Source organism: Xyrauchen texanus, chromosome 35, assembly GCF_025860055.1.
Source record: "Xyrauchen texanus isolate HMW12.3.18 chromosome 35, RBS_HiC_50CHRs, whole genome shotgun sequence".
NCBI lineage: Eukaryota > Metazoa > Chordata > Actinopteri > Cypriniformes > Catostomidae > Xyrauchen > Xyrauchen texanus.
The window spans coordinates 6,186,494-6,258,582 of NC_068310.1; the positions used below are offsets into that span (position 1 = coordinate 6,186,494).

Here is a 72,089-nt window from a genome sequence, read left to right on the forward strand (position 1 = left end):
CTCGACTCAACCCATTCATTTGTATGGTATCAGCAAACGGTGACTTACTGTCTGGAAAAGTTTTTTTATTTTAATTTTTTGCCATTTGTGCTCTCGCCAATTGGAAAAGGGCAGGTTGTCATCTCGATTCATGTGATCCTAACATGGCCGCCCTCTTGTGGGGACCGTCTCCATGTAGAATAAAATAGCGTTTATGAGGTTACTCATATGGCTCTTTTGAGTAGTCATACTTAATTTTAATTTCTAAATTACAGAGTGCACCTTTTAACAACAATTAGAACATGATCAATCATTAAACATCCCAAATTAAACAAAGCTATACCTCATACACATCATAAAACCAATAAATGCATATTAAAGTCTTTATTGAGATTTACTTAAATAAATTGTGTACAGCAGATCCAGTTCCTGTCAAAGTCCGTCAGCAAACGATTCATTTTTCCAATTCTATCACAAAACTTGTGATAGGCTTTTATATTCAGGGAAAGGACTTGTTCAAATCTTTCGTTAAGGAAACACTCTGTGTGGATCGATTCTCGCAGTAAACCTCATCATCGGAAGTCGATCCGCCCATTCCAATAGAACATAGCAGCAATACACATCAGTGAATAGAAGACAATCGCGGGAATCAAACAGGGTTTGCTCTAAAACAACCTCTATATTGCTGGTTGTAGTTACTAGAAATGAAGGTAAAGCTTGAGACGGACGCTGATTCGCCTTCACAGAGTTTCTCAAACAGTTGTGAGGGCGGTGAAGCAAACAGCCTCGTCGACAGTCATTATGTCGTTGTCAAGCTTGAAGATGAAGATCAAGCATCTGAAACCGAAATGGATCTGAGTATTTTCGCTCCTGTCGAGTCCGAGTGTGAGGAAGATGAACTTTCAGACTCGGACTCATCCTGGTGGAGAAGAAAACACCACGAAGAGCAGCGAGGTTTCAGCTACATCTAATTAATTTAATATGCGTGTTTGTTTGTATATGTTGTTATGTTTGTGTCAGTCTGTAAACACTAACAAAATATCAAAGCTGTACGAATTCAGTTCCCCTGAGTAATAACCTCAGGTGTAGTTCATCACATTAACTTTGAACATGTTCCTCTAACGTGTGACAACCAGAAAGTTTCCGATTACATTTTGTCTCAAGGTAGGGTAGCCTGGGGCTAGTCCTCACATTTTTTCCTCAAGGGAATATTTCTCTGTTTTATTATTGAAAGCCCGTTTTTGCCACATTCCATAAAGTTTTGGTTACAAAAAAAAAAAAAAAAAAAACAATCGAACATTTCCCCCGTTTTTGCTATAAAAAAAGATACAGTTCATTAAATGCGTTTTGATATATCTTTGACAACATGCTCCTAATGTAGGGCTGGGCGATATGGCCAAAATTGTTATCACGATAATCTTTTTCAGGTTGTTCGATATCGATATTTATCACGATACATTTACACATTGCACTTTCTTATTTTATTTCAATGTTGACGGAAGAAAAGAAGAAAAAATAAATTCTAAATAGTCATAGTCTCTACAAAACTGCACAGGGGGTAAAGAGACGGCCAAAGCAGTGGGGTCTTCGGGATCTTTTACCAAAATATTTTATAGTTTATCAATTGAAAATGAATGTTAAAAGATCATCTGTTTGTTCTGAAGCATAGCAGTACAGTATTTGTTGGAATATTTTTACATTAAAATGAAATATTTTTTATATTTCTTTAGATTCAGTTACCCATGGGGGCATAGAAGCCCTTGTGACTGTGGAATGATGCTAAATGTGGGTTCAGGGGTGTCATGAGAGAAAATTTAGAAAACGTTTTTTTTTTTTTTTTTTTTAATATAAAAAACATTTGTATATTTTCATTAAAGTGAGAGACTAGTCTACCAACTAGTAATTTTAGTCTTTCCTTATCCATTCCAGACATCGAATTAATTTTCACAAAATTAGAACAGAAATCAATTTGTTTATTATTAAAGGCTCCTAACATGCTGATTAATAAAGAAACAATATGGTCTAAAAGGTGCTTTGAAACCACGTTAACTCATGTGGCGCTTCATGTCTACACACATGCAGGGAAAAGAGGCAATGCGTGCGGAGCGGGACAGGGCAGAAATGATTCATGTTTGGTACTAGAGAACAATATTCATGATTACAGCGAAGAAAGATCAGAGCTGTTGTCCACAACACCGTTGTTCTGTTGCCCTTCACTAGAGACGATGAGAGGGCGCAACCGTTGTCATGAAATCTTGCGGTCTGGATTGAATAAATCCGGTGTCCGACGTAGCCTAATCGTTAGCAAGACAGCTAGCATTAGCAAGTTCATCCAGTCTGACCCTACGTTACCACTGGCGCGTTGTGAGTGAAGCTGAGAGCGTTCTCAATTCATTCCTATGAAAGCCGAGCGTCATGCTCACAAGGTGGATCATAGGATTGGCAGCGGTGCGGAGCAAGCTCTCTCCTAGCGCTGTGAGCGCCTTTGAGTGGATTTCGTCCGCCCCAGTGGAAACGCAGCCTGAGAAAGCCGAACTGCTTGTGTTTTAGCAACACACAGTAAATATAGAAAATTCCTCAAAAGCTTATCATGGATTTTCTTTATCGTGATATATATAGATTATCGCCCAGCCCTACCCTAAAGCACCACAAAATCTATGCCTCTCTTTACTCAAAAAAAAAAACTGTGGATAATGGTTCAGAGGTTAACTTTAAATTAATATGTAACCGCAACTCAGATATGTCCTGTAGATGGAACCTTATTGAATTGGGTAAACACAACAAAAGTTAGACATGTCAAAGTAACTCAAATTAACTTCATTAATTTCTTTACATGTTGGCTAGTGATAATTCATGTTGTTAACATGCTAAATACATGTTGATGGTAAGCACTACAGAGTGCAGCATGGTAGCTAAGCTATGGTATGTACATCAATTCCTCAAAACTGAAAGTATGTGAATGTACATATTCTCATCCTAAACTCAAGCTCCACTCTTCACCATATAATGGTAACTGCCAAAGCTCAAACAAAAAACAAGCTCTTCTAAATCTCAACATAACAAAACATTACACTTACAAGTGTTCCCCTTATATTCATCCTGCACAAAAATGCATAAAATAACACTTCATTGTAACATTTACTCTCCCTGTTGAGTCCAAGGCAAAGCATGCTGGAAAATAGAAATCCCCAGGCCAGTTTCATCAGTCTACACAGTAACTTAATCCATCCAATAAAAGTATTCCCGAACCCATACATTTCCAAAATCTTAAAAAAAATTAATCCCATTCTACCGTATCAAATGCCTTTTTGGCATCAAGTGATCTGGCCACTAAGAACCGCCTTAAGTGCCTCCCTAGCCATGCCCACAGAGGATACTGAGGACCAGTTGGTCTCCATATAGACATTGATTGCAGCCTTTAGCATTTGTTGGAATTCAGGATTTTGTAAAAGGGATACATTAAAGCAGCAACTATATGATTTATTTTTCTCCATATGTGCAACACTTCTAAACACACAAGGGTGTGATCTAAGATTAAGATGTTCCCAATTGAGCAATCAACAACAGATTAAATGACTGTTATACACAAGGGACTTGTATATAAAAAAACAAAATTATATTCTATAGTAAATCTTATGGACTGATGAAAAAAAATGTATAGTCCCTATCAGATGGGTTCAAAAGTCTCCAAATACCTTTAAGACCACAATTTTTACACATCCTTTGAAGCATTACTGTTGCACTAGGGGGCTTGCACACTTTTGCTTCACTATGATTGAGGACTGAGTCCATCAAAAGATTCAAGTCTCCTCCCAATATTATACCATGAGGGGTGCCAGCTGCTTGCAACATCCCTTCAAGATCTATAAAAAAGCCCTGATCTTCAATGTTAGGTGCATAAATATTAGCCAAAATAAGACTTTGTCCCTGAATTTCAGCTAAAAGTATAATAAATCATTAAATAATAACTAATTTATCTTTACTCCGTTTGAGACATTTGAATTGCAGATGTTTACATATCAATGTAATGACTCCCCTGCTCTTACTTGAACCAGTACTATAAAAAAATACCCACCCCGTATCTTTCCAACTTTTTCAGCTTTCTGCGGAGAAAGGTGTATTTCTTGAAGAAACACTATCATATTTCTTATGCTTAAGAAAAATAACAATCTATTTATGGGGTGCCCCAACCCATTCACATTCCACGTGGAGAGAGACATTCCACTCATATTAACATTTGACATTTTGACATATAATAAAAAATATTTTGTGTGTCAAAGACAAGATTCTAAAGACCACATCAAATCCCCGAACATCCCCTAGAATGAAAAAAGAAAATGTGCTCATTAACCCAGTGCACGACAGTGCCAACTGGCGTTCATCCCTCCAAACTCAAACAGTCCATGCACGCCTACAAGAGCTCCCACGACAACCTTGCTGTCGGATGGCTCAAGTCCAGTGTTTCGATACATATTTTGTGAGACAGAATTACACCGCAAATGATAATCTATAAAACAAACTCCAGCCAATAGGCAGAATAAACCCAAAGAGTGTGTAGATTCATCCACAAACCCGTCCCGAAGGTGTGTTGCTTTACAAAATAAACTCAACCAGCACAAAAAGCTTGCGCATATTCTCCAAACAGTCAAGTGAATGTCCAGTGAGCCGGTCCACCCGGCTGCAACGTGAGTACCATGAGATGAATTACTCCATTGACTTTATGAAGGACATCGCTTGTTGTGGGCTTGAGAATGTTTTATGGCCATCCTTTGCATCTATTCTCAATTTGTCTGGGAATATCAGTGCAAAAGCAACCTTCCGTTGATGTAAAAGTTTCTTCCATTCCTTGAATTGATCACGTTTCTCTCTTCTCGAGTTCGCAAAGTCTGGGAACAAGAAAATGCTGTGGTTCTTTCAAGAAAGCCTTCCTTTACTCCTCGCCTCGCGTAACGCAAGATCTTTATCGGATGATCTCAGAAATTTGGCCAGAATTGATCGAGGCCTGTCTCCTTCTGCGGATCGCCGAGCTGGAACCCTGTGAGCTCGCTCGATTCAGCTTATGGCCCACCATGTCGACCAGACTCTGAAAGAGCCCATCCAGGAATTCCACCATATCCTGTCCCTCCACTCTCTCCAGGACTCCCACGATATGAACGTTATTCCACCGGCTACATTTTTCCATGTCCTCCAACTTCTCCCAGACACACTATGGAAAGAGAAAATCTGCTCCAAAAAAAGTTAAATATCACACAAGTGGTGCTGTCAGCAACCACATAGGTCAATGCTTTGAAACAACAGGTGATGTTGAAATTGACAGTTCTCAAAGACTGCCAAAAAAGCCTACAACAACTCTCAGGAGAATTCAAGACCTCAGAAAACAAGACTCTTTCCAGAAGACCAATAACCAGAAGGTTATCTAAAGCAGGTTTTGTTTCTAGAAGATGTGTTTAAAAGCCATCTCAGAAAAACAACCAAGATAGAATTAAGTTTTTTTAAAGTTTGATACAGAGTGATTCAGCAGAGTTATGTGGAGTGAGTTTAAATGTAATTTGTCTCATAGACTCTCTAATTTCTGTCTCAGATAATCTGGAGGATTCTGCGACCCCTGAGAATCAATCTTCCAACAGGAGTCTTAAAGGATGCCAAGAAACAAGCAAGAACTTGGTGGCTAAGCAAAAAAAGCAGAATCCTGTATGCAGTGCAGAAAACATGGTATGATGATTGTTCATTTTAATTTTCAGAACTTCAATGACCTACTGACTTATATGTGAGGAATATTATATAGAAGATTGTGAGACATTGAGCATTGCACATGTGAGGTCAGTTTAAGGATAATTTCCTTTTAAGAAGAAAAAATAAATCAAAGACTCTGATTTGTCTTCATCAGTATTATGTTCTAATTTTTAATTGTAAACTCTGTGGTTGGAAAAGGAAAATTTTGAAGGATTTTCTAATAATTGATAGTGCATATCTTATTTGAGCATCCGGTGCTCATGCCAGGAGAGCAGAACAGTGAGCATTGTTCAATTGTCCTTGCTTTCAGATAGTAAAAACACTTCTGTGTTCTATTCCATTCAATACTGTTTGTCTTTTAAAGGAATATTCTGGGTTCAATACAAGTTGAGCTCAATCGACAGCATTTGTGGCATAATGCTGATTACCACAAAAATGTATATTGACTTTATATTTATACTGCCCCTCCTTTTCTTAAAAAAAATGCAAAATCTGGGTTACAGTGAGGCACTTACAATGGAAAAGAATGGGGCCAATCCTTAAACAGTAAAATTCTCACTTTTTCAAAAGGTCAGAAAACATAAACAATATTTGTTAACGTGATTTTAGTGTGATAAAATCACTTAGGCCTACTAACATTTTTCTGTGTAAAGTTTTTGTACAACTTTGTACAACTTTGTTGCCATGATGATGTAATCCTAAAACCCTAAAATGACTGTAAAAATGTCAATTTATACAACTCATTCAAACAATACTAACATTCAAATAATATACACCTATTAAAAGAATGAATGTAAGTGCTTTTATAAAAATTATAAGCTTCATATTTCTGCCATTTTAAACCAATAAGAGAAGTGTTTCCGACAGACGTAACTAAAGCAGCATTACAATGAATTAAGGGGTAAATTAGGTGTATGCCTGGCTGACTAGATAAGTCTTTAGTCTAGACTTTAACCAAGAGAATGAGTTCCTTTTGATATTCTTGTTATTATTAACAGGCCGGAGTTTTGCAATCGTAGTGAGTGTGATTGATTATAATGTGATAGAAGGTTTTTAAGTACTTCGGAGCTAGACCTTAACCCTCTGGGGTCTGAGGGTGTTTTGGGCCCTGGAGAAGTTTTGACATGCCTTGACATTTGTGGTTTTTTCAGTTGCTTAAAAACACATTAATGACTAAAGTCTGATAACACTGTATTCAGCACAAACTCGGCTAAAATAATACGTGAGCAACGTGTGTACATGTTTGTATTTTTGAGAAAATAACGTTTATGCATGGTTTTTGAAAAAACTAATTTAAGTCATTGAAATAAGGCCATATAACACATACTAAACATTTGTCCACAAGACTTTTGAGAACTGGATCTTGTAGCCTTGATTTCTTTTCTACAAAATGATGTGAAACAAAATATAGTAATTTAACTTTTGTAAGACACTTTTAGTGTTAGAAAGGTCATATGCGAGGAAGCGTGAACTATCATGAATATTGATTGTAATTCACACAATAGGAGGTAAAGACCCCTCCCCTGGGCCTATCAATGAGGAATATGACAGAAAGAGAATGAATGTGAGGAGACTTGATGATCAAAATCAAGTTTTAAGTTAAAGGAAGTAATCTGACTATACATTTTCTTTACATAAAGACTTTTAATTTTAGACCTACACCACCGTTTAAAACTAGTCTCTTCTGCTCACCAAGGCTGCATTTATTTGATCCCAAATACAGTAAAAACAGTGATATTTTGAACTTTTTATAATAACAGTTTTCTATTTAAATATATTGTAAAATGCAATTTGTGATCAAAGCTGAATTTTCAGCATCATTACTGCATTCTTCAGTGTCACATGGTCCTTCAGAAATCATTATAAGATGTGATTTTCTAATATGGGCATATTTAAAGTGCATTTTACAAGCACAAGCTTTGTCGATGATAATGAGGCTGCATAAACTCTAGTTAAAATATAATCTAAACATTCATATTATTTTTATATCATATATAAATTCATCATATCATATTTATATCATACATCATACAATTTAAATACCTGCTTTAGCCAAAACAGCATTTAAATGTAACTAAAACTTGCCTATTAGGACATATTTCAAATTTCAATACTCTGAATCCTGGCTGGCAAGTCTTACCATTTGATTTGATCGCCTCAGCACATTAGCGTATGAATGGCACGCTCTGCTGGTGAGTGTGATCACATTAGAGATAATTAGCTGAGCCAGTAAAAACTGTACATCACTTTGTTTCATACAGATTACATTGCAGGACAATATTTGTTTTAAATTAGAATTTTTTTATTTAAAAGTAGACATTTTAAGCTTTCTTTAGACATATGTTTCATGTTTGTGTGACAAGTATTCGCAGAGTTTCAGTTCATTTTTGTGACGTGTTTCTGAAATATGCTCATGAACACAGAGACTGCTGAAAGCTCACCCTTTTTATTTTCTTTATATTACAAAAGCACAAGGTTTTGTTGTTATTGTGAGTGTACACAAATAAAAGTAGACCCTTTATAGTCTCTAATGATGTCTTACACTTATCTGTATGCCCCAAAATGATGGACAATTTTATGTTGTTTCCGCTGTAATGACGAATCCAGCAGGACTGGCGCATCCGTCAACCCCAGAGGGTTAACCTACAAACTTATCCTAAAATAGCATAACACGGCACTCCCGTAGACATTCTGTGGTGGTGCACTGGCAAGGAATCCAGATAATATTCTTTTTAAATGGGTGTTTATGGAGGAGATGCCTCAGAGTGCTGAATATACAGTTTTTGTGAGGAAACGCCACATCATTTAATGAATTGACCGCCTGTCTGCTATTCTTCAACATGTTTTACACTAAACAATCCTTTTGGAATGAACTTTCTGTGCTGTTTAGTACAATAAATGTAAGTTTTATAAGAAGTCACAGATGATTTTGTGATAGGTAGGTGTCACTTTACGGCTCTCCCTGTTTATTTGTTTGGCATCCACAAATGGTGACTTGCTGTTGTAACATGCTAGTTGACCGTTACAGGCTCTTTTATTTTAGAGCCGCGGAGGATGTTATCTCCATATATATAAAATAAACTCTGATAAAACATCTTTGTTTATACAAATATCATGCACTTTACACCAAATTACCTGAACAATGACCAGTGCCTTTTCATAAATATGACAAAATACTGATATTTAATGACGTAACAATTGTTTTTTTTTAATATAACAGATATACACGATCAGCTACAATATTAAAACCACCTGCCTAATATTGGTCCCCCGTAGTTACCGTAGACTTTGTCAGTTCGAACCAGTGTGGCCATTTTCTGAGGACCAGACAGACATTTCCATTACCGGAACTGCCAATAACTGGATGTTTTTTTTGTTTTTGGCACCATTCTGAGTAAATTCTAGAGACTGTTGTGTGTGAAAATCCCAGGAGACCAGCAGTTACAGAAATACTCAAACCAGCTTGTCTGGCTCCAACTAACATGCTACAGTCCAAATCACTGAGAGTACATTTTTTCCCCATTCTGATGGATGATGTGAACATTAACTCCTGATCTGTATCTGCTTGATTTTATGCAATGAACTGCTGCAACACGATTGGCTGATTAGATAATCGCATGGATGATTGTTGGTGCCAGACGAGCTGGTTTGAGTATTTCTGTAACTGCTGATCTCCTGGGATTTTCACACACACAGGGCTTAAAGTATTCCGGCCGGGGGCCGGATTTCCGGCTTGAGGGCAGGTCCGGCCTCCGGCGCAGGCAAAATGTATTAATCAGGCTGCAAATTACAGTCGGACGCACTTTCGGCGCGGACGCGCTTGGAAAAAACGAGTGCGCCGCTTCCATTATGAGCGCGCATACCGCTCGGCTGCATTTGAAACTGGGAACTTCAATGCGGTTTAATATTTTCGAGTCAATTGATTTCACCTACCAATCATATGAGAGGAGCGCAGCTCTAACTAACGTCACAAGCCTATCAGAAGCAGAGCTGGGCGGGTCCTGGCAACAGTGTGATTGAGATCCATACCTCACGTTAGCGTCGTCGGTGAAAGCATGGAGCGCAGAACTCCAGAAACAACATTAGGTGACTTAATGTCATCATGGATGAAAAGAAAGAAAGGATGTGAGTTGGTTGATTTCAGTAAATTAGCTCAGGTCAGCATAATCATATTTTCTGTCTACACCTTTTGATGTTAGCCTTACGTTGACTGAGCTAACATTAACATACACTTCTGCTAGGTAACTTTAGACTGTTAGTTAAATATTTAATGTAGAACATTCTGTGTAGCTTACTAAAAAAACATTATGTGTAGGCCTACCATGAAAACGAGTCCACTTTAAACCACTTCATTTTCTGTCAGCAATGTATGACAAGTAACGTTAGTGCTGTCAACGTTAACGTATGCGATTTCTTTTTTTTTTGTCCAGCTTTAATGTTTTAAATATTTAACACAATTAACGCTGCATCCGTTCTTTGTCATTCTTTAGCTCTTATTAGTTATTAGTTTGTCCACCAAATGCTTTAAACCATTAATGTGCGACAAGACAAAAGAGAACGCACTTCAGTAAATGTCCTCCTCACACACACACACACACACACACACGAGGCACAAAAAGTCGCGAACCAGTATCGAATTCTCTTTCGCGCTTGAACGAACAATAACCCTTAAATGAGTTAAATAAAATCTTAAATGTAAGTAAAGAGTAGTGAGAGAATGAGACGCGTGAGATCCTGTCACCAGCTGTAGATCTTAAAGTGACAGTAGCCACTAATTCTGTCTGTCAGTAAAGTTAACCAAAGAACAAAGGGAACAGAGAAAACTACTCAACTACTCAAAAAAACTACTCAAACTACTCTTTGACTAAAGAACGCTTGTAGCTTTAATAAGGATTAATCTAATTTAATTTATAATTTATGCATTGTGGACTATTTTATAACCCTAAAATTTAGTATACTAAATAAAATATCAGTGATACTGGCCTTCATTAATAAAAAGATGCCATTAAGATACAGCCGTAATACTTAAAAATAAATGGTTCCATTTGAAGATAAGTCCGTCTGTGCAAAACAATGTGCCCCCCAAAGTTCAGGCTCAGGAATTTTTTTCACTTTAAGCCCTGCACACAACAGTCTCTAGAATTTACTCTGAATGGTGCCAAAAACAAAAAAAAACATCCAGTGAGTGGGAGTTCTGGGGATGGAAATGTCTTGTTGATGAGAGAGGTCAACAGAGACTGGCCAGACTGGTTTGAGCTGACAAAGTCTACTGTAACTCAGATAACCACTCTGTTAACCACTACAATTGTGGTGAGAAGAATACTATTTATTATTTGTTAATTATTATTATTATATGTCGTTTTGGAGGCACAAGGGGGACCTAAACAATATATATATATATATATATATATATATATATATAAAAATGCACAAAAAAATGGCTCCCTACCTGTGAGTTACATCACATGACTTTTATTTGGTGGAACATTTTTAAATATTAGTCATATTTAAAAAATGTAATAAAAAAAATAATAATGATAAAAGATAATTCCAAACTACTCGTGCTACTAGTACAATTTTTGTCTTTTTTTATTTTATTTTGACACTTTTTTTCATACTGTTTCCAAATGGTTACACCACATGGCATTTTTATTAATTTGATTGATTTTCATGACCGTAATTGTTTTGTGTGAATTTAATTTGAGAAGCATTAGTGTCTCACATGACCCACATTCCTATCCCCCCCCCCCCACCCTTAATATACGCTTCAATGTAGTTGTAATAAGTACCATGCTGTTCAGGTATTTTTCTTCTAGTGTAAGGGACAGACTTTACTCTTTGGAACATTTTCAAATTCCTAACTAACTAGGAGTATCAGATAAATAATATTTTGTTCAGTAAGCAAAAGAGCAGAGTTCTCTTATCATTAACAATGTTTTTCTCTTACAAAGGTCGTGAATTTAGGACTCCCACCCAAGGATCTCACATGTTACCAAGCTGTATCTCTGTCAGATTCAGCCCGAGCTCCTGCAGAGATGTCTGGACTGGGTACTGCAATCAGCCCTCTCGCTGCAATGGAGCCCCCTGTATTTCCAAACGCACCATTCCTGGTTTGTTGAGTCACTTATGCTTCGATAAGCGTTGAAGTGGACACCGGTCAATAATAATTTAATATTTTGTATTCACAAAATAGTCATGTTTATTTCACGGTTCTCTGGAAAACTTGATTCTCTGTGGTCAATCGTAGTATTGCGCAGTCAAATATTTTAGCATAAAAATTCTGGATGGATACACCAAGATGCAAATATAATCTCCAAAATGCACATAAAAACATGTATGCTCATTGGAGGCAGATACATTTTTTAATTAGATGAGAAGACATGCATAGCACCTCAAATGTTGGTCTGTTTATTCTGAAATTTCAATATAATATCTAAGGTAAGGCTTCTGCTGCTGAACGTTAGCAAACATGAAGATTGACAGAGGGTTTTGTCTGTGTGCTCTAAAACGCAAGTCATTTTTTTACATTTAATAAAAGAGCCACAGTGGCTTCAACTTCCATTTTCATTTATATTTTGCTCCAGTTTTCCCAGTGATGATTTTCTTCTCTGCTTTAAGTGCAAAATCTTAATATCGCAAAAACATTGTGCAAATAAAATAAATTCAGAACTAGAATGGTAACATGACTACTAAATTAATCTGAAAGTATCCTACTGTGTTCTGCAGAGCTGTGCTCAAGTTCTGTCTCTCCGCGGTCTCTAAAAGTAAGCTAATAAAAGTTTAAACTACAATCAATATTTTATACCCGTGTATATATTTATTTAACCGTGTAATAAGCGAGATGTTGTACAGTTAACTGGTCATTTTCACAAATGAAATACTGGCGAGTTAATCAGAAATCCTGTTCAAAGCCAAAGTGTGTCGTCTTTCATAATAAAATAATTTCCAACCAAATCTGTATTAATTTCCATTTATTTATTTGCCAAGTAGCCATGTAATAACGGCTGATATACAGACAGGTCAATATTGCAAATTACACCCATTTAGTTAATACAAGTCCTGATTACCTTTTTTAGCAATAATGACTATAGAATACAGACTGACTATAATAAGTCCTTCTTATAACAATGTTGTACAGATCCGTGTGTTTTCACTTTAATTTCCTATTTTTCTTCTAATTCAGAGCAAATCTGTTGTTGGTGAGGATCAGCAGAACATATTGCTTGAAGTCCTGAATCATTGTAGAGTAAGATCTCAGTTTCAACTTTTTTTTATTTTGTTTTAAACATATTCTGATTCCTATTTAGTCAACATGAAACAACATTCACAACCAATTTTACTTACATAATGTAATGAGACATGTCAGAGTAAATCTGAACATTACATTTGTCAGGAATTGATTGGATTGTGAAAGTCTGCATCCCATCCGAATGTTTGCATGTGTTGATCGAAACGTGTGCTACATTGATGATGTCAGGTGGAGCAAGTAATTGCAAAGAAAAATACAAAAACAGCTTTTATTTATTTAGAATAGTGTGCACTGATAAATCATGCACATTAAGGACAAGAAATGTGTATTACGAGAGTATATGGGTCCATTTTTATTTAATAATGACTTTTTGATGTAATATGCAGGGAATGGAACTAGTAGCTGATTTTGTATGTTAAATGTACAGATTTCCTGACCCAAAATCATTCTTTGTGGCTTGCAGTACCTGAATGAAGCAGTGCAGAGGCTTGAACAGAAGATTGACAGACAAATGGCAAATGAGGTGCAGTAAAGATTGACTTTTATTTGCTTTAAACTGAGTGACCTACTGAATATCATTCTTGAAACTATCTTTCTTTTACTGGTGCTATCACTGACGGTATGCTTCATTGGCTATACAACAATATCAGGAACATTGCTCGTCCTTTTAATTTAATGAAGCACTGGATTATTTAAGGTTTATTACATTTCCTTGGTTTATTTTTCTTCCACTCAAAGCCATCCTATCAAAGGATTTTAGCAAAGCGGAAAAATGGCCCAAAGGTTTGTCTACTTTACTGTTTATTTTCCACTTTTAGTGACAGTGTACGTATTCCCCTTATTCATCTCCCCACCCTGTCACTCTACTTTTGCATAGAATCTCAATTGATTAAATTAGTTTTCTTTCCAAAACCATTTCTGTAAATACAAATCAGAAATGACATCAGTCATAGAGACGGTAGTGTAGAGTTTTCAAGTTCATTATTTATTAGACTTTACAAATGTTTTTATGCAGCCAGTTTAAATATTCTGTCCCATCATAACATTATTATTCTAACAAAGACCGCACTGTCAAACGCAACTGCTCACATGCCCACAGAATGACCTTTTTATTACATTTATATTAAAAACATTCAGTCAGTGAACCAGATAAATGCTAATGGTAATAAAAGAATAGAATACAACAGGCATATTGTTTTACTCCCTGACTAAAAACTGTTCATTTGGACAGTAGTATACAAAGTTACAAAGAGATGCGTATATCCTGAGTAGGGATGCACCAATATCACTTTTTCTTCTGATCAATATTGTTGTAATTTGTATACAAATAATAATGATAACAATGATAAATTAGTATTGTTGACTTTTAGAATTTTATAATACAATATAGATTTCAGTTGTGCACCTTTAACTTTAAAACTCTCAGACTCTAATTTTGACAGTCGGAAACACTCCTGGAAGTCTTGGAAGTGACTGTATGTGGGCTAGTTCACACTAGTTTAATTAAATTCTTATTCAAAATCTGGTGAAATGCACCTGTGGCGCCAAAATATTGAGCATCTACATCTAAAATTGTTTTTGGGTGTGGCTCTCAAACATTGCGCATCACTAGCCTACGCATGCTATGGATGTGTGTCAACAGTGCTAGATCATTCAATTACGCGCTGCGCATGCAGAATGTATATTTACTTATTAAACAGCCTTTTGCAATTCACAAATCTATCCCATATTTTCACATGGCTTTGAATAACATGAACAAGTCATATGAACTACTTTAATGGTGCTTTATGGTTCTTTTTATGTCATTTTTGGAGATTGAAAGTAACAAACATGACTAACACACAGTATTGGATTTGGATCCGGCTTGTCGGACCGATACCCAATCCATCTAAAATTTCTTTAAGCATAAAACAAAGGATTCCAGAAAAGTTTTATTTTCTCTTGATCCTTAAACAACATCTGATTAGGTCCTGAGCATTGTGTCATTTGGAGTTTTCTTATGCAATCTATCCAACAGCAGATGACATTTCTAACCTATTATTGGGGTATTCACATAGCTGGTATTTTTAAATGTTTGGGTTCTCACGCTCATGGAAATACTGGAACTCTTGGAAATATCATTGAATTTTAAAATTGTGATTTCAATGCACAGAAAAGCTATGGTAATTTCTATAGTGAAAGTAAATTCCGCATTAATCATTAGTGAATTGGTGTGAATCAGAATTATTTAAAACATTTATCTAGTAATCATAAATGCCTGGAAAGTCATGGAATTGAATTGATCAAAAAGTTTTTGTCTTTTAAATAAGTTAATATGTGTCTCACATCTCTTAGAGACTGGCCTCCCTACCTGTTAAAGAAGAGCAGCTGTCCTGGTCTTTGACCCAGCATCTTGGTCCACCAGTCCAGAGAAACCCACAGTGGATCCCTCCCTGGAAACGGAGCAGTGCTCAGAGAGGCCCAGGCAGAGCAGATCTTCAACAGCTTGACAGCTACAGCCAACAGTTGGCCAAACCCCCTGGTGGTGGGCGAGGGCGAGGCAGGGTTAGAGGACATGGTCGTCGAGGGAACAACAGCAGATCCAAACCTCAATCTCAGACTCCTCATCTTGCTCAGCTCACATCGAATCCAATTGAAGATGGAATCTCTACAGCAGAAATGGAGGGTCCACAACCATCCAAAGTAATGAAGAAAGGCTCTCAGCATAACAAGGGTCGGCAGAAAAAGAGGAAAAACTTGGCTTTGGTGGACGGGGCTGAAGTTGAATCAAAGATGGTGTCCAACAAAAAAAAAGTCAAACCTCAAGTTGACCTGGACACTAAAGGTAGGATGCAGGCTAAATTCCACATTAAATCAGAATTGACTAGGGCTGGGTAAAAATATAGATTTTCTGATACATTGTGATCTTCATTTCAACAATCAATAGTGATCCTTAAATGCCAAGATCAGTCTTTTGCGCTATGCGGTAACCCTTCACAATGTGCATAAATCACTCGCATATGCGAACAAATATCGTGCTATGCGACTAAAATGTCTTTGATTATCCACTAGCTGGTACACTGCCAGAATTTACTCACCATTGATTGTATAGTAGTGGTGAAGGATCTCTGAGCTGAAGTTCTTTCACAGCAAGTTGAAAATTAAAGTTTGGTTTGATGTGATCCGTGTAATGGGAGTTCAAAGATGAAATCCACACAATATCTTTGTCATTGAATAATCTATCTTTTAATTTCCTTTCTGTTCTTTACAGTCAGTTGTTGACCAATAGAAAGAAAACTGCAAACAGTTTATTCTAATCACACATAGCACAGATACAGTGAAGAAGCCATTTGACTCCTCTTTTGTTAATGTGCACTGAGCCAAAACACTTGAGTCCTCTTAATAAGAACTAAACGAAGTAAATAAAACTGGGAAACACAGAAGGGAAAAAACATCACAATCACATCGCATCTGTCTGCTGTGTAAATATTTTTTGTACAATTTCTGCGAGTGTCTAGCCAGAGGGGAACTGGCCCCCACAGTGAGCCTGGTTTCTCCCAAGGTTATTTTTCTCCATTAACCAGCATCTTATGGAGTTATGTGTTCCTTGCCACAGTCGCTTTCGGCTAATACACAGTTTACAATCATATTTAATCAAACTACACAACGATGACTAAGACTTTATAGATATTACAGTTTAATTTTCTGTTAATGCAAGATTTTCTGTAAAACTGCTTTTGAAACAATGTGTTTTGAAAAGCGCTATACAAATAAAAATGACTTGATAGGGTCAGCACATTTTTCATCTATTTATTATTTTTTTTTAAATCACTTTGAATATTATATGATCAAAACCATATATAATAATATAATAGTTATTAGTTATTTCTTTAATTTTTTAACTTGCTTGAGGCATTGCTATGCAGACCAGTTAAAGCCTCAAGCCTTTATTTTGATGGAAAATGGAGGGAACTGAAGTTTCAGTTAGTAGTTGAGTTGATAACTTCTAAAAATACATTTATAATACAGTGAAATGTTTTCATCTCCCTTTCTGCCCACAAAAGCCCAGTGTCATGGGGTTAAAGGTGCCTCAGTATGTTTTTGTTAATTAAAAGAATTGTACACAGATATGAATAGTATTTTTTTTAATGAAAATGAAGTACAGTCAGTTTAAATGAAGATTCCAGTCATGTCAGTAACCTAATAAAAGCTGTTTAATTTTACATTGAGCTGGTCACCCACTCATGGAGGCTCCCAAGTTGACCCTGTATCATGCAACTAACTGACCATTAGCTGGAAATGCTATATAAAGTAAACATGTTATTATTATCATTATTCGTGGTAGGAATTCAAACATAAAAGTACATGTAAACAAGACAAGCAAAAAAAAACTAAACAACAACAAACACACAATACTTATTACGGAGCCCGAATAAACAGTATAGTCTAGTGTGATGGTATGGTATTGATAAAAAGGACTGTAATCCACCAGACAGTCCAGAAAGAATGAGTGCAGGTAAAAACATAAAATGTCCAAACAAGAGGTCCCTGCTGGTGTCATGAAACAAACCGCTACTACCTGCAGCTGACATGGCAGGGATCACAGACAAACGGAGCAACCAGAACCCTTATAATAGGGGAGCCTACAAGCTTAGCATAAAATAGAATAACACGGCACTCCCATAGACATTCTATGGTGGTACACTGTGGAGGAGACAAGAGGATGTTCTTTTCGAATGGATGTCTATGGAGGAGATGCTTGAGTGTGCTGAATAAGCTGCTTTTGTGAGGAAGCAGCTCATCATTTAATGAATTGACCATCTGTCTGCTCATCTTCAACATGTTTTACAGTAAACACTCCTTTTAGAATGAACTATGTGTGGAGTTTACTATGATAAAATTGCTGTTTTATAAGAGACCTCACGGACGATTTTGCGACAGGTAGGGGTCACTTTATGACTCTTCCCACTCATTTATCAGTTAACTGTCATAACACGCTATCTTATCACATGGCTTGTTGAGCGCGTTACCATGGAGAGGTAGAGCGTGTGGAGGCTTCATGCTATTCTCCGCAGCATCCAGCACATCCAGCACAACTCGCCATGCACCCCACCGAGAGCGAGAACCACATTATAGCGACCACGAGGAGGTTGCACCATGTAACTCTACCCTCCATAGCAACCAGGCCAATTTGGTTGCTTAAGAGACCTGGCTGGAGTCACTCAGCACACCCTGGATTCAAACTTGTGACTCCAGGGGTGGGCGTCAATACTCGCTGAGCCACCCAGACCCCCTCGTCCCTCCTTTTCTTGAACAAAATACTTAAGTCTGGGTTAAAGTTTGGCACTTACAATGGAAGTGAATGGGGGGCAACCTGTAAATGTTAAAATACTCACTTATGCCGCAAGACATAAACATACATCATGATTTCGGAGTGATAAAATCAATGATTAACCTTTACTGTGTAAAGTCATAGCCAATTTTACATCTCTATTGCCTTGACGATGTAATGTCAACAAACCTTAAAATGACTGTAAATTATGATTTAAACAACTTCACAGCTCAAATAATACATGAATTTTAACAGAAGAATTAATGTGTGCTTTTATCAAATTAAAAGCTTCACATTTCTGCCATCAAACCCTCCAAAAATTGGCCCATTCACTTCCATTTTAAGTTCCTCACTGTAACCACTTGTTTTTTTTTTTGTGTTTTTGTTTTGTTTTTTTTCTACACTGTTAATTTTTTTTGGTTTGTTAAAAAATAACAAAATGAGCAACAAAAATCCATCTTCCAAACTATGTCTTTACTCAAAAAGACTGAAGTATTTATCATATAATAATATTATTCTAGGTTTGTCTGAGCTGTCGGGACAGATTTCACGGGAAACTGCAAACATTTGTCATTTGCCAGTACATGTTGACTTCATATCTGTACACAGAGAAAATAAGATCTGGCTACTGTAGCGCTTGTATGGTGTGGGAATAGCATGAGGCTGAAATTCTGTTGTCACACTGAATGAGAATAATTGACCATGGATCATTCAAACTGCCAACCTCCAGGGAATCACCTGTTGTAAAAACAAAGAAATTTCTTTATAATGGCAATAATTTATGTAAATTAATCCTTTAGTCGTAGGCTTGCCAAGGACATGCGAGTCTTGAAATGATGTTGACCACTAGTTGGTAACAATGACAATCTATAAATTATTTATTACCGTGGACTATTTGGCCAGAATATCCTGCAGTTGTACAAACATTACAGTGTTTGACCTTATCAGACTAGCAATCATTATGTCTAATGGTAAGGAACGTTGCTTAAATTTTGTAAAGTAATTATTCATTAAGTCAAAACACAGCATAATATATGGCACTCACCTGCTCAGATGACATGTTTTTGAATATCCGTCTTTTCCTTTCTTTCATTATTTATTTGTCCATTCGCTCTGATAAGATGTCCTATATCCATGTGTACACTGGTGCCTTGATCCATATTCTTCTGAGGAGCAGAGCCAAAGCACAACCAAAATAATTTTCTTCTGCAAGACCACTAGAGGGCCAAAAGTTACATAGTGTAGCTTAGGAGGGACGAGTTTAAATACATTTTTGTGGTAATCCAACATTATGCCACAAATGCTGTCAATTGAACTTCACTTGTATTGAACCTGGAATATTCCTTTAATATAGATTTGCATATTAAATTGTAGCAGCCAAACATTATATAAATGTGCCATTTAAAGTGAATCTGGAGAGTGATAATATAATGCGCTCAGCATGTTAGCACACTGAACTAAACTCTGAGCACATCTGTCACTCAGGACATAAGATTGATATTATTTGTGTGTCCTCACGGTTTGATAATTGCACTTGGTCATATTGCGATTTTGATATTATTTCAATGATTAGCACAGCCCTGTTGTAAACGGTACAACTTATGCATGTAAACATGTAACAAAATATACTTCATATTACTGCAATAGTATATGTGCAATTACAACATCATATTTGTTGGTGGAATCCATTGATTTCTACACATAAAACAAAAAAGCTAAAATGTGACATTATGAAAAACAATAAATTAAAAGTGTAAAAAAAAAAAATACTTTCGCAAACTACCTAGTTAGAAGGTCCTCTGTATAATTAATTTGAGAAAGAACTCCTTTCACATGTAAGCAAAAAGGATGTTATATTTAAAACATATTTACCAATATAATTCTGAATCTATTTGAACCGGGATATCGGTCACAATACCCAGCCCTAAAATTTCCCCTATAGTTTCTCAGAACATGTTCCTGTTCTTATTGTGCAGGACTCATCATTTGTAATCTTTCATCAAAATATAATAACTTCCTCTGACAAAGAAACCACATTTTCTGAATGATGTCACCAAACTGTCTTTTTTTTTTATTTTTAATCCCTCCAACTATCTACATTCAAGTATGAAATACCCACTTTCACAATCCAATCAGTTCCCAATCAATAAAATCAAGTTCCGTTTCACCTGGCAATGTCAAATTTAATGAAGTAAAATGGGAATTTAACGGTATAACATAACTTCTTGAATTATTTTTTGGAGGGAACTTTATAATTTACTCTGCTGTATTGTATTAACATGAATAATGTTTTCTAAATTTCCTTGTAATTTCCAGTGTTGTTAAAAAAAGATCAGTGAATGGCAACTTTTTTTTTTTTCAGTGATGATCGGAAGCTCCTTGCGGAAAGTGTGGATCCCGATGTCTGTGTACAAGGAGGTGTTTAAGGAGACTGAGCCCCAGAAGGCCGTAGTGCCTGTGCTACATGCTCTCTTTCCTATCAGCACTCTGTCCTGCAGTGCTGTCACAGGCAACCCTATAAAAGGCATCCAGCAACTCGACCCGAACATAATAGAGGCCCTTCGAGGTAGAACATCTTTTCTGGTACCTCTAAACATGTGGCTCAGAGTGCGTAATGCAATAACCCCATTTACACCTGGTATTAACTAATTATTATTATTAATATTAATATTGTAAAATGTATATCTGACTGGTGGACAGAGCTGAATACAGGTGTACATGGGAAGAAAAACATATTTGTGATCCAATCACTCAGTAATGGTTTCTCTGACCAATCCGGCAGTGCTTTCCTGGAAATGTGCTTAATTTAGCACTAAGAATGACAAAGGTGCTGTTCAAAGAATTTTGGGGAAAAAGTGAACAATTATCATTTAAATGTAGTGAAAGTGTAAATGAAAGCATTAAATAGCACAATGAATTAACCCCTACATTATTTACATTTAAATATTTGACAGACAATATTTAAAGTAGTCTATAAATAAGCCGATATTTAAGTATGTGTTCCCTGGGAATCAAACCCATGACTTTGCTGTTGTTTGCACCATGTTTACAAATTTTTATGGTATTTTTTTGAGTTGATTATAATAATATAACATGCTGTTTATATGATTTTATTCATACTGTGTTGTGTTTTTTCAGAGTTTCTTGCTGAGATGTACCCACAGTATGATGTCAGTGTGAGGGGTGTGACCTGGGCACAGTGTCTTGGAGTGATCAACAACATCACCAAAAACCTCAAGAAAAAGGCTGGAACATCATATCTGACAGAGGTGGGTTTGTCCACAAAGCCAGCTGGTTCATGGCCCTGTTTCAATCAAGGACTGACTTTACCTACAACATACGAGTGCTTTTCTGTCAGTGGTTTTGAGGGTAAAATTTGTGATATATATTAGTGGATATAAAAAGTCTACACACACCTATATTGTGAACAATTCAATTGAAAAACAAACTGAAATCTTTGTAAGAGATTACAATAACCTGGTTGCATAAGTGTGCACACCCTCTTATAACTGGTGATGTGGCTGTGTTCAGAAATGAACCAATCACATTCAAACTCATGTTAAATAGAATTCATTACACACCTGCCATCATTTAAAGTGACTCTGATTAATCACAAATAAAGTTCAGCTGTTCTAGTAGGATTTTCCTGACGTTTTCTTAGTTGCATCTCAGAGCAAAAGCCATGGTCCACAGAGAGCTTCCAAAGCTTCAGAGGGATCTCATTGTTGAAAGATATTAGTCAAGAGAAGGGTACAAAAGAATTTCCAAAGCATTAGATATACCATCATCAAGTGGAGAAAATATGGCACAACAGAGACATTACCAAGAACTGGACGTCCCTCCAAAATTGATGAAAAGACGAGAAGAAAACTGGTCAGAGAGGCTTCCAAGAGGCCTACAGCAACATTAAAGGAACTGCAGGAATTTCTGGCAAGGACTGGCTGTGTGCTACATGTGTATTCTTTGCTTAAATCATCTTTCTTTCCCATTCTGACATTCAGTTTGGAGTTCAGGAGATTGTCTTGACCAGGACCACACCCCTAAATGCATTGAAGCAACTGCCATATATATATATATATATATATATATACACTCACCTAAAGGATTATTAGGAACACCTGTTCAATTTCTCATTAATGCAATTATCTAATCAACCAATCACATGGCAGTTGCTTCAATGCATTTAGGGGTGTGATCCTGGTCAAGACAATCTCCTGAACTCCAAACTGAATTTCAGAATGGGAAAGAAAGGTGATTTAATCAATTTTGAGCGTGGCATGGTTGTTGGTGCCAGACGGGCCGGTCTGAGTATTTCACAATCTGCTAAGTTACTGGGATTTTCACGCACAACCATTTCTAGGGTTTACAAAGAATGGTGTGAAAAGGGAAAAACATCCAGTATGCGGCAGTCCTGTGGGCGAAAATGCCTTGTTGATGCTAGAGGTCAGAGGAGAATGGGCCGACTGATTCAAGCTGATAGAAGAGCAACTTTGACTGAAATAACCACTCGTTACAACCGAGGTATGCAGCAAAGCATTTGTGAAGCCACAACACGCACAACCTTGAGGCGGATGGGCTACAACAGCAGAAGACCACTCATCTCCACTACAAATAGGAAAAAGAGGCTACAATTTGCAAGAGCTCACCAAAATTGGACAGTTGAAGACTGGAAAAATGTTGCCTGGTCTGATGAGTCTCGATTTCTGTTGAGACATTCTGATGGTAGAGTCAGAATTTGATGTAAACAGAATGAGAACATGGATCCATCATGCCTTGTTACCACTGTGCAGGCTGGTGGTGGTGGCGTACTGGTGTGGGGGATGTTTTCTTGGCACACTTTAGGCCCCTTAGTGCCAATTGGGCATCGTTTAAATGCCACGGCCTACCTGAGCATTGTTTCTGACCATGTCCATCCCTTCATGGCCACCATGTACCCATCCTCTGATGGCTACTTCTAGCAGGATAATGCACTATGTCACAAAGCTCGAATCATTTCAAATTGGTTTCTTGAACATGACAATGAGTTCACTGTACTAAAATGGCCCCCACAGTCACCAGATCTCAACCTAATAGAGCATCTTTGGGATGTGGTGGAATGGGAGCTTCGTGCCCTGAATGTGCATCCCACAAATCTCCATCAACTGCAAGATGCTATCCTATCAATATGGGCCAACATTTCTAAAGAATGCTTTCAGGACCTTGTTGAATCAATGCCATGTAGAATTAAGGCAGTTCTGAAGGCGAAAGGGGGTCAAACACAGTATTAGTATGGTGTTCCTAATAATCCTTTAGGTGAGTGTGTGTGTATATGTGTGTATATATATGTGTGTGTGTGTGTATATATGTATATATATATAAAGTTGAAGTCATTTTTATAACCACTCCACAGATTTTATAATAACAAACTGTAGTTTTGGCAAGTTGTTTAGAACATCTACTTTGTGCATTACATGAGTAATTCTTCCAACAATTGTTTACAAACAGATTGTTTCACTTTTAATTGACTATCACAATTCTAGTGAGAATTTTACATGCACTAAGTTAACTGTTCCTTTAAGCAGCTTGGAATATTCCAGAAAATGATGTCAAGCCTTTAGACAATTAGCTTCTGGTAGGAGGTGTACTGAATTGGAGGTGAACCTGTGGATGATTTTTAAGGCCTACCTTCAAACTCAGTGCCTCTTTGCTTGACATCAAGTGGAAATCAAAAGAAATCAGCCAAGACCTCAGAAAAAAAGCAATTGTGGACCTCCACAAGTCTGGTTCATACTTGGGAGCAATTTCCAAACACCCGAAGGAACCACGTTCATCTGTACAAACAATAGTCCACAAGTATAAACACCATGGGACCACGCAGCCGTCATACCGCTCAGGTAGGAGACACATTTGGTTTCCTAGAGATGAACATAGTTTGGTGCGAAAGGTGCAAATCAATCCCAGAACAACAGCAAATGACCTTGTGAAGATGCTGGATGAAACAAGTATCTATATCCACAGTAAAAACAATTCCTATATTGACATAACCTTAAAGGCTGCTCCACAAGGAAGAAGCCACTGCACCAAAACCACCATAAAAAAGCCAGAATACAGTTTGCAAGTGCACATGGAAACAAAGAGCTTACTTTTTGGAGAAATGTCCTCTGATCTGATGAAACAAAAATGTAACCGTTTAGCCATAATGACCATCGTTATGTTTGGAGGAAAAAGGGTGAGGTTTGTTAATATGAAATCTGTGGAGTGGTTAAATTTGTTTTAATGACTTCAACCTAAGTGTATTTAAACTTCTGACTTCAACTATATATATATATATATATATATATATATATATATATAATGCCAAAAGGGACATGAAAATGTACTATATAACAGGATTGACTCTGCTGCTCTTTATTTCAGGTTGGTGGCAGACCAGCACTTCATTCCCACAGTGTTTTTAAATCCTGATGAAATAGCCTGACGTAAACAAATACTCCACTTGTAACACTACTGTTCTAAACATGTTTTATCCATTACAACTGTACACAGTATTTTTGTTCTCTTTTCCATAGCTCCTAATTTTCAAAGAATTGCGCACATTGAATAAATATATATTTTTGTGAATGTTTATTTTGCCAAATAAAAGTGATTTTTGCAGTTAATTCTTGGTTGAAAATAATTCATATTTTAACAATTCATAAATAATACATAAAAACCACTACAAATAACAATTGAACAAATATCAGTCCTGTATTTTAGAAAAACATAAAATTACCAGTACCAGCTATGACAGCATTTCTCAACAAAAGTTAGTCCTAATTCCAGCATTCCAAAATGAATCTATAATTGAGGATTGTTTTTAGTTAAGCAGTCTCAGCGCTGGCATTTCTCTTTCTTTATGCGCATCTTGTGCTCATATCGAAACTTGCGGATTGTGCTGTTTATGGCTTCTACGCAAATTTTCCAGTCACATCCACCTTCTTCCAGACTCATCCAGGGAAAACGCTCCAACAGGTGCTCTAAAGCAGAGAAGAGATGAACGTGATATGAATGGTGTTGGGAACAGTGAATAAGTTTTTTTTTTTTTTTTTTTCTCACAACCATTTCAATTATTTTTAATACTAGAACTGAATGAACTTTTATGACGTTTGGTTCGGTTAACAATTCTGAAATGCTTGAAATCTCACCCAGTGTAGAGCGTTTTTGCAATTAATCAACCGATAATTTTTTATTTTTTTTGTGACCAATACTGATTATTTTTTTAAATGTCTGATTTGCTGACATTTTTGCTGAACTAATTTTAATCAGACAATCAGTCACAATAAAAGCATAATATGCATTACTAATAAATTCATACCTTTATGCCATTTATATATTTGCAAATTTGTTTTGCAAACTAAATGGTCACATATGTAAAATTGTCTTGTGTATAACTTGTTTCTAATTACTGTTATGTTAAAGTTTGAGTAATTAATGCAAACAATAACTTAAGTTACTTTACCTGTGATCACAGTTGTTTCTTGTTAAATGCACAGTGGTGTAATGGTGTTATTGGGTGCTATTCTTTAGAAACCCAACAATTAATGCCATTTATCGGCACCTGATATTTAAGAACCAATAACGGAGTAGAAAAGTGTGATAATTGGTTGAGAATATTGCTTAAATCGTTCACTTAAAAAAAAAAAAAAAAAAACTGAATAGGCCTCTGAAATCTGGGATTTTTTTTGTTTGTGTGTGTTTTCTTTCCACTTTTGCAAAGTAGACTTGATTAACATTGTTTCTCAATCGTTTCCTGGTACACTTCACATTTTTGATGGCTCCCTTATTTGACACCCAATTGAGATCATAGAGCAATCTACTAATTATCTTGTCAGTTGAATCAAGTGTGTTACAGGAGACTTCCCAAATTTGTAGTCTTAATGGTCCTCTGGAATGGATTGAGAAACACTGCTCTAGAATATAATCTATATGCTCTAAGTACATAAAAACATAGTGCACATAAATATTATGTTAATGGAATTTTTCATTATATTTTGTGATTTCAATAGAAAGTGAATACAAATGTCACCTTTGCCAGTGGCTGGCATACTGGCAGACAAAATGTGCAATAAATTTTTTTTTTGACTGCTCACCTCGTAGTGCAGATATTCTGTTGCGGTCAAGGGGCTGAATCCCGTGCCGTGCACCACCGTAAACATTACTGCGTAGCAGCACATCCTCTGGGAAGAGGAATTTGATGAGATATCGAGCTATGAGCTCAGGACGTGTTCTCAGATGTGCTGCAGACAAGGCAAACTCAGGAACCTTCACATCTCGATGAGGAGGGCCGAGATGAACTGAAGAACAGTTAAAAAATACATACATTAAAGATTGTTCTGGGTTTATGCTGCCTTTGTGATTTTGGCCCTTCAAAGTTCTGATCACCATTCACTTGCATTGAAATATTCTTCTAAAAATCTTTATATATGTTCTGCAGAATGAAAAGTTATACACATCTGGGATGGCATGCGGGTAAGTAATTGATGAGAGAATTTTAATTTTTGGGTGAACAATTCCTTTAAAGCTTTCAGGTCCTGGTCTTTAACCCCTTCGACACTGGCCCTGTTTACACTCATTGTACTGTTGTTGTTTGTATTTTTTCTTCCTGAAGGACATGTAGTAAAATATTTTCTGTGGCAATCAAAACTATGCCACGAATGGTGTCAATTGAATGGTGTCAACTAAACTTGTATGGAACCCGGAACATTCCTTTTTAAGGTTATAAGAGTGGGTGTCTCACCTGTGGGAATACTGTTAGTCAATTTAGAATTGGTGGGCATGTTACAGTCTGAAACTGTTTTCATCCTGCTCTTGAGTGTTTCCTGTTGTTTCTGGTCACTGTCACTGTCAGACAGTTCGACATCAATCTCAGCGGTGGGTTCACATGTAACTGTTGTAGTTGCTGCTTCTGATGGAACTTGTTCTTTGTCCTTCATTTTTAGCTGTGAAAGAGATCAAAACATCTAATCAACAATAAACTACTTTGTAATGAACATTTTTGCTCCTTAAACATTTTTATTAAAAGTAAAGATGATGAAGCATTTTGTTTTATTGATTCTCTAGGTAGTAAGACAACGATAACAAAGTAGAAAATAGATGGGGTACCTAACAAATGCACAACAAAAACGTAGTTTGGAAGTTGCACAGTTGCCAGAATTTGACTCCCCTGTGAGCATGTATGCATTGCTGTTGTTAGAGAAGACTTTCTTTCAGTCTCACCATCCTTGTCTTGTCCATGAACCGAAAGTAGCGGGACGTTGAGTTCATCACAGACAGACAAACTTTCCAGTCTTTGCCTTTCTCACGAAGGTCAAATTTTGGGTACTTCTTTACTGCCCACTCTGTAGAAATCCATTATTGTTAAAAATGTTAACTTGCAGAAGATAAAAACGCATGACAATTTGATATAAAACAAGATAAATTTGCAAAAAGTGGATTCTATATCAGTTGCTGAATAAGTTTGAGATTATGATCCACATTGTGGTTGAGACTTTTTTCTAGAAAAGAGATTTACATGCTCCACAGCTATTGGAATATTCCTGTGCACATAATCAGTATATTATGATCCACATTCTGGTTCATAAGCCTTTATGCTGGAAAGTTGTATTACATGCTCTGTGGCAATTGGAAAATTTCTGTTTTCATAATCGGCATTTCACAATCCATATTCTGGTTAAACCCTTATTCTGGAAAAGAGATATACAATATTCATGTACACATAATCGGCATATTACAATCCCCATTCTGGTCAAGCCTTTTTTTTGTTTGTTTTTTTGATAAATCGATTTACATGCTCTGCAGCAATTGGAATATGCCTGTTTTCATAATCTGCATATTACAATCCATATTCTGATTAAGCCTTTTTTTTGGAAAAGAGATTATATGCCCTGCAGCTATTGGGATATTCCTGTACACATAAGCATATTACGACCCATATTCTGGTTAAGCCTTTTTTCTGGAAAAGAGATTAACATGCTCTACAAATTACGATCCACATTCCAATTCGTAAGCCTTCATTCTGCACTATTGCATTATTCCTGTATACATAATAGCCAAATTCCAAACAACCTAGGACTTGCACATACTTTTCATGCTAATCCCTTTTGCCTTTTATAATATTTAGTCAATTTGGGCCGTATAAATAAACTAATTAAAAAAAGAATTCATTCTCATTCATGTCTTTAACAATAACACACAATTGAAAAATGCTAAATGTTGTTCATGACATTTCTTTTATTGTTCGTAAATTGTTAGTAAAAAAAGTTCTCCTTGCTTCAAAATGAGTTTCTTCAATTTCTTGACTTTGACAACTGTATGACATTGACAACTATATGTAATATCACCCTACATTTAAAGGGTTAGTTCACCCAAAAAAGGAAAATTCTCATTTAAAATTCCAGATGTGTGTGACTTACTTTCTTCAGCAGAGCACAAATTAAGATTTTTTAAATAGTATTTCAGCTCTGTAGGCCCTAAATGCAAGTGAATGGTGACCAGAAAAGGCAGTATAAAAGAAATCCTATAAGACTCCAGTGGTTAAATCCATATCTTCTAAAGCAATATGATAGGTGTCCTGAGAAATAGTCCTTTTATAACTTTAAATCTACACTTTCTCTTCCACGTACTGGTGATGAAGTAACTTTCACATTCAGCCACCTACTGGTTAGGGCTGGTCAAAGGTGGAGATTGATAGAAACAAAATTACTTAAATATTGATATGTTTCTCACCCACACTTATCATTCTTGAACTCGTTCATTGCTTCAGAAGATAAAATGGGTTATTTTTATACCTCCTTTATGTCATTTTTGGACCTTCTGAACTCTGGCCACCAGATTGCAGTTGTGTGAGGACCAGCAGAGGTGAGAGATTCTTCTAAAAATCTTCATGTTTATTCTGCTGATGAAAGAAAGTCATACACATCTGGAATGGCATGAGGGTGAGTAAATGATGGGAGAATTTTCATTTTTGGGTGAAAAATCACTTTAACTGTATTTAAACATGAGCAAATATTAATTTGTTCAGTTACATTGGATTTTCACAAAAAGGTGTTTACATGACTGAAAATTCTGATAATAAGCTTATTTTTCTTATTCAGATTTCTAGCATCTGGTTTAAATGGTCATGGCAGTAGTGTTAATGTGTTACAGCATTATGGCAAACAGGTTAATGTTGCTTACGTAATCGAATGTGACCATTTTCTGATTCATATCAGAATATTCCAGTGCATATAAAACAGTAATTTATCAAATATGGCTCCATTACATCCAGCTCACCTCTGATGGCATTGATCTTGTTTGGGTCGAGTCTCTTTAGACATCTGACAGGGTTTCCAGTGGTGCTGCTTTGAGAAAGTTCCTCCGTTGTGAAGATGTTCCGTAAAAGGTACCGCACTGCTGCACTGGGTCGTGCCATTTTACCTGCCCTCTGCAGCACACAATTTGAAAGGAAGACCTTCCTCTCAGAGTTACCCAGACACCCTACAAGGTTAGAAACAGACACAAGTGACAGTATAATAGAGGGATTCAGATTGCTGCATGGCATCATTGTCCTGGCATGAAATCCTTCAATTCACTGATTCTAAATTAATTGTAGCTTCTTTATTTAAATATAAAATGTAAAAGATAAAAAAAAAGATACAAATTCATTCAATTGTTTTTTTTTTATTTCTTATTTTTAGATTTTTTTTCCCACTGAGGTCCACTTTTCATGTTAGTCATTTTGCATGACCAAGCTTAAGCTGGTCCAATAGAATCACATTACTTGACTTCCATTTTGCTAAATGCTTTTTGGCAAGTATTGAGGCAATTTCTTGGTGAAATGAACACTAGAGGCACTACGACAACTTTTTTTCACTTTCACACAAATCAAGAGATAAACGGCAGATTACAATGCTATCTTATTACATGACAACACTTACAATAGAGAATGACTTCAGGCGATGCATTTTAACGTTTGCATTACATAACGATGTCTCGGTTACAGTCGTAACCTCCATTCCCTGATGGGGGTACTAGACGTTGTGTCAATGTAGTGACACTAGGGGTCGCTCTTGAGAGCCCCAAACACCTCAATCTTTTAGAAAAGGCCAATGAGAATTGACGAGTGGAATTTGCATGCCACTCCCCCGGACATACAGTGCATCCGGAAAGTATTCACAGCGCTTCGCTTTTTCCACATTTTGTTATGTTACAGCCTTATTCCAAAATGGATTAAATTAATTATTTTCCTCAAAATTCTGCAAACAATACCCCATAATGACAATGTGAAAGAAGAGTGTTTGAAATCTTTGCAAATGTATTAAAAAAAAAAAAGAAAAAAAAAAAATCACATGTATTCACAGCCTTTGCTCAATACTTTGTTGAAGCACCTTTGGCACCAATTACAGCCTCAACCATTTAGTGTATAATGCTACAAGCTTGGCACACTTATTTTTGGGCAGTTTCTCCGATTTTTCTTTGTAGGACCTCTCAAGCTCCAACAGGTTGGATGGGGAGCGTCGGTGCACAGCCATTTTCAGATCTCTCCAAAGATGTTCAATCGGGTTCAAGTCTGGGCTCTGGCTGGGCCACTCAAGGACATTCACAGAGTTGTCCCGTAGCCACTCCTTTGTTATCTTGGCTATGTACTTAGGGTTGTTAGGGTTGTTGTCCTGTTGGAAGATGAATCTTTTCCCCAGTCTGAGGTCCAGAGCGCTCTGGAGCAGGTTTTCATCACGGATGTCTCTGTACATTGCTGCATTCATCTTTCCCTCGACCCTGACTAGTCTCCCAGTTCCTGCTGCTGAAAAACATCCCCACAGCATGATGCTGCCACCACCATGCTTCACTGTAGGGATGGTATTAAGCCAGGTGATGGGCGGTGTCTGGTTTCCTCCAGACATGACGCTTGCCAAAGAGTTCAATCTTTTGTTTCTCATGGTCTGAGAGTCCTTCAGGTGCCTTTTGGCAAACTCCAGGTGGGCTGTCATGTGCCTTTTACTGAGGATTGGCTTCCGTCTGGCCACTCTGCCGCACTCCACCAATCAGGCCTGTATGGTAGAGATGGTTGTTCTTCTGGAAGGTTCTCTCTTCTCCACAGAGATATGCTGGAGCTCGACCATCAGGTTCTTGGTCACCTCCCTGACTAAGGCCTTTCTCCCCTGATCGCTCAGTTTGGCCGGGCGGCCAGCTCTAGGAAGAGTCCTGGTGGTTCCAAATTGCTTTCATTTATGGATGGAGGACACTGTGCTCATTGGCACCTTCAATGCCGCAGAAATTTTTCTGTACCCTTCCCCAGATCGGTGCCTCGATACAATCCTGTCTCGGAGGTCTACAGACAATTCCTTGGACTTCATGGCTTGGTTTGTGCTCTGACATGCACTGTTAACAGTGGGACCTAATATAGACAGGTGTGTGCATTTCCAAATCATGTCCAATCAACTGAATTTACCACAGGTGGACTCCAATCAAGTTGAAGAAACATCTCAAGGATTATCAGTGGAAACAGGATGCACCTGAGCTTAATTTTGAGTGTCGTGGCAAAGGCTGTGAATACTTATGTACATGTTATTTTTTTTTTCGGTTTTTATTTTTAATAAATTTGCAAAGATTCCAAACAAACTTCTTTTACGTTGTTATTATGGGGTATTGATTTTAGAATTTTGAGCAAAATAATGAATTTATTCCATTTTGGAATAAGGCTGTAACATAACAAAATGTGGAAAAAGTGAAGCGCTCTGAATACTTTATGGATACACTGTATGGGTATAAAAGGAGAAGGAATGCCCACTCTCATTCAGGTATTGTGTTGAGGAGCCGAGACAAGGTCCCGGCCATTTCAGTGTCTAGTACAGCATTGTGGCAAGAGGGACACATCTCGTTCCCTCCATCAGGAAACAGAGGTTACAACAGTAACAGAGACGTTCCCCTTCTGTCACTCACTCGATGTTGTGTCGATGTAGTGACACTAGGGGTCCCTATAGAAAAACACAACAACAGCTGAACCTTGTTACGTGAACTGCCGATGCAGGTGCAAGCTAGTTGCAGTGTGCGTAATAGCAGGTGCATAAGACTGCACATAACCTTGCCCAATGCCCCAAAAGACATCATGTAGTTCCCCACATCCCTGAGGGGGGAAGCAACGTAACTAACATGGGAGCAGGCCTTTTCTCTCTCTCTGTTTTCTCTCAACAGATAATTTGATTCAGCTGGGGCCAACTACTGCTATTATTCACATCGGGGAAGGTGTTCTTTTCTTTTCCTATTCTTTCAGGGGGAAAAGACCCCGCAGAGACCACATCCTGCACAAAAGGGGAGGTCAACATGTGGCAAAATGACACATGGGCTCAACAGCCGCACATTGGAAGAGGTGCAGTGGTAGGTCCTACCACAAAGGGGGGAGGAGCTCTACAAATACAGTGACCGGGGGCAGAGAGAGCTCTGCCCAAGGGAGATGCAAGTCTGCCGACAGGGAGACCGTAGCGCGAAAAATACATCACAGGGGGTAACCGGAGTAATCGCCACCTGTTGAGCACCTATCCCAGTACAGGGCATAGTAGTACCCGTAGTGAATTCGCGAGCCACAGGGCTAGGGAGGAAGGGCATCCAGGGTCCACGAATTCGTGAACTCGACTGGGGGGAAAAAAGCGCATATTTTCCTCTCAGGGGAGGGGAAAGCCGCTATACGCAAGTGATCCGCCCGGCCAGCTGTTCCGTATTACCAAACTCTACCTGTTTGTACCTGAAAGAACCCGGGACGAAACGGGCTCAACCTGGAGATTGTAAAATCTTGTGAAGTATTGGGTGTTGCCCAGCCCGCTGCTCTGCATATGTCTGCAAGAGAGGTGCCATTGGCCAGTTCCCACGAGGATGCCACACTCCTAGTAGAGTGAGCTCGAACCCGCAAGGGGGTGGGCATGGCCTGGGTCTGGTAGGCCAATGCGATGGCATCCATGATCCAGTGGGCAAGCCTCTGTTTGGAGACAGCGTTCCCTTTCCGCAGTTCAACAAAGTAGACAAAGAGTTCCTCAGAGCGTCTAAAGCTCTGTGTGTGATCCAAGTAGATGTGCAAAGCATGCACCAGACACAGCAACGATAAGGCTGGGTCTGCCTTCTCCCGAGGCAGCGCTTACAGACTCACCACATGATCCATAAAAGGGGTCATGGGAACCTTGGGGACAAAGCCCGGTCAGGGTCTCAGGATCACGTGAGAGTCTTCCAGACCGAACTCCAGGCACGTTTCGCTGACAGAGAACGCTTGCGGGTCCCCGACCCTCTTGATAGAAGTGAGCAGTCTGGAGGGCAGTCTTTAATGAGACGGCCTTTAACTCGAATAACTCTAGGGTCTCAAACGGGACTCTCAGAAGGCCCAGCAGGACAAAGCTCCTGCAGCACATCGGGATCAGGACTACCCATGTGCAAATCTTTAAGTGCCTTGGCTTGGTGTACTTGCAGGAGGGCCATGGCATGCAGGGCAGAGGAGAACTGTAGGCTTTGGTCACCAGAGATAACGTAGTCCTACAGGCCCTGGAGGGGAGTGCCAGATGATCCCGCCAGGTGGCACTGTTTTGCGGGCACAGGTGCACCGTGACTGCCTTATCCACCTGAGGGAACTCCGTGTACTAATGGGCCACCCTGCTGTCCAAAGTAGTGTGAGCAGACGAACCTGGAAGTCAGTTTCAGGCAGCAAAAGGTGCCCTCCATGAGTTCGTCACGGACTTCTACTTAAACTTTCCTCTAAGAAGCTCGGTACAATCTAAGGATTTTCTGAAAAAAAATCCTCATGAAAAATTAAGCCAGTGTTTTCAAATCTGTTGATAAAAACCAAGCTGGAACACCATTCAAGGGTGAGATATTAGGGTTTGGTTTATTTAACTACAAACACTCAGCATCTAAGAGCTGAAAAAGAACATCTTAAGCAAACTTTTTAAAAAGGACCTGAGCCTTACTTATGTTTGCAGGATCTGCACTTGAAGCTGAGCTGCTTGTTTGAGCTTGAATCTTTACTCGCTCCTTCAGTTGCTGCATCAGTTTAATTTTATTTATGCTGAAAGACGCTCCTTGTGTTGAATTGTGGGATGTTGCTGTGGCCTTTGCCGAGCTGTGGCACTGGTTCTGGATAACAAGCCGCGGAGGGCTGGGGACCTCTGGTCCAGGAGATAGTGTAGGAGGTTTCCTGCTCTCCACAGAAGAAAGCGGAGAGGAAGAGGAACTATGAACCAGGTGAGGCATGGAGGCAGCATCAGGGGTTAGCGAGGCTTCGGTCTTTGGCTGGAAGTTGTCTGTGTAGCTGGATGACACGCGCGTCCTCTAATGCAAGATGGAGAAAGTGAAGAAGATTATTTGCAGGAAGGACTAAAGACGAGTCAAATTTAAGATCAATGATTATGGTTGAGTGGTATAACAGTACATACTGTGTACTTTTATAAATGTGTCAACGGGATTCTGCCGTACAGTTTTTAACACATTAGATACTGTATATCTGCTTGGCAAGCAATGGGCAGAATGCTTTTATTAGCATTGACTTTTATGTTCATTTGAGAACAACAAAGTAACATGGCGTAATGCAAAAATTCAGTGCATTCACAAGTGTGAGTATATCTCTTATTTTATTAAAATATGATTCGTCAAGTCAGAATTTTGGAGTTGGAACTATCCATTTGGTAATACTAACTTAAAGGGATAGTTCATGCAAAAATGAAAATTATTATTATTATTTACTCATCCTCATGCCATCCCAGATGTGAATGACTTTCTTTAGCAGAACATATTTGAAGAAAAATATCTCAGCTCAGCTGCACAGGTTGAAGGTGATCTGATTTTTGAAGCTTCAAAAATCACAGACAGTCGGCATAAATGTCATCCATACGACTCTATCTTGGATGTTGAAAGTGTGTTGTTTTTACCTGAGAGATGTGGGCTGTATTCTGATGAAGGGTCTGAATGCATGCTACTTTAGCCTGCAGTATCTCAAACTTTTCATCAAGTTTCAAAATGGCTCCATATGTAACCTGCACAAAGGCACCGGATTGTATTTTCAGTACTGCAGTAGATGTGGTGAAGTAAATTGTAGAGACTAAAATGAAAAACAATTACTGTCTGTTTACGCTGTTTGTACATTAATACTGTCCTATTAGAAATATCATATAGGATTCTTAATAATAATAAAAAACAAAAGCAAAGAATTTCAAAATTGCCATATCAATACCTGACAGTATGCAAGAATCTCTCCTAGAGTTCTCTGCAGATCGGCTCCATACATATCAGTTGTAAGGGCATTCTCCTGCATGCACACCAACAGGCTTTAGAAAGAAAATTAACTTACAAGATGACAAAAAAATGTAAAATAACATGAAGTGAAGGGATGAATAATACTTTTGAAGAGTCTTCACCTCATTTGAATCACATGGTATTTCATGTGTGATGTCATTAATAAGAACTTCATCACCTGCCTCTTCGGACATCTAGCAGAAATGAGAGGATGTAAGTATAATTCAACCCCACATATTATACACACTAAGGACTAAAATGGCTTTTTTACTGTAAATTGAAAACATTCCAGTATCCAATGGTAGCAGTTTATAAATAAATAATTTAATATACTGCATATTTACATTGTATTAATTAATGAAGGTATATAAAATAAATCTATATCAAATTATATTTAATTCATAAATAGGGCTCATCAATAAGGTAGGCCTGCTGCACAGTGTAAGCTTTGAATTTCACAAAGTAAAAATTCTGTTAAAACTAATTTTAATACTCACCTTAATGCTTGACACTGCAAGGAATATGATGAGTTCATTCAAACTGAAGTGGAGGGTGCTTCGACTAAAAAGACCAATTAGCCTTCGTCATGCAGAATTTAGTTTAATGTCAGCCTAACAGAAGCCAATTAAGAATTCAGTTTTTGTGAATTAGGAATGTTAATAATGTGCTTTTTGTTTCAGTGTTTTGTTTATAACTGAGTCTGGATACTCTGAAACATGAAAAACATGTAGAGACATCAAGAATAAAGTTATGATTTAAATTTATTTTGAAGTTGTTTACTTATCAATGATTTGAAATAAAGCAGCATAATAAAGAAACCACCAAATTATCAGTATCAGTAATATTGTTGTTCTATATATTCAGATATTAGTATCGGCCAATCCCTAATCGGTCCATTCTTTATTTGTTAAGCTTGTGTTTTTATGCCTTGCATACTTAAAGGAATATTCTGGGTTGTGTATTATTTGAGCTGTAAAGTTGTTTGAATAATGTTTTTTGCAGGATGACAGGGTTTATGAAATTACAACATCATTAAGATGTAAAATTGGCTATTAATTTACACGGAAAATGTTAGTAAGTAATTTTATCACACTAAAATCATGTTTACACGCATATTGTTCATTTCTTGCGGCTGTACTTTTGAAACGGTGAGTATTTTAACATTTAAAGATTAGCACGCATTCACTTCCATTGTATGTGCCTAACTATAACCCCGATTTTTTCCTTGTTTTTAAAGAAAAGGAGGGACGAGTCAAAATTATATTTATTTATTTATTTATTTTTGGTAATCAACATTATGCCACAAATGCTGCAGATTGAGCTGAACTTGTATTGATCCCCGAATGCCTAATAGCATTTGGTGTTCTGGGATGTATTGAACATTGTCATTGCGAATAATATGTTGATTTAAACTTTTGTCAAAATTATAAAAAAAAAGACTTCAGTAAGGCAGCTTTGAAAATTACAAGCTAATCAGTATTTTAGTTTTTAATATACTGTTAGTTTGTAGTTTATAAGTATATTAGTTTGTAATATAAATCATATGTCATTGTTTTCTAACAAATGTGTAATTGCCACAAAGATGCAATGAACTGCATAATTATTTTGGGTAGAGAACCATATACATACTTTTGGCACATATAAAGTACATACTGTGGCGCATACAAATACATGCATGCTAAAACAATATTCATTTTTTTGCAGGAACAGTGACTGGCCTAATGGCCAACAAGCATCATCGTTGAGTCATACATTTACATAATTTAATGCATATAAATTATTTCTTTAATTACAAATGTATAAAACACAGCCCTGTAGTATTCCTGTCCACTAACTATGAAAATGTACTGTGTGATACAGTACCATACTGTCACTGAGGGGACTGGTGCCTCTGGATCTCATCACTGCTGTGCTGTGATCGTTCATGCTCTCTGGACTGCCCTCTTCTGCTTCGGCCTTCAAACTGCACCATCCCAAGATCATATTCCTCTCATTGTTCACTGCCATTGGAAATAAGGCAAATTGGATATTAATATTGGAATACTGTGCAAATACCATCAACATTCAGTACCACTGAATTACCACATGGTCCCAGTTTTTTCCCCCTGGATCAAAAGTGAACAGAACAGAATCGAAAAGACTAGAATAATGCTTGTAGTGCCTCTAATACAGCTGTTTTATGGTCATCATTCAATAGTTTGGTTTTTAAAGTATTAGGGGGCGACAAAATGGAAGAAATGTAACATGATAATAGGCCACCGTGTAATTTTGGACGTGAGGAAGCATGTTTTTCTTTGAAGTGCCTTTAGTTCTATGTTAATACCATGGTACATAATAAGTACCGTGATATTACTATGATTGCACTGTCCCACGGTACTGCCCCAGTTGTTATCCAAAGCCATGATCAAAAGAATAGAATACAATTGAACACAACAGAGTCAAGTCATTAAATTGATCAGGCAAAGCGTTTAAGGTCCGTTTGAAGAGACACTAACGACAGAAGACGACCACTACAAAGCGTTCCTGACCTCGAAATGAGCGTACACTCCCTCTGTCAGCAAATAACCACAAGCCTTGCACAACGTTCGCTTTTGAACGTTCATTGTCATCAAATGAGGAATGGTGTAATGAATCAATGCATATCGAATTAAATGATAGTTTGTGTGTTTTTAGAGCCAGTAAATTATAATAATGCAATAACAACAAAACAAACAAAACAAAAAACACATAATTTTATGCTTCCTTTTAAGTAAGTATCATTTTAAACGTTTGATATAGGTATAATAAAGAGAGGCACTTGTACCGTTTACAGACATGCTCGGTCCACTGCTGTCCTACTCGTTGGGGTTATACGGTTAAACACAATGAACCCTATAGTTTAGCTTTAAATATATATTATTGTAATGATTTATTTAGGTTCAGTTGTTGTCGTCGTTCGGGGTATTTAGGTTAGACTCAAACCACGCCCGTTCTTTGCGCTTTCATTCGTGCTGCGCATGTCTGAACGGAGCGTGTCGTTCAGTTCTCAAGCGTTCCTGACGCTTTTCATACCAATGAGCGGCGTGTAGCTGTGTCAGACATTGTCAGGTACGATAGGCTTGACTAATGACTGTTCTGTGTTACCTATTCACTGCGTTTAAAAAAAAAAAAAATACTTGCAATTAAATGTTCTCAGTTTCATTTTCAGGCGTTAAATATATTGTCCACACAGTTGCAAGTGATATCTGTTACTTTTCTTAACGCTGGCAGGCTGCACAAATCCCAGTCGTCGGCTTTGACTGACGAATGCATTTTTTTTTAATCGTTTTATAGATATTGCTGGGGCGTATTTTCATGTATATGACATGTACCAGTCACTGTAAATGACAGATTTAAATGAACACACTTCATAGTGAACAGATGTCTTCAATAACAAAAAAACGTCCTGACGTTTGAATGCATCTCAATGGAGGATTGGACTTTCTGAGCCACCAAGCGCCCCCATGAGGAAATCTTTTTTAAACTATTTTTTGGTTTGCTTTATTTCCAGTACATAAATTGAAGCATATGCATTAGCAATAATATATGTTATTTGCAGTGTTGTGTAAGCTAAGCTACCAGCTACTCATCAGAAAAAATTGTTAAACTAAGCTAAAAGCTACACTTCAGAGAAAGTAGCAAGTTACAGTACGAGCTACACACCAAAAGTAGCTTGCTACATTTAAGCTACTTAATTTTTGTCCCAACCAGATGCACAGAGCATACAACAAAACATCTTAAAGGTTTATTAAAATGATCTTTAACAAAGCCTTTGGTATAGCATGTAGCAAGTATGCAGTATGGTGCAATATGATATGCATGTAAAAAAAAAACATGTACGTTCATATTTATGCATGCTACCTATACAAATACCCATTTGAACATAATTTCCTTTGAACATTCCAGTATAACAACTCTGTAATTATACTATTCATCTTATCCTGTAATTCAGTGTCTTGCTGTTGTATTTAAATATGTACTGGAAGCTTCTGATCAGAGGCCAAATTTCTTATGTTTGTGTGAGCACATCTGGGCAATAACAATGTGAAATCTGATTGTATCAGATGATAATACCATGTTACTTTGAGATACCATTACCATATTTATGTACTATTCTGTATTTACATGGTATAGTACATATTTACAATAAGGGCTCTGTAAGTCGCTTTGGATAAAAGCGTCTGCCAGATGCATAAATGTAAATGTACATGGTGCTTCAAACAGGGGCGGGTCTACGTGGTGGCCAGGGGAGGCAACACCCCGAAATTCGATTGGCCACCCCAGGTGCCCCCCCATAAGATGTCTTGTGATTGGTTCATTTTACGGCCAATCAGTTTATAGACTCTACTGAAGTTCGTGATTCAAATCTTTTTTTAAAGCTTAATAAAGTCATCTTTATTGCAAAAAAAAAAGGATACAAATCACAAGTGACTTATCAAAATATACATAACAATTTTCTCAAATAACTACTGTCTACAATTACCGTAAATTGTTTCAACATACTTTTTTTTTTTTTTAAATTATCCTTCAACAACACAAACAAACAAGGTACATCAACAAATCTCTGAATATAACCTCAATTGTTCAGCCATAGGTTGAGTATAGCTAGTACAAAGAACAGAAAACACACTATGAACAAACAAATAATTAAATAAAAGAAAAACAAAAATAAATAAAATGAAAAAATAAATAAAAAGGGACTTTTTTAATTAATTTAAACGTATCCAAAAGAGAAATCAGTTTAAGGGCTTTCTGATTTTTAACACATTTTAAAGATTTGCACAAGAGTTTAACCTCATTCATCCAGTGATTAAAGTTGGGTTTAGATTTAAACCATCTGCATTTATGAATGAAAAACTTTCCAAAACATAACAAGAAATTAATAACAAAATCACAATCTTTGTTTTCCAGACAAACACCAAACCTAATTAACTTCCACGTGAGAGGTGGGAGTTCAACCCTCCTAGACCTTAACCAATTCTGCACCTCACTCCAAAAGGGGCACCAGATCATAATCAAAGAAGACATGCTCTAGATTTTCAATATTTGTTTCACAAAAAACACAATTATTCACATCAAAATTAAATTTCAATCTTAAAAATTCTTTAGTAGGATAAATCTCATTTAAAATTTTGAAGTTCACCTCCTTAGCTTTAGGAGGGAGAGGAAAAGAGAAATAATTTGTCCTAATGTTTTTTATTTCAACCTTATCAAAATCTTTAAGCACGTATTCCCGTCTAATTGGGTTTGGGTAATAAGCCTGTAAAAAAACATTTCTAATGACTCTATTTGTACATTTTTTATCACAAAAATCATAACCTTCTAAGGAGAGCTGTCTCAGTACTGGGGAGATTTTGGAGTACAACATGTCTTCTTTAACCATTAATCTTAACAGAATTGGTATAGCTCTAATCATTCTATTAAAAATATTAACGGTACACTGTACTTGGAATTTCTCACAAAACACTCTATACAGTAACAAATTTCCATTATCATCCAAGAAATGGGCAATAGCCCAAGTCCCTCTAGATATCCATTCCTCAAGATATACAGATTTTCTGCCAAACTTTATATATCTACTATTCTAAACTGGAGTGTTGTGAGGAGTGAAGTTATGTTTGAACAATAGTTTCCAATAGAGCAGCACTTGCTGATGGAAGGCTGAAAGTTTAACTGGTAACGAGGTGCTCTCAAAGTCACAACATAACAGAAAGTGTATTCCCCCCAGTTTGTTAAAGATAGCATTGGGGACAATAAACCAAAAGGAGTGGCTATTTTGAATGAAGGATTTTAACCATTTCAGTTTCAAAACACCATTCATAATGTCAAAATCGATAGCATTCACCCCACCGTCTTCATATTTTTTAATCATGTCCTCCTTTCTAATGTAATGACACTTATTTCTCCAAATAAATTAAAAATTCACCTTATTTATTAATTTAATCATTCGTGTCGATATGGGCAAGGAGAAGGCTGGATAGATGAGTCTGGACAAACTATCCATTTTAGATAAAAGAACCCTTCCAAAAATAGTAAGATCCCTCTGCAGCATCTATTCAATATGGACTTACATTTATCTATGTTATTCAACACATTTTTATTCTCCATAATATCTTTATCTTTAGAAATAATAATCCCCAAATATTTAACTTCCCTTTTAATTTGTATATTAGATAATGACTGCAAAGGAAACTCATGCAGTGTTAACATTACACATTTGTTTAGGTTTAAATGTGCCCCGAAGCTTTAGAAAACTGGTTAAAAGAATGTAAAGCTAATGGAATTTGATATTCATTCTTTAGAAACAATGTTGTATCGTCAGCAAACTGGCTTATAAGTATATGTATATCCAACACTGAAAGACCTTCAATACCATTATTTTTATCAATATAGATAATAACTCTGCAACCATTATAAATAATAATGGTGAGCTTGCCAGTCACCACCAAAACAGAAGAATCCAGCTGTTTTAGTTGAGGTCTGCCTTCTTTCTTTTTTGACTGTTTTCCTCTCTTTCTGCTACTGTTTTTATTGTTTCTAAACTAAAGACTGTTCTTTAATATATTAGCAGAGCACAATGTAATGGTTCCATATTTTATTTTTAAACTGTGGTGTTTTCATTTGAACTGTTACAGTGCTAAACTTTAACTCTGTGTTACTCAGCTTTTTTGTAAATTAATCTGAAAGAAATGTTGAATGAAACACTATGATGTTTTGGCCAAACCATTTGAATTATTACAGTGGGGGGAATTGTTTTCTTTTTTTATTATTATTTGAAAGAGATTGTGAATAAATCTACTGTATATTGTAATGGCCAAACTAATTAAAAGAAAATAGTTGACATCGTTTCTGCTTCTGGGTTTTTAAAATTGCTCATTATTAAAATTGCTTTAATTTTATTTGTTAGTTTTATGAAAACACTAAAAATAATAAACACTGGCTCTCAAATTTAACTTAATGGATATATACAGGGATGACAAAAAACTAAATTAATCAAAAATGTGCTTTATTACTACATTTGCTTACAAGTAACTTTATTCAAGTTAAAAAGATAATAAAATCAATAGGATTTACGTAATATACTGTAGAATTTTGCTTTTTTTTTTTTTGGTTACTGGCGGCCACCCCGTTTGGAGGCAGTGCCCCAGCATGGCCCCCCCACTGAAAATGCTCTAGACACGCCCCTGGCTTCAAAGTACTTACATTTACATTTATTCATTTGGCAGACACTTTTATCCAAAGCAACTTACAAAAGAGGAATAATACATCATACGTGATTCATCTTAAGAAGACAGCGGTGCAAAAAGTGCTGCATTACTAAGTTTCACTAGCATCAGAATACTAGTATCCAAAGTAGAATAGTGTGCAACAAAAATATACTGTTTATATATATATATATATATATATATACAGTATATACATACCGATCAGCCACAACATTAAAACCACCTGCCTAATATTGTGTAGGTCCCCCTCGTGCCGCCAAAACAGAAAAGTATTCTGAGATGATATTCTTCTCACCGCAATTGTAAAGAGCAGTTATCTGAGTTACCATAGACTTTGTCAGTTCGAAGCAGTCTGGCCATTGTTCAGACCGCCACTAAAAATCAGATTTGCCTGCTATCTGAACATCTGTTGAACTCTCATCAACAAGACATTTCCATCCACAGAACTGCCACTCACTGGATGTTTTTTGTTTTTGGCACCATTCGGAGTAAATTCTAGAGACTGTTGTGTATGAAAATTCCAGGAGAACCGCAGTTACAGAAATACTCAATCCAGCCTATCTGACACCAACAATCATCCATATGATTATCTAATCAGCCAATTGTGTGGCAGCAGTGTAGTGTATAAAATCAGGCAGATACGGGTCAGGACCTTCAGTTAATGTTCACATCATCCATCAGAATGGACAAAAAATGTGATCTCAGTGATTTGAACCGTGGCATGATTGTCGGTGCCAGATGGGCTGGTTTGAGTATTTCTGTAATTGCTGATCTCCTGGGATTTTCATGCAGAGATCTGATTGAAAAATGCGTTTTTGCTATGAATGGGATAAGAGAGACCGGTCTGTAGTGTTCTAGTTGTGTGGGGTTAAGTGCAGGTGCTTAAAGCAGTGGGTGTACTTCAAAGAATACCTTGGTACTACCATGGTAATTTGATATATGATAACCACATTCATATTCAATTTAATGTACATGATACTTTAAGATGATTCAAAGAATACCATAGTACTATTAGGGTACTTCACTATATGACTACCTTATTTGTATACCACTGTATTTACATGGTGCTCCCAGGTAATGCTACATGTCCAAAAACATGTCATGTCAAAGCTACACAGCTACCAAATCAAAAATATAGATTAGCTACTGAAAAGCTACTTGATTTAAAAACTAGTTAAGCTACCACCTCGCTACTCAGAAATGTAATTAAGCTTATAGCAAAGCTACTGCCCTTCACTGGTTATTTGCCATGCCAATAAAACAGAATGAAACAGAGAGATAATTGATACATTTTTGCATGCATGTATGGGGAATATTTGGATATTCGTCAAATTTGTGGTCAGTTCGTTTCAGATTCACTGCTGTAATTCATTCTTTTAATTTATTTTTCTAACTTTCTCTTTGTACACAATACCAAAGTCCCTTTCAATGCTAAACTGTCTTTGACAATAACAAAATAAAAATATGACTTGTTTATGCCCCAAAAGCAGAGCATTGGGGTAAGTTGTCATAATGGGAACCTGCAACTAAATTGCTTATTATTGGCTTTTATCTAAATGTAATATATAAAGCATAATGTTCATTAAACAGCAAATAGTCCTATATTAAAACCACACATATTTTAATTAATACATTGACTAAATTTTAAAAATGTACTCCAATGCGACAACTTCATTATACAGTTAACCCTTGCTTGAATGAATGTTAATGTGGTTTTATTTTGTTTTATTAGTTCTATTTACAAAGTTTATTAGATTATGATTATGTTATGTTTTCCAGATGAAAATATATAAAACAGACATCTTGGATCATTTCGTGCATTCATGACATTTTTTCAAGAATGTAATTCACAGGCAGAAACAAGTCTTATTATCCCTCATTAAAATGTGCTTGTCTACAAATCAACAAAGAGTATCAAGAAAGAGTTTAAGCCTTATAAGCCTTTTCTCCACTGATGACAGAAAAGCAGATCTGTGTATGCTGTGCGTAACAGGGAAGACATGCTCCTCCCTCATGTGGTACCCTTCCTGCAGGCTCATCCTGACTTGACCCTCCAGTATGACAATGCCACCAGCCATACTGCTCGTTCTGTGCGTGATTTCCTGCAAGACAGGAATATCAGTGTTCTGCCATGGCCAGTGAAGAGCCCGGATCTCAATCCCATTGAGGACATCTGGGACTTGTTGGATCGGAGGGTGTCCGGGAACCTGCAAGTGCCTTGGTGGAAGAGTGGGGTAACATCTCACAGCAAGAACTGGCAAATCTGGTGCAGTCTATGAGGAGAAGATGCACTGCGGTACTTAATGCAGCTGGTGGCCACACCAGATACTGACTGTTACTTTTGATTTTGACCCCCTCTCACCGCTCCCTCCTTTGTTCAGGGACACATTATTCAATTTCTCTTTGTCACATGTCTGTGAAACTTGTTCAGTTTATGTCTTAGTTATGAAAACTGTTGAAAATAAAAGCAGTTGAAAGAGAGAGGATGTTTCTTTTTTGATGAGTTTACAACTAAATTGAAGCCATATTCTCAGATTCACATGTCAGATTGTCAAATGGCATCATATTGATATCTGTTGGGCAAGTAATGTAAACAACATAGGAAATGCAATTTACTACATTTTTCAAATAAATATCATGACTTTGCTACACATTAATAGGAACAGATGTGAAAACCCGTGCAAACATACAATGAGGAACAAGAAGAGAGGAATGGTAGATAAAACTGGAATAGAAGGAACAGCGAACGTTTTTAAGGCTGGGCATTGAAGCAGTCGAGGAAAGAGCTAAATTATATAGTGTAAGAAGAGGTGAGCAGAGAGGAAGAGGACATCAGGGTGGAAAAGAGTGACAAGACTGGAGAGCGAATTATGAATTATGGTCTTTCTGAGAGAGGCTAACAAGAGAGTTCAGCCTAATGTGAGGAGATCTACAGTGACCTCAATCTCAACAAAATGTAATTGGTCTGCATACTACAATCATTGCTGCTGTTCAGTGTCATTTCTGCTTTGCTGTCCAGGGCCTTACAATATAATAACTGATACTGTTTTGTTCACCATATTCTACTTTTCGGAATTCAGTTCTGGAGTTTTTGACCTCCTGGAGATTAAAAGTGTTCAACATCAACATATGACAAAATAACTGCTCTCCAAGCAATAGAAGATGCTTGCAGAGATATTTGATTCTAGTTGTGTCAGAGAAGCGACACAAGGGGTCTCTCTTAAGCGCCGATATACACCTCTGTCTTATGAAAAAAGGCCAATGAGAAGTTGGCAGACGGTATTTGCATATCCCGCCCCCGGACATACGGGTATTTAAGCGGGGCGAATACGGGAGTTCATTCAGGATTTTTCTGAGGAGCCGGAAATGGTCCGGCCACAACAGTGGCTCGGCTCAGCGACGTGGCGGGGAAGACACAACGTCTCGTTCCCTCCATCAGGGAACGGAGGTTACATACGTAACCTAGACGTTCCCCTTCTGTCGCTCTCTCCACTTTGTGTCAGAGAAGCGACACTAGGGGTCCACTTTTAAACGTGGCATGCGCTGAGCCGTTTACGTGCTGCTGATACAAGAAGCGGGCAGGTATTTCTTACGTGCACAGGCGACCAACTGCATCAGGCTGCACGTACCCTTCCCCAATGCCCCATTAAAGCCATCAGAATCCTTCTGGTTACCCTGGAAAGGGGAACAAGGTGATGCTTGCCAACCTGGGAACGGGCCAAGCCTGGCTGGGCCTCTTTTCTCTCTATGTTTCTCGCATAGAGCAACTACGGCCGGGGCCCTTACATGCATTAAGGGAAGGGGGTCTTACAACATTCCTATTCTTTCAGGGGGAGAAGACCCTGCGGAGGACACACCTACCCTGCAGGGGAGGCAAAGAGTGGCGAATACATCACATGGCCATTTAGGACCTATGTGGGAAAGTTGGTGCGATGGTAGATCCAGCCTCGTAGAGGGGGAAGCTTACAACACGGCAGCCGAGGCAGCTGTAACTGCCTAAGGAAACACGGGAGTCCGCTCTTGAGGGGACAGTACCGCGGAATTACACACAGGGGGAGTCCGCACAGGAGGCCCTAACCTGTGGAGCACCTATTCCAGTACAGGGTAGATTGAGTACCCATAGTGGCTTGGGTCGGCGAGTTCCTCCGCTGAACTGCGGACCCAAAAAGGGCTAGGGAGGACTCAAACAGGGACCCGAGGATGGGGTCTCCTGGGAACAAAGGCGCACTATTTTACCTCAGCTGAGGGAAAGGGCGCTAGGTGCAAGCTATTCACCTGGCCAGAACGTTAGCGTGTTACAGAGTTCTACGGGCTCGGACCTGAGAACACGGGACGATACTGACTCAATTCGGAGATTGTAGAATCTCATGAAAGTGTTGGGTGTTGCCCACCCTGCTGCTCTGCAGATGTCTGCTAGGGAGGTGCCCCTGGCCAGTGCTCATGAGGACGCAACACTCCTGGTTGAGTGAGCTCGGACCCGCAAGGGGGGGGCACGGCCTGGGTGTGATAAGCCAGTGAGATGGCGTCGACAACCCAGTGGGCGAGCCTCTGTTTGGAGACAGCGTTCCCTTTCTGCTGTCCCCCAAAGCAGACAAAGAGCTGCTCAGAACGTGCAGAGATCTTATTGAAAAATGTGTTTTTGCTATGAATGGGATAAGAGAGACCGGTCTGTAGTGTTCTAGTTGTGTGGGGTTAAGTGCGGTCCAAATAGATACGCAAAGCATGTACCGGACACAGCAACGAAAGGGCTGGGTCTGCCTCCTCATGGGGCAGCGCTTGCAGGTTCACTACCTGGTCTCTAAAGGGCGTGGTAGGAACCTTGGGCACATAGCCCGGTCGCGGTCTTAGGATCACTTATGTGTCTGCCGGACCGAACTCCAGGCAAGAGTCGCTAACAGAGAACGCTTGCAGGTCCCCGACCCTCTTGATGGAGGCAAGCGCGATCAGCAGGGCAGTCTTGAGAGATAGGGCCCTGTGTCCAGCTGAATCTAGTGGCTCGAAGGGGGGTCTCTGGAGGCCCGTGAGGAGGATCGAGAGATCGCAGGAGGGAAACAGGTTAGGCCAGGAGGGAGTTAGCCTCCGGGCACCTTTTAGGAACCTGATAATTAAGTCATGCTTACCTAAAGACTTGCCGTCTATTGTGTCGTGGTGAGCCGCGATGGCGGCGAAATACACCTTGAGGGTAGAGGGGGACAGCCTCCTCTCCAGCCTCTCCTGTAGAAACACGAGCACTGACCTAACCGCTCACCTCTGTGGGTCTTCAGCCCGAGAAGAACACCAATTTGCGAACAAGCGCCACTTTAGGGCGTAAAAATGCCTGGTAGAGGGGGCTCTGGCTTGGTCGATAGTATCTATGACGATCGATGGTAGGCCGGCTTCCGCATCCCGTCCAGGGACCAGACGTGGAGGTTCCAGATGTCTGGGTGCGGGTGCCAGAGCGTGCCCCGTCCCTGAGAAAGAAGGTCCTTCCTCAGGGGAATTCGCCAGGGAGGGGCTGTCGCGAGGAGCGTGAGGTCCGAGAACCAAATCCGGGTGGGCCAGTAGGGGGCCACCAGAATGACTTGCTCTTCGTCCTCCCTGACCTTGCACAGCAAGAAGGCTCACTGGGGGAAATGTGTACGTGCGCAGCCCCGCGGGCCAGCTGTGTGCCAAAGCGTTTGCCCTGAGGGGAGCCTCTGTCCTGGCATACCAGAGCGGGCAGTGGGAGGTTTCTTGGGAGGCAAACAGGTCTACCTGGGCCTTGCCGAAACGATCCCAGATCAGCTGGACCGACTGGGGGTGGAGCCTCCACTCTCCGCTGGGCAAGCTTTGTCTTGACAGCGCATCCGCTATCACATTGAGGTTGCCGGGGATGTGAGTGGTGCGCAGTGACCTGAGTCGCTGCTGACTCCAAAGGAGGAGATGACGGGCGAGCTGTGACATGTGGAGGGAGTGTACTCCGCCTTGGCGATTTATGTAGGCTACCACTGTGGTGCTGTCTGACCTGACTAGGACATGTTTGTCCCGAATTAACAGGAGAAACTTCCTCAGGGCAAAGAAAACAGCCAGCAGCTCTAGGCAGTTGATGTGCCAACGCAGCGGGGCCCGGTTCCAACGGCCTGCGGCTGCGTGTCCGTTGCATACGGCGCCCCAACCCAGTTTGGAGGCATCGGTTGTGACCAAAACACGTCGGGACACCTGCTGCAAGGGTACTCCTGCCCGTAGAAAGCAGAGGTCTGTCTAGGGTTTGAAGGTTTGGCGGCAGGTGGTGGTAACTTTCACATCGTGCGTGCCGCGGTGCCATGCTCGTCTCGGGACTCAAGTCTGGAGCCAGTGCTGAAGTGGTCTCAAATGCATCAACCCCAGCGGCACGGCTGCCATTAGGATGCCATATGCCCCAGGAGCTTTTGGAATCATTTTAGAGGGACCACGGTGCCTGGCTTGAAGGAAGCGAGGCAGTCCAGCACCGAATGAGCACGCTCGTTGGAGAGACGTGCTGTCATTGAGTCCAACTCCAAGCCGAGAAAAGAGATACTCTGAACCGGGGTGAGCTTGCTCTTTTCCCAGTTGAGGTGCCTGAGCACCTGGTCTCTGTGCGCGCATAGTAACTCTCGCGAGGGGGCCAGGATGAGCCAGTCGTCGAGGTAATTGAGTATGCGTATGCCGGCTTCTCGGAGCGGGGCAAGAGCTGCCTCTGCGACTTTCGTGAAGACACGAGGGGACAGAGACAGGCCGAAGGGGAGGACTTTGTACTGATACGCCTGGCCGTCGAACGCGAACCTTAGGAAGGGTTGATGACGAGGGCGGATTGAGACGTGAAAGTACGCGTCCTTCAGGTCTACCGCTGCGAACCAATCTAGATGCCGGACGCCAGATAGAATTTGTTTCTGGTTGAGCATTTTGAACAGGAGTTTGGACAGAGCCCGGTTGAAAACTCGCAGGTCCAAGATCGGTCGTAAGCCGCCGCCTTTCTTGGGTACAACGAAGTAAGGGCTGTAGAAACCCTTCTTCATTTCGGTTGGAGGGACAGGCTCTATCGCGTCCTTGGTTAGAAGAGAGGCGATTTCTTCACACAGGGACTGGGCATGTTCGCCGTGTACTGCGGAAAAATGGACGCCCACGAAGGGGGACGGAAGCCTGGCAAACTGAATTGCATAACCGAGTTGAATGGTACGGTGCAGCCAGCGTGACGGGTTGGGCAGTGAAAGCCACGCCTCTAAACTCCGTGCTAGGGGCACCAAGGGGACGAGTATTTTGGACGTACCCGGCGGGCCTTTGCAGCGGTGCGGAACAGGTAATGCGCCATCGGGAGGCAGTGAAGCGGCCCGAGGCTCTGGTGCTGAGAATAGACTCAAAGCACTTACCTTGCTCCCCGCAACCAGCAGGGGGCGGGTTCGTGAGGAGGAGGTCTGGTGTTGGCGTCCTCTGGACTCGTCTGAACCGGCCGGCCGGGGAACAGTCGTGGGGCTGAAGGCGGGGACGCCACGTCCAGGAAGCCGGGACTGTTGAGATCTGGAAGCAAAGTGCTGTGAGAACGGCATTTGCGGGCCAGATGACCCAGAGACAAAGGAAATAGCTCTTTTATTGAGAATTTGCCTACCGCAGCCCTTATTAGGGGGTGCGGCAAATTAAAAAACACAAGATTCTCCTCCTGGCCCTCCACCGGGGGACGGAGCGGTCTTACCACCTCCGGAGCTAACGTCTTGGACTCTGGGTGGGTTGTCTCAGGAGCGCCTGGGAGCCATCCTGGTCCTCGAGGGGGTCCGTGAGACAGGGGGCGTGCGCTTCCCGCGGGGCTGAGAGCTGGGAGACAGGAGCGTTGAGGAAGCGAGTCTTGTCGGCTTCACGCATCTCGACCAGGTTCAGCCATAGTTGACGTTCCTGGACCACGAGCGTGGCCATCGCCTGCCCGAGCGCCTGCGCTGTGACCTTCCTCGCTCTCAGGGGAGGTCGGTTGCTGAGCGCAGTTCCTGCAGCGTGTCGGGATCAGGGCCACCCCCGTGCATGTTTCTGAGTGCCTTGGCTTGGTGGACCTGCAGGAGAGCCATGGCATGCAGGGCGGAAGCAGCGCATCTGGCGGCGCTGTAGGCCTTTGCGGTCAGTGAGGATGATGCTCTACAGGGCCCGGAAGGGACTACAGCGTGTCCTACCAGGTAGTAGGGCTTCCGGGGCATAAGTGGAGCGCAACTGCCCTATCCACCTGGGGAATCGCCGTGTACCCGTGGCGCGCTGCACCGTCGAGAGTGGTGAGGGTGGATGAGCAGGTGGCGGTGTGACGAGCGGAGAGGGGTGCTCTCCACGAAGACTTCAGCTCATCATGCACCTCCGGGAAAAACGGGACTGGGGTGGGGCGAGGCTGTGAGCAGCGCCCAGACCCCAGGAACCAGTCGTCCAGCCGTGATGGCTGTGGGGATGATGGAGGGTTCCAATCCAAGCCCACGCTAGTGGCTGCCCGGGAAAGCATGTCGGTCATCTGCGCGTTCGCCTCAGCCTGGTTGTGCAGGCCCGAAAGCGGCAGCCCAGGGGAGTCCTCAGCGTCAGAAACCGCGCCCTCCGATGCAGCGGCGAGCTCATCTGCTTCTGTCTCTAGAGGGTAAGCAGACTGGCTGTCAGGCGAGTCGCTGTTGCCTCGAGCGTGTCAGGGCGCGGGTGGTCCGAGGGGGCATACCCGGCGGAGCTGCACGCGCTGCCATCCCCAAATCGCCTCCATTGCCAACAGCATCGTCCTCAATCCCGTGGGAAGAAGGAGCAACGCGGGGGGGCTGGAGTGGCTTGCTTACGGTTGTAAGCAAGCAGTGACCGCAACGTTGTCATGGACATGTTCTCGCAGTGAGAACATGATCCATTCACAAACGCAGCCTCGGTGTGATCGCTACCCAGACACACGAGACAACGCCTGTGCCCGTCTGAAGCGGAGAGCACTCTACCGCATCCAGGAACAACACAGGGGCGGAAAGGCATCTTTATAAAGACGCGTCCTTAAAAGGACGTTCAACGCCGCTGTGTTTTGCTCTTTTAGAGGAAATTACTCTTTTAAATAAAATTACTCTTTTATTGAAAAAACTCGTGAGAGTTTTATCTGCGCTGTCGAAGCGCCCAGGGGCAGGAATGCACACCCGTGCAAACAGGAGAAATCCGCTGTTGTGCACCGTAAGATCCAACAGCATGCAGCAGAGGAATGACAGGAACTGGCGTGTAACTTGCAGCAAATGCAGACACGACCATCGGCTCCGAAGAAATTTTCTGAATGAACTCCCGTATTCGCCCCGCTTAAATACCCGTATGTCCGGGGGCGTGATATGCAAATACCGTGTGCCAACTTCTCATTGGCCTTTTTTCATAAGACAGAGGTGTATATCGGCGCTCAAGAGAGACCCCTAGTGTCGCTTCTCTGACACAACGTGAAGAGAGCAACAGAAGGGGAACTGTCCTTCAACACAATTCTTATTGCGTTCTGTTGACATTTGAATTACTAGTTGCTTTTTCCAACTCCACTCCACATACACCAAAGAAAGTGAAAGCTGTCATTACAACAGAGCTGTGATTATTTTGATAATTTCATTTTCAATTTGTGCATTCAATTTTGTTTTATCTCAAATTATGGGTGAAATGCATTTAATGTAATTAAATAAATGTAATGTGTTTAATACATTTAATAAATGGTCATTTTAAAAATGAATGATGCCCATAAAATTAAATACAACTACATAAAATAAAAACACAAAAGATTAGATACTCTTAAAATGTTTATACCACAGTACTACACTTCACATTTTTCAGTCCTCCTGCTGTGTTCAGGTGTAGCCTACTTCCCCAGAGTCAAGATCAAATTCACCTTGGGCTGACGTTTCGTTCTTTTCACATTATATTTAGTATGGATAATAAGTGAATAGAGGCTTCTCCCCTCACTTGTGTTCTTCATTGTATTTTGACTTTTTGCCATTGAAATGCCAGTGCCAGCTTTACAGGTAACACACTGAGGTTGCGCTACATATATGTTACGGACTAAGTTGTACAATTTCCATCATTGTCTATTTCATGCGTCATACTTTAAATGTCCCTGATACATACTTAATTTTATTTGGTCTCAATACAGTCAACATTTTCAGTTAGAAATTACTTTGTGTAGTAAGCATGAGACAGATAAAACGTGTTCTATTTAATAATTTGCAGATTTGGGGAATGTACTTTTTAAAGTGTACTTGTGTTATTGATATTTCTGGAAGAGAGCGGCAGAGCACGTCTGTCGAATGGCGATCTCTTTCCCACACACACATAAAGAAAGGGTACGCGTGCTGCTGCTCTTAGCCAGAATAATCACATGGAAGGACATATATGCGTGAAAACAGATCTCTGAAGGTCCAAAAAGCACATAAAGGCAGCATAAAAGTAATTCATAAAAAGACTCAAATGTATTAAATCTATATTTTCAGAAGCAATGTAATACAGTAGGTATGGGTGAGAAACAGATAAATATTTAAGTTCAGATTTTTACTAAAAATCCTTAATATTTATATATATACTACAATGATCTCCTGACCACTCTCTCTACTTTGGACATCACAGGAAATTTCCTTCGCTGGTTCAAGTCTTATCTTTCAGGTAGATCTTTTGAATTAGCCTGGAGAGCAGTAGCATAATACTAATACTAATACTACTGCTACTACTAATAATAATAATTTAAATCACAGTAAGTTTCAAGTAAATATACAGTGGTGGTGGCATAGTGGTTAAAGCACAGGGCTGGTAATCAGAAGGTCAGAGGTTCCCCACGGCCACCACCATTGTGTCCTTGAGCAAGGCACTTAACTCCAGGTTGCTCCAGGGGGATTGTCCCTGTAATAATTGCACTGTAAGTCGCTTTGGATAAAAGTGTCTGCCAAATGCATAAATGTAAATGTAAATATACAGCACCTTGTCCCCTTGCAAAATAAGAATGCTAAAGTAAATATGGGAAACTTAACATTTTATTAATTTTTCAGTTTACATTTTATACACAGAGCCAGTTTTCGACATACAATACATACAATGTCTTATCACCTACCTTTATATTTTGATTACAATTTTTTTTATGTCTGGCTTGTCAGGACCAAGCTATTTGGAGGCCAGTTTGTCTGAATTTGCAACAGAACCGACATGGTGTTGCACATACGTTCATCGACAGCGCTCACCATGTTCACAAATGTTACACTGCTAGTGCACACTTACTCTAAAGTTACCTTTGGTTTTGGCTCTACATTTGTGGGCAGATTAATTTTTTCCTCAATGCATCTCAATTAGCCCTTGACTTGAGATCCAAGCAGGGATGTAACGACTATGTGGTAGTTTCACGTTACTAACTTATCTGCCCAAAAACAAACATGGTGCATCACAGTGCTTGTACACAGCTTTTACGCTGTATGTTTAAATATGTTCTCAAAAACAAGAGTAATGGAATCCAACATTGTTACATTGCTCAAAAAGATTGCCAGAGACGACATCTACACTAAAGACAACAGGTAATGTAATTACATTATTTTGTATGAACTATGGCTTAACTTGCTATTTTCTGTAAACTGTAACAGTGGAATCATGTTTAACATTGGGGTGCTGGTTATATTTGGATTTTATGCCATAGCATATTACATTAAGTTCACATCTTAATTGAGAATCTGACTGGTTTACTTAACAGATAGTTGCAATCTTCTTAACTTAGCAAGTAGCTGTTAAACAAATGCCTTACTGAACAAAATAATGCACAAAATACTGTAAAATAACAACAGTGTAAAGAAAGCTAACAAAGCTGGCAAAAATAATAACTTACTGAGATCAACTACAGAGGACACCAGTAAATCTGTGTTCATTTTGATCCTGACTAGATGAACTCAATGCCACGGTTAGTTAGCAGGCTGGTCGGTGTCGAGTCCAAAACATAATTGGTCCATCCATGGTCGCTTTTGCTTTGGTCCTTCTTATGATCCTTGTAGTTCCTTAAGTGTTTTTAATGTGTTTATAATTTGGTCAACTGCTCGATTGATGCCAGCGTGCATTGTTTTTTGCTGTATCTTCTTGTAGACTTTTTTACCCTTTGTGATCTCACGGATCTCCGTAAAGACCATATATCGTAAGTAGTGTGCTCATTCGTCCACGTTACCTGAATGCTTTTGATGTCTGACAATTTTATGGATTTTTTATTGTTGTTATAGTGAAGTACTCCTAGCTGAAGACAGTAGCTACTGTACTGTTGTTGTTGTAAAACTTGACCTGGTGACGAAACATTTTCCAGTTCATAACCAGTTTTTCATCCCGGAACAGCCGTTTATATGGTTGAAATGCACGGAACAGTTCAAGAATTTGCACCAGCCCATGAACCTGTGCCACAACCACATTGGTGGAAAAGGGATAAATGATGGCTCATTGCAAAACCATAGTTGACACAGATGTATTCAAGTGGATTAACAGTTAGGCTACATACTGGGTACCTCAGGACTCTGTGCTTGTTCCACTTCTCTTCTCCATTAAAACAATATCACTGGGATCTATCATTCAAGCACACAGGTTCCCCATCTGTCGCTCACTTCGACGTTGTGTTGAAGAAGCAAAACTTGGGGTCTCTCTTGAGAGCCTCACGCATCTCTGAACTTCAGAAAAGGCCAATAAGAAATTGGCAGACAGAATTTGCATGTCCCTCCCCCAGACATATGGGTATAAAGGAAGGAAATCATGCGTCTGTCAATTCAGATTTTTTCTTCAGAGCCGAGTGGTTGTGTGATCAGTGAGCTGCATTCACTTACTGTTCCACTCATCTCTACAGAGCTTATGCTGTTGGATCTATGCCGCATATCAGCGGCTTTCTCCTTCTCTGCACAGCAGTGCAGCTTTGCCCCTGGGTGCTTTGACAGCGCTTCTAAAAGAGAAATATTTTTTAAAAGAGTTTAATTACTCTAATAGAGCAATACACAGTGGCGTTGAACTTCCTTTTCAGGACACGTCTTTATAAAGATGCCCTTCCGCCCCGGTGTAGTTCCTGGATGCGGTCGATTTCTCTCCGCTCCTGATGGTGTCTGGGCAGCGATCACACTGAGGCAGCATTTGTGGATGGTTCGTGTTCTCACTGCCACCCTGGTGGTCCATGAACGTCTTCTTCGCTGAACCTGGTCGAGATGTGGGACGTGGACAAAGCACGCTTCCTCTACGCCCCAGTCTCCCAGTTCGGCGACACCGTGAAGGACTTCACCCAGCAGTTCTCAGCGGTGAAGAAACAGACGGAGGCCATTTCCCACATCATGCTCCATCTGCTCCCTGAAGGTGTCCTCCTGCAGCTTCCAGCCCCAACCTGGGCCCAGCTCTCAGCCTAGCGTCGAGCGACCCGCAGGAAGCACATGCCCCCTGTCTCCTGAACGTCCTCGATGACCCATAATGCTCCCAAGCGTTCCTTAGACGGATGACCCAGGGAACGAGATGTTTGCTGCAGAGCTGGTAGACAGACCACTCCATCCTCCGGTGGAGGGCCGGGAGGAGAATCTTCAAGGTATTTTCTTTGCCGCACCCCCTTCGGGCTGTGATACCCACATTTTCAATAATTGAGCAATTTTCTCTTTCCCTATGTCACCTGGCCTGCAAATGCCATTCTCACGGCAACCCGGTGCCACACTTCAGCAGTCCCGGCACCCTGGACGCCAGCCCATTGCCGCTGGACCCACCACTGCTGCCCCCTGGCCGGCCAGTTCTGAGGAGTTCAGAGGACACCTACACGGGACCTCCTCCTCAGTCACTATCCCACCCCCTGCTGGGTGTGCAGAGCAAGGTAAGTGCTTCGAGTCTTATCTCAGCACCAGAGCCTCACCAGGTACATCGAAAATGATCCTCCCCTTAGTGCCCCTCGCACGGAGCTTGGATGCGCATCTCTTACTTCTCAACCTGTCACGCTGGTTGGCCAGGACCATCCGACTCGGCTACGCGATTCAGTTTGCCAAGCCCTGCCCCCTTTTTTACCTCGGTGCACGGCGAAGACACCAACACCCTGTGTGCGGAGATTGTGACACTTTTAAAGACCAATAGAGCCTGTCCCTCCAGCTGAGATGAAGAAGGGTTTCTACAGCCCTTATTTCATCGTACCCAAGAAAGGCGGTGGCATTTGACTGATCTTTTAATTGCAAGTTTTCAACCGGGCCTTGCTCAAACTCCCGTTCAAAATACTCACGCAGACACATTCTAACTTGCGTCTGGCATCAATATTGGTTCGCAGCGGTAGACCTGAAGGACGCGTACTTCCACGTCTCTATCTTGCCTTGACATCGACCCTACGGTTCGCATTCGAAGGCCAGGCGTATCAGTACAACGTCCTCCCCTTCGGCATGTCCCTGTCCCCTCACGTCTTCACGAAGGTCACAGAGGGAAGTGGGTATTCGCATACTCAATTACCTTGACTACTGGCTCATCCTAGCCCACTCTCGAGAGTTACTGTGCGCCCACAGGGACCAGCTGCTCAGGCACCTCAGCCGTCTAGGGCTTCAGGTCAAATGGGAAAAGAGCAAGTTCACCCCGGTTCAGAGCATCTCTTTTTTCGGTATGGAGTTAGACTCAGACTCAATGACAGCACGCCTCACCAACGAGCGCATGCAGTCAGTGCTGAAATGCATCACCTTGTTCAAGCCAGGCACAGCAGTTCCTCTAAAACAATTCCAGAGGCTCCTGGGGCATATGGCATCCTCCACGGTGGTCGTGCCACTTGATGCATATGAGACTGCTTCAGCACTGGCTGGGCATGGCGCCACAGTACGCACCATGTGTTCATCACCCCTGCCTGCCACCAGACTTTCAACCCCTGGACAGCCTCCAAACAGGGTTGGGGTGCCATGTGCAATGAGTACGCAGCCGCTGGCTCCTGGAGAAGGCCCCCGCTGCTTTGGCACATCAACTGCCTAGAGTTGCTGGCTGAATTCCTTGCCCTGTAGAGGTTTCTCCCGCTGATGCAAGCACGTCTTGATCCGTTCACAGCACCACGACGGTAGCGTACATAAATTGCCACGGCTGCGTGCGCTCTCGTCACGTCACAACTTGCGCGCCATCTCCTCCTTTGGAGTCAGCAGCGACTCAGGTCGCTGCACGCCACTCACATCCCAGGCAACCTAAACACAGCAGCGGATGCGCTGTCACGACAAGGTACGATCAGCAGAGAGTGGAGGCTCCACCCCTAGACGGCTGATTTGGGATCGGTTCAGCAAAGCACACATAGACCTCTTCACTTCCCAAGAGACCTCCAATTGCCTGCTCTGTACTCACTAATTGAGGCTCCCCTCGGGACAGACACGCCGGCACACAGCTGGCCCCGGGGGCTGCACAAGTACGCATTCCCCCCAGTGAGCCTACTTGCACGGGTGCTGTGCAAGGTCAGGGAGGACGAGGAACAAGTCGCTCTGTTGGCCCCCTACTGGCCCACACGGACTTGGTTCTCGGATCTCACGCTCCTCGCGACAGCCCCTCCCTGGCAAATTGCTGACCTTCTTTCTCAGGGACGGGGCACCCTCTGGCATCTGCACCCAGACTTCTGGAACCTCTATGTCTGGCCCCTGGATAGGATGTGGAAGATCTAAGTGGCCTATCACCTGCTGTCATTGACATGATCAACCAAGCCAGTGCTCTCTCTACCAGGCAACTTCACAGCCTAAAATGGCACTTGTTCGCAAATTGGTGTTCTTTCCGGTCCGAAGACCAGCAGTGTCAGGTCAGTGCTCTCATTTCTGCTGGAGAGGCTGGAGGGGAGGCTGTCCCCCTCCACGTTGAAGGTGTATGTAGCCACTATTGCGGCCCACCACGACACAGTGGACGGCAAGTCCTTGGATAAGCATGACTTGATTATCAGGTTCCTTATAGGCGCCCGGAGGTTGAACGTTTCTCATGATCGTGCTCGCTTCCATCAAAAGGGTTGGGGACCTGCAAGTGTTCTCTGTCAGTGACACCTGCCTGGAGTTCGGTCCGGCAGGCACTCATGTCGTCCTAAGACTGTGACCGAGCTACGTGCCCAAGGTTCCTACGACCCCCTTCAGGGACCAGGTAGTGAACCTGCCAGCGCTGCCCTGGGAGGAGGCAGACCAAGCTTTTTCATTGCTATGTGGACCGCACGCAAAGCTTTAGATGTTCTGAGCAGCTATTTTTCTGCTTTGGTGGACAGCGGAAAGGGAACACTCTCTCCAAACAGAGGCTTTACCAGCTGTCTTGCGTGTTTGAGCACACTCGACAAGAAGTGTGGCATCCTTGTGGGCACTGGCCAATGGCCCCTCGCTAGCAGACATATGAAGAGCAGAAGGCTGGGCAAGCCCCAATACCTTCACGTGATTTTACAATCTCAGGGTTGAGTCGGTCTCGTCCCGTGTTTTCTCAGGTTCGAGCCGGTAGAACTCGGTGATGCTGAACAACTGACCGGGTGTATCACTTGCACCTAGCACCTTTCCCCTCCACTGAGGCGATCACGTGCGCTCCCAGGAGATCCCACTAACTCGACTCCCTGGATGACTCCTCCCTAGCCCTCTGGTCCGAAAACTGGGCTCCTCATCATTTTCCAGCCAATCCTGCTGTCTAACACAACTTCACCGATCAGCTGGGTTCATCACGTATAACATCATGGAAAATGGTCAGAAACTTGGGGGTAGCCATCATTGACCAGCTTAACTTCACTGATCACATCTCAAAAACAACCCAATCATGTACACTCACCTAAAGGATTATTAGGAACACCATACTAATACTGTGTTTGACCCCCTTTCGCCTTCAGAACTGCCTTAATTCTACGTGGCATTGATTCAACAAGGTGCTGAAAGCATTCTTTAGAAATGTTGGCCCATATTGATAGGATAGCATCTTGCAGTTGATGGAGATTTGTGGGATGCACATCCAGGGCACGAAGCTCCCGTTCCACCACATCCCAAAGATGCTCTATTGGGTTGAGATCTGGTGACTGTGGGGGCCATTTTAGTACAGTGAACTCATTGTCATGTTCAAGAAACCAATTTGAAATGATTCGAGCTTTGTGACATGGTGCATTATCCTGCTGGAAGTAGCCATCAGAGGATGGGTACATGGTGGCCATAAAGGGATGGACATGGTCAGAAACAATGCTCAGGTAGGCCGTGGCATTTAACCGATGCCCAATTGGCACTAAGGGGCCTAAAGTGTGCCAAGAAAACATCCCCCCCACCATTACACCACCACCACCAGCCTGCACAGTGGTAACAAGGCATGATGGATCCATGTTCTCATTCTGTTTACGCCAAAATCGAGACTCATCAGACCAGGCAACATTTTTCCAGTCTTCAACTGTCCAATTTTGGTGAGCTCTTGCAAATTGTAGCCTCATTTTCCTATTTGTAGTGGAGATGAGTGGTAGCCGGTGGGATCTTCTGCTGTTGTAGGCCATCCGCCTCAAGGTTTTGCGTGTTGTGGCTTCACAAATGCTTTGCTGCATACCTCGGTTGTAACGAGTGGTTATTTCAGGCAAAGTTGCTCTTCTATCAGCTTGAATCAGTCGGCCCATTCTCCTCTGACCTCTAGCATCAACAAGGCATTTTCGCCCACAGGACTGCCGCATACTGGATGTTTTTCCCTTTTCACACCATTCTTTGTAAACCCTAGAAATGGTTGTGCGTGAAAATCCCAGTAACTGAGCAGATTGTGAAATACTCAGACCGGCCCGTCTGGCACCAACAACCATGCCATGCTCAAAATGGCTTAAATCGCCTTTCTTTCCCATTCTGACATTCAGTTTGGAGTTCAGGAGATTGTCTTGACCAGGACCACACCCCTAAATGCATTGAAGCAACTGCCATGTGATTGGTTGATTAGATAATTGCATTAATGAGAAATTGAACAGGTGTTCCTAATAATCCTTTAGGTGAGTGTATATTTGCACTCAATAACACTAGGAAGATAAGACTCCTCCTCTCTGAACATGCTCCACAACTTTTTGTTCAGTCTCTTATCTTATCCAGATTGGATTACTGCAATGCTCTTTTAGCTGGCCTTCCTACATGCAAGATCAGTCCTCTGCAAATTACCCAAAATGTATCAGCATGGCCCAAGAGTGTGATGGTTACACCCCTCTTTCTCTCTACACTGGCTGACAGTTGGATGTAAGTGCATGGATCTGATGCTGGCATATGGAATAGTCACTGGGTTTGCGCCAGTATACATACAATCATTCCTCTAGAACTATGTTCCCACCGAAATGTTGTGGTCTGCAAATGAGCGCCACTTTGTGGTACCAACACAACGAAGCACAAAATCACTTTCAGCTCCATTCTACCTTGATGGTGGAATGACCTTCCTCACATAATCCATGACTCCCTCTCTGTCTTCAAGAATGGGCTAAAGACACAACTTTTCCATGACCAATTAACCCTACACTAATAAATAAATAAATAAAATATGAAAACCAAGGGGCAGAGGCAAGAGCGAGCTCTAGAAGGGGGACAGGCTGAGGTCGATGACCAAGCAAGCAGTGAGAGATAGGCGAGCAGGACCAAAGTGGCTGAGGCAAGAGATGATGTCGTGATAGAGTCAGGCAGAGAACCGGATACAGTAAACTAAACAAAGCTGTCAGACAAAGAGATCAAAATAGACTTGAAGGAAAATGGTAGGACTGACTATGCTAACAGCACAAGGCAATCTGGCATGAGACAGCAGACGGAGGGGGAATAAATAGGGAGCAAACCAATCAAGGGAAAGGGGAACAGATGTGGGGCTTACAAGCAGCCTCAATAATTAGGGCTCAGCTAATCAGCAGGAGGATTGTGGGAGCCTAGTGAAAACAAAAAACCAAACACACTAAAGGAAGAAAAAAATCCTAGATCAGACCAGCATCCTGACAGTATCATCATATTGTAATAGCTGTTGAGTAAACAAGGTAACACAATAAAAGTACACGGCCACACATCAAAGACTAGAGTCCACTATACAGCTCTACAATGGTGAACATAATAACTAAGCACACACTGATAATGCCAAATGCATAAATGTAAATGTAATGCCAAAAACTTCAAAGGAATACTACAGCTAGCCTAGAAGATATACAAACATGGTTACTGTAATCCACAGTCAGCTGCATGTATCTCAATTAATTCACTATTAAATATGTTCCTGCACACTGGACATTCAGCAGTTTGAAGCTAAATTAAAATGTAGTTGAATTAGGTAATTTCACCATATTTAAAGATCAGTACAGAGAGCTAGAGGTATCAATTTGGATTTATCTCAGTGACATTACAGTTTTACAACAGTAAGTGGAAACTATTGATCATCATTCATGAGTTCTTCATCATCATTATGCGTTAAAATAACGCTTAAATCGCATGCTTGTAGTACATCTGTATACTCCAGAGGGCAGTAAGTGAAATTTCAGCTGTGTGAGCAACACACAGTTTATACAGTGAAGAAAACAACATATATGTGTTATTAAGGGTTCAAATGTGAACTAAGGGACCTCAGTATGTGTTTAAAGATTGAGTATTAAACTATATTTAACTTGACACTTTTTATTTTTATGATGCAACACACCCGAGACACAACACAAGCATGTCTGACACAGGTCATATGGTAGGGTGAGTCCCGAAATTGGAAGCTTTGTCCCACGTCTCGCAAGTCATTGCGAGACGTGGACAAGCAGTGTCCCGCATTTCAATTTTGTCTGTATAATTTTGTAACTTTATTATTATTATTTCGGCATCATTTTATTTCATTGTCCTTTAATTACAAAATCACTATAAAAAAAAAGTTAATAAGAAAACACTGAACATGCGCAGCGCAGCCTTTTTTCTTGCCAAAGCGGAAAACACTGGAAAAAAAACTGCAACAGATAAATGGGTCTATCCGGAGTTCCAGAGAAGAAAAAGTGGCTTTGTTCGTATAATAAAAAATTTGAGAAAATATATACATGGTTAAAACCAGTTACAGGTGACCCTAAAAAAGGAGAGTGCAGGGTATGCCACCGAAGTTTCACGGACAGCTCTGCTGAAGCATTTCAGTGCCCCAAACATGACAGCTCTGATATCTTTGACTTTGAGCTGTCACCAACACGTTCGTGGAGAGGGTGTTTTCACTGATGACCGCTGCGTAGACAGAGAAAAGTAACTGAGCATCTGTGGACCTCATCAAAAGTGAACTCCTGGTGAAAGTGAACACCTACACCTGCCAGGAGTTCTACGGTCATAATGAATGAGAAGGCCCTACTCGAAGCTGCCAGATCAGACAAAAAAATTCAATTCAAGATGCACTAAATCCGGTAAGAACGCATTTAATCTTTCTAGTCTTTAATAATGGAATCGATGTGCTTATTTGGAAATGTGCTTTTTAACGATTAGATTATTATTTTCACTTCATATTTACATTGAGTAGGTCTGATCTGTTAAAATTAGTTTGTATCGTAGACCTTATGCCAAACTGAGTGACGTTCATTAACATCACTGCAAAAATACATCTAATATAAAATCAATATTTATTCACCTAGTACAATAATAGTAAGTTATCTCTCCCTCGTGTCCCGCATTGTCCCGCAAAATCAGGTCTGCTGACCTGCAACAGAGCAATAGCCAGGTGGTCACCCTATGTATACCCCTTGGCTTGTATCTAAAAAAAAAATGCTGACGCTGGTGTACATTGACGGTTCTTAAACAAGCCCTCATAATAAATCTCCAACTGATTGACAAATTCACTTGTGAAATGGATTGCTGTGAACTGTATGCCAATGATTGACTTATGATCAATAATATGGTATTAAACAATACATTGTATTCTAAAGCCACTTTTATATTGTTTTATCAATGATTAACTCTTCTGCTACAAGAATGTAATGCACTTTAATTATCTGAATTTTTTATTTTATATATATATATATATATATATATATATATATATATATATATATATATATATATATATATATATATATATATATTTTTCATATTTAAAGATGTGTATAATTATTTCATCATTATATATTGAATTATTGTTATATGAGGGGCTTTCTCAGCAAATATTTGTATATGCGATTAATCACGATTAATTAATGTAATTCATTCGATAAAATCTTTTAATCGATTGACAGCCCTAGTTTTTTCTCCTTTATCTTGTTCCCCATGGAGGTGTATTTAAGTGAAATATAAGACTGTCTTGACCTGTGATGTTTGAAGCCGAGTGTTAGGGTTTGCTGTGTTGGTTAGGTGTTTTTGTATCTAAAATACATTTGCAAATTAATTTGAGTTTTCCTAAAGTAACAATTTAAATATTCAGTGGTAATGCCTAAATTGCATGATCTCATGATAGAAAATGTTATGGTTACTGTTGTAAACTCCATTTCCCTATGGAAGGAACAAGACGTTGTGTTGATTGAAGTGACACAAGGGGTCTCTTCTGAGAGCCTCGCGTACCTCTAAATTTGCTAAAAGGCCAATGTCAAATTGGCAGAGAGAATTTGCATGTTCCGCCCCTGGACATACAGGTATAAAGGGAGCGGGCGAGCATCTGTCAGACAGGTTTTCACTGACGAGCCGAGAGTAAGGTTATGACGCATTACAGTGGTAAGGATAGTGACGTGTCAAGGGGAACACAACGTCTCGTTCCTTCCATCAGGAACGGAGGTTACAACAGTAACCATGACGTTCCCCTTCTGTCACTCATTCGACGTTGTGTTAATTGTAGTGACACAAGGGGTCCCACTTCAAAATGCCATGCACTACCCGTGTTATGTGACTGCCGAGCCAGGTGCAAGCAAGCTGCTGCATGCTAGAAGCAGCAGGGTCAGCTGCACGTAACCCTCCCCAACGTCCCAAAGAAAAGGTGTCATATACCGCTCTTAGTTTCCCAGTACTCAAACGGGAACAGGCGACATGACTTGTATGGGAGCCAGCCAGCCAGCCGTTCCTTTTCTCTCTCTATGTTTCTCGTCATAGAGTTACAAATCTTAACACTATAGATGCGTCAGGGAAGGTGTCCTTTTCCGTTCCTATTCTTTCAGGGGGAAAAGGCCCTGCGGAGACCACAACCTGCCCAGATTGGGGGAGGTAACTTGTAGCTAAGACACATGGGGGTTGTCAAGCCACCCATGGACATGGTGCGGTGGTAGATCCTAACAAGCTGCCTGGGGGAGCTCTGGCTTGAATGATCGTGTCTACTAATGCAGGTGGTAGACCGTTTAAGTCTTCCATGTCTTGTCCAGGGGGCAGACATGGAGGTTCCATAGATCTGGGTGCGCTGCCAGAGGGTTCCTCGTCCCTGAGAAAGGACGTCCTTCCTCAGGGGAATTTGCCAGGGAGGTGCTGTCACGAGGAGCATGAGATCAGAGAACCAGATCAGAGTGGGCCAGTAAGGAGCCACCAAGGTGACATGTTCCTCATCCTCCCTGACCTTGCACAGCACCAGTGCAAGAAGGCTCACTGGGGGAAAAGCGTACTTGCACGGCCCCTGGGGCCAGCTGTGTGCTGCTGGGCAAGGACAGCGGTAGACCTGAAGGACACATACATGATACATTCATGTCTCCATTCTGCCTCGGCGTTGACCCTCCCTATGGCTGTCCTTGCCCAGCGGGAGAAACCACCTTCAGGTCTACTGCTGCGAACCAATCTAATGCAAACGCAGGTTATAATTTGTTTCTGCATGAGCATTCTGAATGGGAGTTTGTGTATATGTTATTAATAATTTATTGATTTGTTGAAATTCTACATGCACAACTGTACATTTTTCAAAATTCCTCCCCGATTACTTGTTTTTAAAGAGGAAATTTCAATGTATTTAGAAACATTGAGTGGGATGAAAAGTCCCAAAGCAAAATATTTGTAGTCTTTTGTGGCAGGGCGGAGGGCGGGGCCGGGTCGTGATACTACACACCCGGTCTTGTATTAGGCTAATTATGCCTCCGTGAGGTTTAAAGGCTGACTGCAGAGGGCCGTGCGGGAGAGAGAGATCGTTAGCGGACATGTCCGTCATATGTGTTTGTGTCTTTGTTATAAGTTTACCATTAAACTATCATTTATATTATCAAGCTGGTTCTCGCCTCCTCCTTTCCATTGAATACATTACACTGGTGCTGAAGCCCGGGAAGGAGGAGGGATACGCCATAGTAGAGTTCTCGCCACTACCGTCCACCCCAACGGAGCAGCCGCAGCCATCTGCCGGGGGACGAGGAGCCCAGCCACCTGAACGAGGACGATGGCCGACGACCGCGAGGGGAGAAGGGGCTCCTAGTCAGGTCAGGGCCGCTAGTCCGGTCAGGGCCGCTGCCAGGGGCACAGGAGTCGCCTACCGGCTGCTGAAACGCGGCGGGGTTTAAGACCGCCGACCGCGAGCGGGGAGGGGCTCACTGGTGACCGCCGGGAGCGAGAGGACCGCTGCCAGGTGCGGGGGAGACCCCTTCTGTTCCCCGAGAACGCGGCGGGGTGTTCCGTCCGCCAGGGGCTGGAGGACTGCCTCGGATCCGCCCGGAGAGGCGCGGCTGTCGTCCGATAAAGGGTGGAGGAGTGGCCGAGGAACAAGCTGCGGCGTATCGGAGAACTGGCGAGTAAGAGTCTCTCTCCTCTCTCTCTCTCTCACTGTCGCTCTGCGTTGGCCTTTATCCTCTTTTAAATTTTACAGTTTTTGGGGGGTACTACACTGTTACAGGAAGTACCCCCCATTTTATTTATTCCTGTTTCCCTCCCCTTGTCCCCTCCCTCGTCCAGGTAGATGGGGATGACTTGCCGGCAGACAGCTCGGAAGGCGCGCCTTCCCCCAGGGAAAGAGGGGGGGGATGTACGTCAGGCCGGGGGCTCCCCAGCCTGAGAGAACGAGAGAGGAATGTGGCAGGGCGGAGGGCGGGGCCGGGTCGTGATACTACACACCCAGTCTTGTATTAAGCTAATTATGCCTCCATGAGGTTTAAAGGCTGACTGCAGAGGGCCTTGCGGAAGAGAGAGATCGTTAGCGGACATGTCCGTCATATGTGTTTGTGTCTTTGTTTTAAGTTTACCATTAAACTATCATTTATATTATCAAGCCGGTTCTCGCCTCCTCCTTTCCATTGAATGCGTTACATCTTTGTTTTGTAAAGTAAAAATTCTCCTACTCCTACTTATTTTTGTGTAGTTTACTTATTTTCTGTAATTTATTGTTTGGTATGTTGTGGAGTATATGATGTGTTGAACTGTAATCTTAGTCTTTGTTTGTAAATCTTTTAGTTATGACTGCCTTTCTGTTGATGTTCATATATTTGGCTTTTGAAAATGTAACATTTTAATATAATTCTGCTCAAACAGGGGCGTCGGACTGGGGGGGTAAAGGGTACCGAGTACCCAGGGCCCGAGGCAGGGGGGGGCCCTTAGAAGTCAGTTTTCTATACATACATATTTGGTACGGGGGCCCAGCAAGATGGTTTGTACCCAGGGCCCAAAATTTGGTGCTACGCCCCTGAGCTCAAATGAACAAAATTACTTGAATAAAGATTATTTTGCTGAACGAGACTCAATGATTCAACTCGATATTGCCGATATTCCCATCAATATTATTACAAATTAACATGATTAAAGATCGATAGTAGTAAAATATTGCGATAAAAATAAAAACAATAAAACTGAGAGCATCCTTGTTCATGTGCCATTTTGCGATGATGAGGTTAAAATGGCTGCCCATCCCCCACTAGGAGAGATTCAGTGGTGCTCATGCGCACTTTGAAAGATCAATTTAGCTTCCAGTCTTTTAGTAATGGCTGTGACAGCAATTACATAATTTTGACAGCTATTTTGCATGTTTTGATTCATATGCAAGACTTTGTTCTAGTAACTGAGCAGCTGCAAAAATAGATGTCTTGTCTGTAGAATAAACCAGTCATAAATGTGGTGATTTGTACTTGTATGGAACAGTTCATTCTCATAAATGAACGTTTGTAAAAATAGGTTTTGTGTCTGCAGAATAACCAGTTTACTAATAAACTTGATTATTTGTTCTGTACTCTAACAAATAATGCAAATGTTGTACCTGCAAATTACTGAGATTTATACGTTTTGGAATCTGACACTCACAAAAACATAAAGTTACGATCAGTGTTTCATAATTACGCATGATCGTTTTAAGATAAGCACGTATATCATTTTATACCATAAAAATACATCAAAACTCCTTTTAGACCCGGGTCACAATTGTAAACAGTGGGATTAAATGGGTTAACCCAATGGAGATTACCTGCAGGGTCCTGCATCAACTAGTGGCTAGTGCCCTATCAAACAGAGTGACAGAACATTGAAGACAGCAGCAGGGTTTCTGTTAGCTGATAATTACTGATTTTTTTCCCTGTTGAAACATATCAATATCCAACACATTAAAAAATGGTCTGTGCTGCCATGGAAGTTTAACTTTCCTGACAGTTTATGAAGTTGCATCCCTCACACTGGAAAAAGCAGTTCAAAAGCAATTCACTTCAGAATTGCATCAAAACAGTCTTGCGGTGCTGTTTCTGGAGGAGAAGGACATCCGGCATGTGGTTTAAAACTCTTGATTTAGCATATCGGTTGATTGGTAGGTGAGTAGATACTGCAATTCATTCACAATCTCGCACACATGTAAATGGAGAGTTTATTCATGATAACATGTAAATGAGCATAAAAGAGCAGTGCCTGTAGATGCGTTTTGGTTGATCCAATCAGAAGTGGGCATCAAGACACATCCCTGTTAGCTACAACTGGCCATATTATTTCTTTTTTTCTTTACCACTTGTGTTTAGAATTCGAAGGAGAGTATATAGTTTAATGACTGGTATTAATCAATCATTATCTTATATCTGTGTAGTAAAAGAAAAATGAAAGCGCTTGTGCACCATTTCAATTAATTATAGCCTACTACCGTTTAATCGAAGAACAAATATGATCTTAAGAGCAGAAGTTATTTAGTGAAATACCCGAAATATCAGAGCTATTTAACAGGTTGGCTGTGTGCAGTGCAAGGCAGGTGTTCAAATGGCAGCTGTCTTTACAGTTACAAGCTCTATCTCGGGACTTCCGGCAAGATGGCATGTTGAACAGTCACTCACATCAGAGACGGAAGCAGAATTGTACCAAATCTTGATAACGCGCTTGTAAAGGCACTCCAAATATTTAAAAAAAGAAGGATAACACCATATGATCAAACCGGCTAGACTGATAGTTAAAGACGGGAACAGTGAATAGACGCAAACTGCGATGAGCACCTAAGGAGGTAAAGATTCTAGAGCAATCTGCTGACCACGACTACGGCTATGGAGGTTAGCACAATCAGTAAAGCCAGGACCATTTGACTCTCTACACGATTCAGTTCGCCAGGCCCCTGCCCCCTTTCGGCGGCGTCCGCTTTATCTCAGTTACTCAAAGACACGATAGAGCCTGTCCCTCCAGCCGAGATGAAGAAGGGTTTGTACAACCCTCGGCTTACAACCGATCATGGACTTGCGAGTTTTCAACCGGGCCTTACACAAACTCCCGTTCAAAATGCTCACGCAAAGACACATTCTAACTTGTGTCCAGCATCAAGATTGGGTCACAGCAGTAGACCTGAAGGACGCTTACTTCCACGTCTCTATCTCGCATCTTCACGAAGGTCGCAGAGATAGCCCTTGCCCCGCTAAGGGAAGTGGGCATTCACATACTCAATTAAATCGACAACTGGCTCATCCTAGCCCACTCTCGAGAGTCACTGTGCGTCCACAGTAACCAGGTGCTCAGGCACATCAGCCGTCTAGGGCTTCAGGTCAACTGGGAAAAGAGCAAAGCAAAACAATTAATCAAAGCAAAGCAAAACAATTAATCAAAGCAAAGCACAACAATTAATCAAAGCAAAGCAAAACAATTAATCAAAGCAAAGCACAATTAATCAAAGCAAAGCACAACAATTAATCAAAGCAAAGCACAATTAATCAAAGCAAAGCACAACAATTAATCAATGCAAAGCACAATTAATCAAAGCAAAGCACAACAATTAATCAATGCAAAGCACAATTAATCAAAGCAAAGCACAACAATTAATCAATGCAAAGCAAAGCTAAGCAAAGCAATTAAACACAACAGCAGCGTTGAAGCTTCAAGCCATGCAGCGACAGAGCAGGAAGAGATGTGCTAATGGTCAGATTTATTCACCTAAAATGTAAGTAAACATTTAAAAATTATCCACATACCTTTAAAGGTGGCCATAGAGACATAAGTGGGTTTTACATACCAACATGCGGAGCCCATACCATCTATCCAACAGCAGATACTTCAAAGTTCACTAAATGGGAAATTAATACACAGATCATGCACCTCAAAACCTGCGCCATATACTGAACACTCCCATAGTAAACGGAGGATACACTTACCGAGCAGGAGAGCAACAGTCACTGAACGACACACAGCATAAGAGCATTCATTGCGGAACGATCCGACTCCAAATACGGCACAGCGAGCACACCCAAGCAGACACCAGCTTTCCCAGCTAATTAAACATTACAATTAGCGATATACAATAAGCAAGAGTACAAATACGCAAAACAAACACATACCTCTGAAACGGAGCAGCCGAAGCAGCGATCAGCCGCACTATGCGGCACAGAAAACACTCTGTTTCTCATCCACACCTATCACATCACTTCTGAAGATACTGATTTAACCACTAGAGTCTTATGGATTACTTTTATGCTGACTTATGTTTTTTTAGCTTTAAAATGTTGCCACCCATTCACTTGCATTGTATGGACCAAATGATCTTAGAAAATATAAATATAAATATATGAAATTGAGTTCAGCAGATGAAAGAAAGTCATAAACATCTGGGGTTGCATGAGGTTGAGTAAATAATGAGAATTAAAATTTTTGGGTGAACTGTCCCTTTAAGGGCTTTTGTCAGATCTGGATGAATTTGTCAATAAGAAGTGAGGTTTGGAAACATTTCTAGTAAATATTAAAGTGAAAATGTCCCACAAGTATAATGCAGAAATATAAACCAAAGCAAGATCATGCTATATTAATGCCTTCTTTCACTATTTCATAGCTATTAAAATCCTGTGTGGATTCTTATTTCAGTGTAGTTACAGTTTTCAGTGTCGTAAGAATTTAGATAATTAGTTCTGTAAACTAGCTCACTAAACGCAGAGTACGCAGCCTACGTAGAGCACCAACTCCGGTCTTGCAACACACGCTGTGTCTGAAACCACCCTATCCACTATAGTGCACTATTTCGAGTATCTGAATTCTGAGTGAGCCACTTTTTCCCTACTTTTGCACTCTAATTTCAAGTGTACATTTGATGTACAGTACACTAGACAATGGTTAATTTCCCACAATCCACCGTGGGAAAGACGGACAAGCTGGGAGTTTACTGCTTCCTTCACTCAGGCAATGTTTTATTTCATGCTGAATGTAGTAAATTACTTTTTGACAAATCATTATTTGATTAAAATAGCAAATTAACATATAGAGAGACAAAATATCACTATTTATTTGACAAAATGTGTTTACTCTTTGTAATAACACACAGTATATATTAAAAACGACAAACAGAATGAAGATTTATTGTATTAATATATTATTTAATAAGAAAAACAAGTAAGGCCCAATTATTAAAAAAATTAATGTGACGTTTCTGCAACAGCCCCACAGCTCCAACACTCACATCCGAATTCACTCATTTCAATCACTTACTGCTGAGATATAGTTCACTAACTGCCATTCTCTATATAGGAAATATATCGCCATATGATTGCCTCGCGCCTACACATCTCACACGCGCCACATGCACCTCGCTTCTAAAATTCTCCCCAATTGTCAATCATGCGAATGGCAGTAATTTACACTTAACTTGGATGTTGCATGAATTTATAGTTAATCCGCATGAAGTAGCTGCAATAGTTTCCAGTACCCCTGCGATGGCGCAGAGTAAATGCATAAATACTGCTCATGACATGCATGACAAAGTCGTGATCCTACACACCCAGTCCCGTATTAGGCTAATTAAGCCACCGTGAGGGATAAAAGTCGACTGCAGAGGATTGTGCGGGAGAGAGAGATCGTTTACAGACATGTCCGTCATGTGTGTTTATGTTGTCTTTTAAGTTTATCGTTTATCAATACATCCTCTGTCCCTGTCCTGTTTGCTACAATTCTTAATATTTTGGGGTAATTTGATTAAACTTTCAATTATTAATAAGTGCAAATTTGGCATCTTACTAAGCATCTAGAAATCTCTGACGCTCTGACACTTACAGGGCAAAAAAATTAAATCACATGGAGGGACATTGGTTTCTTGACACCTTTTAAAATCCACACCTGAAAAGCTAAAATAACCTTTTTTGATGTTAAAAACATTCACCTATCCCTGTTTACAGCTCATTACA

The 72,089-nt window shown here is 40.6% G+C and overlaps 2 protein-coding genes across 6 annotated transcripts; one reads left to right on the top strand and one right to left on the bottom strand.

Moving 5' to 3' along the window:
* Nucleotides 1-592: 592 nt before the first annotated feature.
* Nucleotides 593-24,816, top strand: si:zfos-905g2.1 (uncharacterized). Its single transcript, XM_052105442.1, has 9 exons — nucleotides 593-933; nucleotides 5,561-5,691; nucleotides 11,664-11,822; nucleotides 12,896-12,958; nucleotides 13,425-13,484; nucleotides 15,296-15,785; nucleotides 20,635-20,838; nucleotides 21,411-21,541; nucleotides 24,669-24,816. The coding sequence occupies exons 1-9, from the start codon at nucleotides 684-686 to the stop codon at nucleotides 24,714-24,716; spliced, it is 1,536 nt and encodes a 511-aa protein (XP_051961402.1). The 5' UTR covers nucleotides 593-683; the 3' UTR covers nucleotides 24,717-24,816.
* A 59-nt stretch (nucleotides 24,817-24,875) lies between these two features.
* Nucleotides 24,876-38,506, bottom strand: zgc:113423 (uncharacterized protein LOC569178 homolog). Of its 5 annotated transcripts, none has more exons than XM_052105436.1 (11): nucleotides 37,398-37,524; nucleotides 36,032-36,145; nucleotides 35,657-35,728; nucleotides 35,473-35,566; nucleotides 35,171-35,275; nucleotides 34,214-34,574; nucleotides 29,562-29,765; nucleotides 27,507-27,628; nucleotides 27,028-27,229; nucleotides 26,381-26,584; nucleotides 24,876-25,267 (listed from the first exon to the last, which is right to left on the bottom strand). In XM_052105436.1, the coding sequence occupies exons 2-11, from the start codon at nucleotides 36,067-36,069 to the stop codon at nucleotides 25,122-25,124; spliced, it is 1,548 nt and encodes a 515-aa protein (XP_051961396.1). In that variant the 5' UTR covers nucleotides 36,070-36,145; nucleotides 37,398-37,524; the 3' UTR covers nucleotides 24,876-25,121. The 5 variants fall into 5 exon arrangements, with proteins under 5 accessions (XP_051961396.1, XP_051961395.1, XP_051961394.1 ...); XM_052105434.1 differs by lacking the exon at nucleotides 36,032-36,145 and adding an exon at nucleotides 38,338-38,506 and having other exon boundaries at nucleotides 24,879-25,267; nucleotides 35,473-35,547; nucleotides 37,398-37,534; XM_052105437.1 differs by having other exon boundaries at nucleotides 24,880-25,267; nucleotides 35,473-35,547.
* Between the last annotated feature and the right edge of the window lie 33,583 nt (nucleotides 38,507-72,089).

Coding starts and splice junctions, on each gene's coding strand:
- zgc:113423 (XM_052105434.1), bottom strand. Junction 34,575..35,170: donor ATACAGCCCACATCTCTCAG/GTAAAAACAACA, acceptor ATCTTGCATTAG/AGGACGCGCGTGTCATCCAG. Junction 29,766..34,213: donor TGCAGATCCTGCAAACATAA/GTAAGGCTCAGG, acceptor CTAACCTTGTAG/GGTGTCTGGGTAACTCTGAG.
- si:zfos-905g2.1 (XM_052105442.1), top strand. CDS start 684: ATGAAGGTAAAGCTTGAGACGGACGCTGATTCGCCTTCACAGAGTTTC. Junction 15,786..20,634: donor AGTTGACCTGGACACTAAAG/GTAGGATGCAGG, acceptor TTTTTTTTTCAG/TGATGATCGGAAGCTCCTTG. Junction 21,542..24,668: donor GAACATCATATCTGACAGAG/GTGGGTTTGTCC, acceptor TCTTTATTTCAG/GTTGGTGGCAGACCAGCACT.